The sequence below is a fragment of the Pocillopora damicornis genome, chromosome 9 (genome assembly GCF_964200805.1).
Source record: "Pocillopora damicornis chromosome 9, jaPocDami1.2, whole genome shotgun sequence".
NCBI classification, from domain to species: domain Eukaryota; kingdom Metazoa; phylum Cnidaria; class Anthozoa; order Scleractinia; family Pocilloporidae; genus Pocillopora; species Pocillopora damicornis.
The window spans coordinates 8,623,445-8,680,858 of record NC_142678.1 but is presented as its reverse complement, the minus strand read 5'-3'; the positions used below and the strand labels follow the sequence as shown (position 1 = coordinate 8,680,858).

The following is a 57,414-nucleotide window of genomic DNA, read 5'->3' as shown; positions in this document are numbered from 1 at the left end:
CCCCCATATACTTCAGGGAACACAACACTGACCATAGTCACATCTACAAGTTGGTATCAACCCTGTGCCGGTTTTCCATTTTGCAGGAAACCGTTAGAGGTGAATGAGAACGTTTGCCAATTGACTGGGAATCGTAACATTAAATTTAACATTTCGAAAATGGGGGATCCTGGTGATAGCAACCAAGGACGCCATACATAACACAAACCAAGCCCCTATTTTTGAGGATAGTTTGTAACCAGCGCAAATGGCAGAGGAAATTCAGTCGGCCCAAAGGGCGGAAAAACAAAGATAATGGGCCTAATTGGTCGTATGAAAATTGAAAAATGAGTTTAGTTTTGAGTTGATCAAGGGAAAAAAAAGGATTTCATAATAAACTTTCATAGTCAACAGAAAATCATTTTTAGATATATGTAATACCGTATTCCTCGAATAACCACCCTCGCTCTAATAAGCCCCCCCCCCCCCCCACAATAAGCGGCCAGCCCCTAGCCCCTAAAATCAAACAGGCGCCCCCTCCTTTTTTCTCACTTTGTCAAACAGTTTGGATACGAGGAAAATCTGTGTTTATTTCCATTTTATATATAACTTTTTAAGCTTCAGTTAGAATAGTTTCTTAATAGGCGCCACTTTCCAATGAGGACCCCCACTTAAGCTTAAACTTTGAATTAGAGCCCGGGTGCTTATTCGGGGAAATAGGGGGATTGAAATGCACAAAAAGATGAAGAACTGACTCACAACTTTTTTTGTGCACGATAACAAGAGTTGCTATGTGCTCTTCATCGGAGAAATGTAATGTTTACCCAGCCATAACCAGCGCTATCATAGCAACATTCATTTTGTTGATTTGTTCCATTGTTAAAAGATCCTCCCCCTCCCCCACAGGAAATATCCTCATTAGCCCCGCCACTTCCCCCAGTGAAACCACCACCACCGCCGGGTCCCCTGTTGGAAATACGTAAACCACCGCCACCTCCGAACCCACCAAAAATCTTTCCACCCTCTCCCCCCTGAAGATAACCTGAACCTCCTTTTCCCCCTCCTTTACTAGAGCTCGTTGCATTATGTCCATTACTATGGAAGCCGCCACCACCACCACCTGCAATACAATCAAAAAGTGATCAGTGATTCTCTTAAAAATAGCACCCATACATTTAATTTCTCGCGATCAAACGACGATCCGCAGTGTTCCGAAACTTAGTTTAGTTCTTTATTTTTAAAGTTTAATTAGTGGAGATTGTTAGTAACAAAAAAGCTCACGAGGAAAAGTCAGCGCAAAAATGCTGCAATTAACTTTTTAGTTAGTGCTTCTGTTTAATCCAGATCCGCAATTGACAAATGAGAAGTCTTGTCAAGTTTTTCTATGTCATCTCCTGCGGTATATTCGCGGATCCATGTCGATAATTACTAAATATACAGGAAATTTGAAAAGTAAAGAGGAAAAATTTAACAGAATCTTAAGTCTTACATGAGGCGCTAGCTTCCAAAAAAATCATCAAAGAAAATACTCAAAATTAATGTTGAGAATTTTGATAATTACAGTTTTTATAAATCCTCCAAATTTGATCATCAGCGACTTACTCTATCATTGGGTTGGATCGGAGATAGTGAAGGATGGCAGTAGAATGCAACGAGTTTCTCGGTATTTATAAAAAGGAAATTCTCCACCTACCAGAATTCACACCACTAGTAAGTCCTCCTTGTCCTTCTATTCCCCCTGACCCCAGTGGCGAGTTGTTCCCTGCATTTGCAGTGGTGTTTATGGACGCATCACATGCCGGGTGTTGTTCTGACATATTTTTGATTCCCCCTCCACCTCCAGCTATGATTAAAGGCGTGTTGTTTCGTCTCACAACAAATGTACCTCCACCACCTCCAGCAGTTTTTAAGTTGTTCTTCCCTTTTTTCCCTTCTTGACCAACAAGTATATGAATGATCTCATCTTTGGTCAAAATAAAGTTTCCAATCATTCGTGCCCCTCTTCCACCGTTCTTGATGATACTGTCCTCACCGTACCCCCCTGAGGCTCCTATTGCTTCTATTCTGTATTCGCCAGTGTATGGCACAGTCCATTGTTGAATACCGCTGGACAATGTCACTTGCCCGTCGTGATCCTGACCTGTGTAGTGATTTCCAATTTGGAATGGACCAGTATTTCCACTCTTACCAAGAGTTGTAAACACTGCTGTAAATCCTGTATAATAATCGCAAAATGAAAGGGAAAGTTATCGTACTGCTAAGAAATTAATTGTCAAATTACTTTGGGTATTGCCAATGTTGCACCCTACCGCTTCCCAAAAAAGTATTCCTGTAAATTCGGCAGATATGGCTATCTTCATGACGGTATCTTCGTATTGGCTCTGGTAATGATCATAGAATCTACTTTCACCCGCAAATATGCTGTAACTCTTGCTGGTAACTCCTCGGAAACTGATAAATTCACCAAGCTGCATAGCTTTCAACGCCGCAAAATGCAAATTCGTTCACATCTTTAAGAAGGACATCGCTCGAGTGTGTACCTTACGCTTAAGACCTAAGCATCACTGATTCCCGTGATCTCCAATGGGCGGAGCATGCAGGAGAAATCACCTCAAAGGCCAACAAAACCTTTCATGAATCAGGCAAGTTTTCCGCGATGTCAATGACGTTTAGATAAGGAAGCTGCTGTGCTGTCCTGTGGTCAGACCCAAATTTAAATAATATTCCTGCCTATGGTCTCTTTATTATACAGTCATACACAGAGCATTAATTGAGAAAATCCAAAGGTCTCTGGCTAAGTTTATTCTTAATTACCCACTGAATAACGTCTCCGATCTTATGCTGATCGGCTCGTTCTGCTGGGCCTGCTGCCGGTGGAATACCGTACAGAAATTAGGGACATTACACTCTTGTACAAGTTTAAGTCTGGTGCTATGTCCACCAGAAAAATATGGAAAGATAAGATAGAATGATATGTTATAGACAGTTACCTGTGCATTTGGTTCCATTTCCACGAAATCCATCTTTACACTTGCAGTTGAACGATCCCAGGGTATTGTTACACTCAGCATTCACATCACAGTTGTGTGTTCCGTCAGCACATTCGTCCAAGTCTAGAGAATCAAAAAAGAAGAATCTTTTGTACGGAACCTGCTTTTATGTTTTTATCTCGTCTTTTGTGGTGTTGTTGTTTCCCGTTTGTTTCCTTTAATTGATTTTTGAGATCTTACAGTCAACTATTTTATTTTTGTTGTATCGTTACCATGCTCCCACCAGTACCGTGACTCCATATTCCGCATATAAACAGACACAAATCATTCGCTATGACGAAGGACTAACGCTCGAAACTTCAGATTTTAAACTCACAACAGTGGCCTATTTTACGTTATCAACTCACTTGATGGTACCAAATTACCTTTGCAGCTTGTCCCATTTTCACGAAATCCATCTTTACACGTGCAGTTGTACGATCCCAGGGTATTGTTACACTCAGCATTCACATCACAGTTGTGTGTTCCGTCAGCACATTCGTCCAAGTCTAGAGAATTAAAAAAGAAGCATCTTTTGTACGGAACCTGTTTTTATTTTATTATCTCGTGTTTTGTGGTTTTATTGTTTTCTCGTTTGTTTGCTTAAGTAGATTTTTGGGATGTTATAGTCAGCTACTTTATTCTAATTTTCTCGTTACCACGTTCCCGTGTAACTCCATATTCCGCATATAAACAGACACACAACCCACAATTCCCCCACTTGCTCTGACGAAGGACTAGCGCTCGATACTTCAGATTTTAAACTCGCAATAGTGGCCTATTTTACGTCATCAACTCACTTGACACAACTAAATTACCTTTGCAGTTAGTTCCATTTCCATGAAATCCATCTTTACAGATGCACTTGTAAGATCCCAGAGTATTGTTACACTCCGCATTCTCATCACAGCCGTTTGTTTCACTAGAACACTCATCTATGTCTGAGAAAACAAAATGAGCGCCACATTTATGTAAGGGTTTGTGTGTATTTGACGTGCTCTGGCCGCAAGTGTTTTCGCCTCCATGCTAACGTTCCCCGTTGTCAGATAAGAAATGGCCACACATTCATTTTACTGACTACAAAAAAATTTAGAGGGTTCCTCACCTCTATCACAATCGTGACCTTCAAATCCAGATCCAAAAGCACACAAACACTGATAATCTCTGTGTGTAAAGCCAGCTTGGCATGTTGCATTATTTCTGCAAGGATTACTGGCGCAAGCATTCTTAAGAAGAAAAATAATATGACCACTTCAATTTTTGTGCTTGATAAAAACAGCTCCAGAAGCGGTCATTCTTAAATAACAGAGTATGCCTCTCTTAATTCTTTATTTCAACATTTTAAACGTTCAATTATCGTAACCTAAATTCTGGTGGGTGGAAGGAGAATTTAGAGGAGTGGCAGAGGCTAAGGGATGCTTAGTCTTAGTCTTGTAAAAAAGCTTCAACGAGTATAAAGTGCCATACTCTTGGCTTATAAACGTCATCCTCACCTCAGCTCCACGGTAAATGTAACTTTCGTTTTTTACCAGGTCTTCATCGTGTTCAATGGTCGCGTTATTCAGATCACACTTGTGTGTTCCAGAAGCCTGTCCTAGCTTATGGAAGTTATAACTGACACAGTTAGGTTCCAGATAGCATTGTAACTGGCAGAGATCCTCGTCGAATACTTCAATAGTTCGAACCGTGTGATTCTCCAACCTGTAGCCAGGTTTAGGAAAACTGGTAAACTTCAAATTGCGGCAGTTGCCTGGTGAACGATTATATGAAGAAAATTGCTATGTCACATTGAGCCCCTCTGCTGAGACTGGAATTGTAGAGCAGTGTTACTGCTGAGTTATTGTTTGGTTTAACACCAGCTGAGAGTGATTTATATTAATAATCTGACTTATCATGTTATCTTCCTTTAGTTGTGATCAGCTATCGTGATCGAACGATTGTTGCCGAAATCCATAAACACCTTTGTTGTTACATAGAGCAAATCGTGTTTATCAAGTGGTAATGGTCCTCTCCTCTAAGCATGTTTGGTTCTTTGAAAAAAGGTTTGTTATCGAAACGTGTTGTGAAGTTTTTATTGTGTCAAGTCATAAGAAGCGGTTGTTTTTATGTCGCGTGACTTCAGCTTTCGACCAAACTGCGTATTAATTATGAAAAGCGCGAGAAGACAAAATTGATCGTTCACGCAAAACTGTCAACTGTCGTCTTTGTTAATCAAATCTTTTGTTTGAACCATCTGTTTTTACCTCAAGCTAAGTAAGAACTTCTTTTCTGCGGTGGATCATAAATAACTTATACCATAGTTCTACCAACTCGCTCGAATACACTAATTCAGTCTTCGATTTAGGTGTTTTGAAATATGAACCAACATGTAGATCAACTTTGGAGCCAGATTGTAAAAAAAAAGTCAGGTTTTTCTACAGATGACACGATTAAGTGCGCTATGTTGCTCGCTGTGACGAACTAAAAGGTTTCTTTACCAAGAATTAAAAAGCTTTACACTTGTGTAAAGTTTTAAGTTAAACAAGACAAGCCATTTTGGTTGAGTTTAGATGAGCCTCTCAACTCATCCATAGTGCATGATCAAAAAAGTCGAAGACGTCCCTAGACTTCAATTCATTGAAGAGACAGTGACTGTTTTTTTTTCTAAAGTTAACTTTGCTTTAAGATACTCCAATAAGCGCCCCTCCTTTTTTAATTTAGATGAAATAATTAATTATATTTGATATTAGTAGGAGAAGCTTATGCGATCACTTTAAGATTCAGTTGTTGTAAACAAAAAAATATATGAAATGAAAAAATAATTTTTCACCTTAGTAAACTTTGAAATCTTACCTTGTCCTTCCGGTATTAGGGAGGCCAAAACAATGACAACGAAGTTGTAGAGTACAGAGAGCATGTTCTCAGAAAACACCAGTTAGAACTCTAGCGAACAGCCACAGTGAGTTTTTCAAACATGAGGGATTCATCACGCAAAATATGACAGCTCAAGTTCGCTCTCCGTTCAAATACTCTACTCCTTTATTATTTATGAGGTTCTCAGTTGTTTTGGTACTTGAATTAGTTACTTTGTGATTTAGTTGGTTGATAAAACTCGATTATACAGAATGCACGTAAATCTTCTATAATGCAAAACATTTCTTAGGAAATTGGAGTTATGCCAATCGACGAAACGAGTAATTAGCCATATCGATCTTTGATGAAGAGTTTTTTTTTTAAACATAATCACCCGCAGCCATCTCAGCCAATATTACAGTGTGCTTCCGTTCTGGAAAAGAGTCACTCGAGATGAATGATTGACATTCTTTGAAAGTGTGTGTCAATTATTTTAAGATCTTGTGATTGCTCCGTTCAATTAGAAATTGTGTTGAAAATCCTTGAACCATAAATTTTAGGAGTGAAAGAAGTCGGAGAGGTGAGTGTCTGAGAATCAATCGATGGCTTTAAAACATTTGAACAATTGATCATTGACTCTTACCACACTTACTGAGTTCGAAGAGCGCTCGCTTTAAACTGGTGCTCAGGCTCTTTTTCCTCGTTAGTGTCTGTCATCTTTTAAGTGGAATACCGTTGTTCTTTCTGTCCCAGATGCCCGTGCAATAAGCAAACTGCTTCATGCGAAAAAAAAGACGTTAGGTGCGATTGAGTCGGGCCAAAGAGCAGAATTAAGAGGGTGGAAAAAGGTATTTGCGTGACGCGTGATGGCTCCAAAATTTGCAGTGTGACGCGTGATTGAACCCAATTATCAGCGTGACGCGCGACCGGACAACACAACGTGATGCGTGATTTGCTATTTTGCAAGCGCATGATGCGTGATTTACAAGACTTCTTTTTAGAATTCCGTGATAATGAACGCCCCTTAACCTAAAAGGATACCAATTATCAAAAGTAAATAGGGTCATAACGAAGATCAATAAAACGTGGCATCCGTGTCATTGTTTTCTGGTCTTTTCCGTTCTTTCCAAATTAGCAAAGTTCATACTAGTTCTCGCGGGATAACTAGTTAGCCATATATGAGCTCAAACTATGATGACTATAGGATGCCCAGACGAGTAAACGCTCTCAGAGCGTCTAGTTTCCACAAGTAAGTTGTTTTTATTTGTCAAACAAAAAGCAATATGACAAGTGAGATGCAATTCATTCCAGGGCAAAAAACGGTAGATGCAAGATAATTTTTGATAATACATCCGATAGGTTGAAATCTTATTTTTGAGGATAATTTACAACCAGCGCCAATGGCAGAGGAAATTCAGTCGGCCCAAAGGGCGGAAAAACAAAAAAAAAATGGGCCTGACTGATCATATAAAAATTCAAAACTGAATTTAGTTTTAAGCTGATCAAGGAAAAAAAATTGTTTCGTAGTAAACTTTCACAGTCAATTGAAAATCATTTTTAGATATATGTAATACCGTATTTCCTCGAGTAACCACTCACACCCTAATAAGCCCCCTGCCCCGATAGGCGCCACCCCCCAGCCCATAATATCAAACAAACGTTTTTCTCTCTTTTTGTCAAACAGTTTGGATACGAGGAAAACCTGTATTTATTTCCATTTTATATATAGTTTCTTAGTAAGCCCCCTCCCCCCTCCCCCGCTTTTAAATAAGAGCCCAGGTGCTTATTCGAGGAAATATGGCGATTGAAATGCACAAGAATATGAAGAACTGACCTACAATTTTTTTTTGTGCACGTTAACAAGAGTTGCTATGGGCTCTTCAGAGGAGAAATGTAATATTTACCCAACCATGACCAGCGCTATTATAGCAACATTCATTTTGTTGATTTGTTCCATTGTTAAAAGATCCTCCTCCTCCCCCACAGGAAATATCATCATTAGCCCCGCCACTTCCCCCAGTGTAACCACCACCTCCGCCGGGTCCCTTGTTGAAAAAACATAAACCACCGCCACCTCCGAAACCACTAGTGAAAGCTCCACCCTCTGCCCCCTTAAGATATCCTGAACCTCCTTTTCCCCCTCCTTTACTAGAGTTCTTTGCATCATGTCCATTACTATGGAAGCCAACACCACCACCACCTGCAATACAATCAAAAAGTCATGAGTGATTCTCTTACAAATAGCACCCATAAATTTAATTTCTTGCGATCAAACGACGATCCGCAGTGTTCCGAAACTTAGTTTAGTCCTTTATTTTTAAAGTTTAATTAGTGGAGATTGTTAGCAACAAAAAAGCTTATGAGGACAAGTCAGCGTAAAAATGTTGCAATTGACTCTTTATTTAGTTCTTCTGTTTTATCCAGATCCGTAATTAACGAATAAAAAGCCTTGTCAAATTTTCCGATGTTACGGTTTTTATACATCCTTCAAAATCTGATTATCAGCAACTTACTCTATCATTGCGTTGGAGATAGTGAAGGATAGCAGTAGAATGCAACGAATTTCTCAGTATTTATAAAAAGCAAATTCTCCACCAACCAGAATTCACACCATTACTAAGTCCTCCTTGTCCTTCTATTCCACCTGATCCCAGTGGCGAGTTGTTCCCTGCATTTGGTATTTATGGACGCATCACATCCTGCATGTTGTACTGACATTTTTTTGATTCCCCCTCCACCCCAGCTATGATTAAAGGCGTGTTGTTTCGTCTCACAACAAATGTACCTCCACCACCTCCAACAGTTTTTAAGAAGGTCTTTCCTTTTTTCCCTTCTTGACCAACAAGTATATGAATGATCTCATCTTTGATCAAAATAAAGTTTCCGATCATTCGTACCCCTCTTCCACCGTTCTTGATGATACTGTCCTCACCGTACCCCCCCCTGAAGCTCGTATTACTTCTATTCTGTATTCGCCAGTGTGTGGCACAGTCCATTGTTGAATACCGCTGGACACTGTAACTTGCCCGTCGTGATCCTGACCTGTGTAGTGATTTCCAATTCGGACTGGACCCATACGTCCACTCTTACCAAGAGTTGTAAACATTGCTGTAAATCCTGTATAATAATCGCAAAATGAAACAGAAAGTTATGGTACTGCTAAGGAATTGTCAAATTTTTTTGGGTACTGCCATTATTGCACAATACCGCTTAAAAAAAAATTCCTGTAAATTCGGCAGAATAAGATAACGAAGCAAAAAATCTCCAGAAAATCCCACTAACAAGTAAGACTTTCTAAGTTGATTATTTTCTTCCGAACCCATTAATAAGTATATTTTCATAACGGTATCTTCGCACTGGCTCTGGTAATGAACATAGAATCTACTTTCAACTGCAAATATGTTGTCACTCTTGCTGGTTACCCCCAGGAAACTGGTGAATTCACCAAGCTGCATAGCTTTCAACGCTGCAAAATGCAAATCTGTTCACATCTTTAAGAAGAAAACTCCTTAAGTTGACCCTGGTTGATCTTGATGGACATCGCTCTAGTGTGTACCTTAAGCTTAAGACATAGGCATCACTGATCTCCAATGGGCAGAGCATGCAGAAGAAATCACCTCAAAGGCCAACAAAACCCTTCGCAAATCAGGCGAGTTTGCCGCGATGTCAATCACGTTTAGATAAGAAAGCTGCTGTAATGTCCTGTGGTCAGACCCAAACTTGAATAATGCTCCTTCCTATGCTCTCCTTGTACCATCATACATGGAGCATTAATTAAGAACATCTAAAGGTGTCCAATCAAGTTTATTCTTAACTACCCAACGAGTAACGTCTCTTATGCTGATGGGCTCGTAATGCTGGGCCTGCTGCCGGTAGAATACCGTACAGAAATTAGGGACATTGTACTCTGGTACAAGTTTAAGTCTGGTGCTATGTCCATCAGAAAAATAAAGAGATATGAGATAGAATGATAAACTAACAGTTACCTATACATTTGGTTCCATTTCCACGAAATCCATCTTTACACTTGCAGTTGTACGATCCCCGGGTATTGTTACACTCAGCATTTACATCACAGTTGTGTGTTCCCTCAGCACATTCGTCCAAGTCTAGAGAATTAAAAAAGAAACATCTTTTGTACGGAACCTGTTTTTATTTTGTTATCTTGTGTTTTGTGGTTTTATTGTTTTCTCGTTTGTTTGCTTTAGTAGATTTTTGAGATGTTATAGTCAGCTACTTTATTCTAATTATCTCGTCACCATGTTCCCGTCAATAGTGTAACTCCATATTCCGCATGTAAACAGACACACAACCCACAATTCCCCCATTTGCTCTGACGAAGGACTAGTGCTCGAAACTTCAGATTTTAAACTCGCAACAGTGGCCTATTTTACGTTATCAACTCACTTGATACAACTAGATAACCTTTGAAGTTAGTTCCTTTCCCATGAAATCCATTTTTACAGACGCACTTGTAAGATCTCAGGGTATTGTTACACTCAGCATTCTCATCACAGCCGTTTGTTTCACTAGAACACTCATCTATGTCTGAGACAATAGAATGAGCGCTACATTTATATAAGGGTTTGTGTGTATTTCACGTTCTCTCGCCGCAAGTGTTTTCGCCTCCATGCTAGCGTTCCCCGTTGTCAGATAAGAAATAGCCACAAATTCATTTTACTGACTGCAAAAAATTTATAGGATTCCTCACCTCTATCACAATCGTGACCTTCAAATCCAGATCCAAAAGCACACAAACACTGATAATCTCTGTGTGTAAAGCCAGCTTGGCATGTTGCATTATTTCTGCAAGGATTGCTGGTGCAAGCATTCTTACGAAGAAAAAGAATATGACCACTTAAATTTTTGTGTTTGTCTTCTGCGCGTGCATTCATGTTTGCGAGTTCTGAATGTTATGCAAGTTTTCTTGCATCATGTCCATGTATTCTGCGCAAGCTTTTTCTCGTTCCAAGCGTGGCATTGTTTAGAGCGAGAGCAAAATCTGCGTGTATCCTATAAATGTATAAAAACAGCTCCAGAAGCGGTCATTCTTAAATAACAAAATATGCCTCTCTTAATTCTTTTTTCAAAATTTTAAACGTTCAATTAACGTAACTTATATTGTGATGGGTGGAAGGAGAATTTAGAGGAGTGGCAGAGGCTAAGGGATGCTTAGTCTTGCGGAAAAGCCTCAACGAGTATAAAGTGCCATACTCTTGCCTTAAAAACGTCATCCTCACCTCATGAGGATAATGGATAATCATTCGCTTGAACAGTTTGAAAGTAACTAAAACGAGTCGGTTGATTTGGTGACAATGTCCTGCAGAAAGAAAGTGCTAGATGTACCTTTTAGGAGGCTCTTCTGCTCTTTCACTTGAAGTGGAGTAAAACACTTTATTCGCAATGTATTTGGCAAGAATGTGCGTGCTTAATAACAGCATGCAACTTTCGTTTTTTACCAGTTCTCCATCGTGTTCAATGGTCGCGTTATTCAGATCACACTTGTGTGTTCCAGACGCCTGTCTTAGCTTATGGAAGTTATAACTGACACAGTTAGGTTCCAGATAGCATTGTAAACTGCAGAGATCCTCGTCGAATACTTCAATAGTTCGAACCGTGTGATTCTCCAACCTGTAGCCAGGTTTAGGAAAACTGGTAAACTTCAAATTGCGGCAGTTACCTGGTGAACAATTATATTAAGAAAGTTGCTATGTTACATTGAGCACCTCAATTGAGACTGGAATTGTAGAGCAGTGTTACTTCTGAATTATTGCTTTGGTTTAGCACCAGGAGAGTGATTTATATTAATAATCTGACTTATCATGTTTATCTTCCTTTGGTTGTGATCAGCTATCGTGATCGATCGATTGTTCCCGAACTCCATAAACAACTTTGTTAATATATAGAGTAAGTCGTGTTTGTCACGTAATAATGGTCCTCTCGTTTGAGCATGTTTGGTTCTTTTAAAAAAGGTTATTATCGGAACGTGTCGTGAAGTTTTTTGTTTGGTCAATTCATGAGAAGCGTTTGTTTTTATGTCGCGTGACTTCATCTTTCGATCAATATGCGTATTATGAAAAGTGCAAGAAAACAAAATTAGTCGCTCACATATAAATCACAAGCCTCTCAACTTTATGAACTCTATGGTACGTCAAGCAATTTTGACAAACTCGATATACACTATCTATGTCCTGGCTTTCTATTTCTAAAGATGTAACAAACGTTTTCTATGCATACTGTGTATTAACGAGCACTAACAGGCGAAACGCTGAAATTTACCCTCGAGCATGCACTCCCTAAGGGGATAATTGAGTATGAGTATTGACAGAAGAAATAAATCCTAAAATGTCAACTATCGTCTTTGTTAAACAAATGTTTTATTTGAATCCCCTGTTTTGCCTCAGACTAAGTCAAAACTTCCTCTCTGGGGTGGATCATTAATAACTTATGCCATAGTTCTACCAACTCGCCGGAATACACAAATTCAGTCTTCGATTTAGGTTTTTTGAAATATGAACCAAAACTTATATCAACTTTGGAGCTGATTGTACAAAAAAGTCAGGTTTTTCCACAGATAATATGTTAAGTGCCAAGTTTGAAGCACTGCTCTAACAATGCGTTATGTTGCTTTGCTCTGAGGAATTAAAAGGTTTCTTTACTAAGAATTAAAAACCTTTACTCCTGTATAAAGTTTTTAGTTGAACAAGCCAAGCCATTTCAGTTGAGTTCAAATGAGCTTCTCCATCTTACAGTATTCAACTCATCCATCAAAAATAAAAAAAGTCGAACACGTCTCTAGACTTCAATTCATTGAAGAGACAGTGACTGTTTTATTTCTAAAGTTAACTTTGCTTTAAGATACTCCAATAAGCGCCCCTTTTTGAATCAACATGAAATAATTCATTACATTTGATATTAGTAGGAGATGTGCTTCCGCTTATATCAAGTTCTGGAAGAAAAAAAAGTCACTTCTAATAAATGATTGACATTTTGTGAAAAATGTACGTCAATTATTTTCAGATCTTCTGACTGCTCCGTCCAATTAGAAATTGTGTTGGAAATCCTTGAATCATAAACTGTAGGAGTAATAGAAATCGGGTGAGTGTCTGAGAATCAATTGAGGACTTTAAAACATTAGAACAATTGATCAATGGCTCTAACCAAACTACACTGAGTTCGAAGAGCGCTCGCTTAAAACTGGTGCTCAGGCTCTTTTTCCTTGTCGTTATCCGTCATTTTTATGCGGATTACCGCTGTCGTTTCTGTCCCAGGTGCCCGTGCAATGTGCGATCTGCTTCATGCGAAAAAAAATGTTAAGTGCGAAAATTGAGTCGGTCCAAAGAGCAGAATTAAGGGATATTGGGTCTAACTGATCGTATAAAAAATTCAAAATCTGCACTTAGTTTTACTCAGATCAACGGAAACAAAAAAGTGATGACACGATAAACCCTCATAGTCAACTGAAAACCATTTTTTAACATGTAAGACTTGAGATACACAAGCTCTATATAAAATATTTATCAATACTAATTCCTTTCATGTTACTTAATGATTGATTATCAGTGGATGATAAGCCTAAAACATCTTGGCAGCTGTTTTTGACCTTATGTCAACGTATAAGCGAAAGCAGTTTGTGTCTAAAATGCCCTTCACACTAGGAAAACTTTACGCGCACAAAAACGGGGTCTTTACCGCACAGCTTTCAAAGTTCCATTGCACCAAAACAGGAAAACAACATGGGCGCATTAAGAGAGACACCGAGGGATCTGGGGTTCTGCTCACCAGGCTCCCCTAGGTTCCATTTTACGTTCCATTTTAGGATCCATTTCCATAAAAACCGTCTTTTCAAGTGCACTTGTGAGGCTAAACCCAAAATTTTGACCGAACGTTGGGGGGATTCAGACCTACTATGAGGAGGCCAGCGAATGGCTTCCAAACAAACTTCAACTATTTGAAGTTGGGTCCCCATTACATGTTTAACTTCGCAAGGACCCTCAGTCAAGGCTGGTTTTGTGTGCTACAAAACTAGGAATAGGAGTATAAACGAGAAGTAAATTTGAACATTCTCTTATTTCCGGTACCGAGACACATGTACATTTCTTCGTTCTGTCTCAAAATAAACCTGCTCTCAGTTTGTGTTGATTTATAACTTAAGTTTGACTAACAGACAAGAAGAAAATAGTGACAGCCAAATGTTCATTTATTGATTTTCAGCAAAGTGTTATTTGAAAGCTCCACTATTGACCGAACGATTCAGGGAAAGTGATTATTCTTCTTTGGTCTTCTCTGTAACTCATAGAAATAATTTTTGGAACTTGAAATGGCTTCACTGGTAAAGAACATCTTTAAGATATTTCTAGCTGTTATTAAGCACGCACATTCTTGCCAAATACATTGCGAATAAAGTGTTTTACTCCACTTCAAGTGAAAGAGCAGAAGAGCCTCCTAAAAGGTACATCTAGCACTTTCTTTCTGCAGGACATTGTCACCAAACCAACCGACTCGTTTTAGTTACTTTCAAACTGTTCAAGCGAATGATTATCCATAAACAGTTTATAATCTCTTGGCTTTGATTACAAGGATGAGTTTTCGTCTACCCTCACACAACCATCGAAGCGAATATTACAGTGCTTTTTGACTTCCCTTGAAATTGCTAAGCTCCCAAGAAAGTAGCATTTTTTGTCAAAATTTCATTGAAATAGGGTAAATATTTTATTCTCATTTTTATGTGTATTTTCTACTGTGATTATAATTACTGGACTATAAACATACATAATGTGAAGTGACAGGAAGCTCAATTCTATGATGTCACGAGTATATGTAATTCAGTGAGATTATTTTAAATTCTGGATAACAGAAAGTTGTTATAGTGATAAACGTTTCTTCCATGGCAGGACCCGCAAAAAGGCTCCTTTTCGCGAATGTTCGTAAATTATCCAATATCTATGTTCGATAAAAACAAAGAAAACAATTTTATACCCTAAAATAACTTTCAGGTCTCTTTGTGGCACCTCACAAGAATAAAGGAGTCCTAATTACTTTTCCTTTGTTTAAAGTTGGAACATTTTATAAATATCACCGTTGATAACCACATAATCCTCGCCTACCCGAAAAAAGAAATTAGAAAATACATATTGACAAGTGAAATTGAAGAACTTGAAGTTGGAAGTACCCAAAAATGTTTTTCATGCGGAAAGCCATCAGGGTTAATTTGATAAAGCAAAGTAAACAAAAAACAAAAGATAATATTTCACCGTAGAGCCACGCCAGGTGCTTTAACTGTCAGCTGATGCCACCTAGGATTGAAAAGAATGATTTTTTTATAAGCCCCTTATTTGTAATTTTGAAACTTTTGAGGCAGGAAAATATCATGTACTCGTATGCAAATCTTTTCAGGCTGCCAAAGCAGGTACTTATGAAAACATGGGGGGGTGGGGGCGGGGAGGTGGTAGTGCGTATAGAGGGTCTACAATAAATACTCATTATGAACACTAATTTCCACTGAAAGCTTTGATACATCAGGTAGTGGGCTCGGACTGCAGGTCCTTTTTTTTTACATTTCACATACATGAAAACATACATCTAAATTTTCCTAGATATAGATACTCAATATTGACTTTCTTTTTTTATTGTCTTTTCAACATATCTAGCCATAATTTTACATAAATCAATTTCTTACTCTCTGTGTTAAGACCTCAACTTTTCAGCCACGATTATCCCATTTTGAAACTTTATGGTCATGAAAAATCTATCCAAATTAGGTCCAGAAGTTTCCATCTAGGAAAGCCTGTAATACTATCGTTGCAGGACCCGCAAAAAAAGGGCTTATTTGGGCTACAGTGTAAAAGAGTAAGTTACTTTCTCAATCAGTACTCGGATTTCTGTGTCAAAATTTCCAGGATCGACACTTAAATATTGCAGTGTGATGACGACATTTTATATCATTCAAGTATTCTTTCTCTTATATAATTTGCTGAAAATTACACATGACCACCGTCAATATCACAGATTTCTCTGAAGTCGCAATGGTTTTTTTAAATGCATCAACACAGCTCCTACGATAAGGCAACTATCCTATTGCTGCCGTTCTCTATTTATTCCGAGCAAACGTTTATGTATTTTAATTAATAACTTATGGTCCTTTCCGTTTTCATATACCTGGACCGCTCAGCAGATTCCCTTCAGCAAAAACTTATAGTCTTAGAAAAATGAGTATCGTTCATTGAAGTGATACCTGATAAACGACAGGCGACCACCATAGAATAGAGAGACTTGGAACCTAAACTTGAAATTATCATAACCAAAACAAAAGAACTTCAAGAACAGGTAAGAAAGCAAAGTTATTACTTTCAGTAGAATCTGTTGTTTTGTCGGCGGGTAGGGGAAGCACGAATTTTGTTATCAATTTGGAAATAAAAAGCCGTATACGTGTTGAATTTCGAAAATTTGACGTTTCAAGCCCTCTTGCCCATAATTACAAGGATGAGGTTTCGTATTACCTTACCCAACCATCTCAGCGAATATTAGTGTTTTTTGACTTCCCCTGAAATTGCTTGACTCTCAAGAATGTAACTTTTTAATTACGGACCTACAGAAGACTTTGCCAAAATTTCTTTGAAACAAGGTAAATATTTTATTCTCATTTTTATGTGTATTTTTCGACTGTGATTATAACCACTAGACTATGAACATACATAATCTGAAGTGACAGGAAGCTTAATTCTATGATGTCACGAGTATATGTAATTGATATTATTTTAAATTCTGGATAACAGAAAGTTGTGATAGTGATAAACGTTTCTTCCATTGCAGGACCCGCAAAAAGGCTCCTTTAGGAGCCAAAAATATCAATCAAGGGCGGATCTAGGGATTGGTCGGTGGGTCCCAACAACTCTCTTCTCTCACCATCGGACCTGTGGCATGGTGGATTTTTTTTTTCTTTTTTTTTTCCTACTTGTCTGACCCCTAAATTCTTTCAACTACAAGATTGCATTTGACCTGGTTATACCAATCAATATGAAATATCTAAAATTTACATGTCTTGATATGATTGTCAGTTTATTTAGGCTACAACGTGAAAGAGTTAGTTGCTTTCTAAATCGGTGTTCGGAATTCCGTGTCAAAATTTCCAGGATCCATACCTAAATATTGCAATGTGAAATTTCAAGGATTCACACTCAGGTAATACAATGTGATGACGACATTTGGTAACATTCAAGTATTCTTGCTCTTATATAATTTGCTGAAAATAACACAAGAAAGGAAGCACGAAGTTTGTTATCAATTTGGAAATAAAAAGCCGTACACGTGTTGAGTTTCGACAATTTGAGGTTTCAAGCAGTAGCCTGAATCGTCTACCGGTGCAAAGGACTAAAGGCTAGCGTGAAAATGGTTAACCCTTCGAAAGTCATGATTTGTTTGATTTGATCTAAAGTAAGTAACAGAACATTTGACAAACATAGCAGGACCAACATTGAAATCGCCCCCCCCCTCCCTTACCCTCTCGCTAGCTTTTTTGCCCACTTGAATATTACTAATTGGCTGAGTTATAGTCGCCCAGTCTCCTAGGTCCAGAGAATGGCTGCGAAGGAGACTGAAAGTAACTCATCTTCTCGCTGGTTGTTGTGACCTTTTGAAGATGGCCAATTTCAAAGGAATTTCGCTGGGACACTACAGAAGTCTCAATACTATAATCAGAGTTCTGACAAAACAACAACAAAACAACTATAAATACCGAGAAAAATCAGTTTATTGACTAAAATCAACTGTGGTTATCAAAATTTACCATAGTGACTTAAATTAAGGTTATGACCAAGTGCTATTCTCCTCAGTGAAAAAAGTGATTTCATATTAAACTTTCACAGTCAATTGAAAATTACTTTTAGATATATGTAATACCGTATTTCCTCGAGGAACCACCCACACCCTAATAAGCCCCCTCCCCCAATAGGCACCACCCCCATAATATCAAACAAGCGTTCCCCCTCCTTTTTTCTCACTTTTTCAAACAGTTTGGATACGAGGAAAACCTTTTTTTTTTATTTCCACTTTATATATAACTTTATGAGCTTCAGCTAGAATAGTTTCTTAGTAAGCGCCCCCCCCCCCCTTCCCCCTTTAAGCTTAAATTTTAAATAAGAGCCCGGGTGCTTATTCGAGGAAATAGGATGATTGAAATGCACAAGAATATTAAAAACTGACAGACAACTTTTTTTGTGCTCGTTAAAAACAGCTGCTATGTGCTCTTCATCGGAGAAATGTAATATTTACCCAACCATGACCAGCGCTATTATAGCAACATTCATTTTGTTGATTTGTTCCATTGTTTAAAGATCCTCCCCCTCCCCCACAGGAAATATCATCACTGGCCCCGCCACTTCCCCCAGTGTAACCACCACCACCGCCTGGTCCCTTGTTGAGTTTACGTAAACCACCGCCACCTCCGAACCCACTAACTAACCCTCCACCCTCTCCCCCCTGAAGATATCCTGAACCTCCTTTTCCCCCTCTTCCACCAGAGCTCGTTGCATCATGTCCATTATTATGGAAGCCGCCACCACCGCCACCTACAGTACAATCAAAAAGTGATCAGTGATTCTCTTACAAATAGCACCCACAAATTTAATTTCTTGCGATCAAACGGCGATCCGCAGTGTTCCGAAATGTACTTTAGTTCTTGATATTTGGAGTTTAATAAATGGAGATTCTTAGTAATAAAAAAGCTTATGAGGACAAGTCAGCGTAAAAATGCTGCAACTAACTCTTTATTTAATGCCACTGTTTAATCCAGATCCGCAACTGACGAATGAGAAACCTTGTTAAGTTTTTCGATGTCATCTCCTGCGGTATATTCGCGGATCGATGTCGATAATTAAATAAATATGCAGGAAATTTGAAAAGAAAAGAGCAAAATTTAACAGAATCTTAAGTCTTGTATGAGGCGTTAGCTTCCAAAGGAATCATCAAAGAAAAGCTTAATTAATAACTAAAATTAACATTGAGAATTTTGATAATTACGGTTTTTATACATCCTTCAAATCAGCGATTAACTCTATCATTAAGTTAGAGATAGTGAAGCATGGCAGTAGAATGCAACGAGTTTCTCAGTAATTATAAGAAGCAAATTCTCCACCAACCAGAATTCACACCATTAGTAAGTCCTCCTTGTCCTTCTCTTCCCCCTGATCCCAGTGGCGAGTTGTTCCCTGCATTTGCAGTGGTGTCTTGGGACGCATCACATCCCGGATGTTGTTCTGACATATTTTTGATTCCCCCTCCACCTCCAGCTATGATTAAAGGCATGTTGTTTCGTCTCACAACAAATGTACCTCCACCACCTCCGGCAGTTTTTGAGTTGGTCTCTCCTTTTTTCCCTTCTTGACCAACAAGTATATGAATGATCTCATCTTTGGTCAAAATAAAGTTTCCAATCATTCGTGCCCCTCTTCCACCGTTCTTGATGATACTGTCCTCACCGTACCCCCCTGAGGCTCCTATTGCTTCTATTCTGTATTCGCTAGTGTGTGGCACAGTCCATTGTTGAATACCTCTGGACAATGTAACTTGCCCGTCGTGATCCTGACCTGCGTAGTGACTTCCAATTCGGACTGGACCCTTAGTTCCACTCTTACCAAGAGTTGTAAACACTGCTGTAAATCCTGTATAATAATCGCAAAATGAAAGGGAAAGTTATCGTACTGCTAAGAAATTAATTGTCAAATTACTTTGGGTATTGCCAATGTTGCACACTACCGCTTACAAACAAGTATTCCTGTAAATCCGGCAGATATAGTTATCTTCATGACGGTATCTTCGCACTGGCTCTGGTAATGAACATAGGATCTACTTTCACCCGCAAATATGCTGTCACTCTTGCTGGTAACTCCTCGGAAACTATTAAATTCACCGAGCTGCAAAGCTTTCAACGCCGCAAAATGCAAATCCGTTCACGTCTTTAAGAAGATAACTCCTGGTTGACCTTGATGGACATCGCTCGAGTTTGTACCTTACGCTTAAGACCTAAGCATCACTGATTCCCGTGATCTCCGATGGGCAGAGCATGCAGGAGAAATAACCTCAAAGGCCAACAAAACCTTTCGTGAATCAGGCGAGTTTTCCGCGATGTCAATGACGTTTAGATAAGGATGCTGCTGTGCTGTCCTGTGGTCAGACCCAAACTTGAATAATGCTCCTGCCTATGGTCTCTTTATTATACAGTCATACAACAGTGGCCTATTTTACGCTATCAACTTACTTGATGATACCAAATTACCTTTGCAGTTAGTTCCATTTCCACGAAATCCATCTTTACACTTGCAGTTGTAGGATCCCAGGGTATTGTTACACTCAGCATTCACATCACAGTTGTGTGTTCCGTCAGCACATTCGTCCAAGTCTAGAGAATTAAAAAAGAAGTATCTTTTGTACGGAACCTGTTATTATGTTTTCATCTTGTGTCTGAGACAACAAAATGAGCGCTACATTTATATAAGGGTTTGTGTGTATTTTACGTGCTCTAGCCGCAAGTGTTTTTGCCTCTATTCTAACGTTCCCCGTTATCAGATAAGAAATGGCCACACAATCATTTTACAGACTACAAAAAAATTGAGAGGATCCTCACCTCTATCACAATCGTGGCCTTCAAATCCAGTTCCAAAAGCACAAAAACACTGATAATCTCTGTGTGTAAAGCCAGCTTGGCATGTTGCATTATTTCTGCAAGGATTACTGGCGCAAGCATTCTTAAGAAGAAAAAGAATATGACCACTTCAATTTTTGTGTTTGTCTTCGGCGCGTGCATTCCTGTTTGCGAGTGCAGAATGTTATGCAGGTTTGTGAAATCTACGCGTCTTCCCTCATTTCCATGTATTCCACGCAAGCTTTTTTGTTATTTACTCAAATATTTGTGTTGAGCACATTGGTTCCCGTCTCAAGTGTGGCACTGTTCAGAGCGAGAGCAAAGTCTGCGTGTATCTTATAAATGTATAAAAACAGCTCCAGAACCAGTCATTCTTAAATAACAAAGTATGCCTCCCTTAATTCTTTATTTCAAAAGTTTAAGCGTTCAATTATCGTAACCTATATTCTGGTGGGTGGAAGGAGAATTTAGAGGAGTGGCAGAGGCTGGGGGATGCTTAGTCTTGTAAAAAGGCCTCAACGAGTACAAAGTCTCATACTCTTGGCTTAAAAACGTCATCCTCACCTCAGCTCCGCGGTAAATGTAACTTTCGTTTTTTACCAGTTCTCCATCGTGTTCAATGGTCGCGTTATTCAGATCACACTTGTGTGTTCCAGACGCCTGTCTTAGCTTATGGAAGTTATAACTGACACAGTTAGGTTCCAGATAGCAATGTAACCTGCAGAGATCCTCGTCGAATACTTCAATAGTTCGAACCGTGTAATTCTCCAACCTGTAGCCAGGTTTAGGAAAACTGGTAAACTGCAAATTGCGGCAGTTGCCTGGTGAACAATTATATGAAGAAAGTTGCTACGTCACTTAGTTGCTTTAGTTTAGCACCAAAAGAGTGATTTATATTAATAAACTGACCTATCATGTTATCTTCCTTTGGTTGCGATCAGCTATAGTGATCGAACGATTGTTGCACAAATCCATAAACACCTTTGTTGTTACATAGAGTGAATCGTGTTTATCACGTGATAATGGTCCTCTCGTCTGAGCATGCTTGGTTCTTTAAAAAAAGGGTTATTATCGGAACGTGTCGTGAAGTTTTTATTGTGTTATGTCGCGTGACTTCAGCTTTCGACCAAACTGCGTATCAATTATGAAAAGTGCGAGAAGACAAAATTAGTCACCCACGCAAAACTCATGACCTTCTTAACTTTATCAACTCCACGGTACGCAATTTAGGTCCTGGCTTTCTACCTCTAAGGATGTAACAAACGTTTTCACTGCATACTGTACATTAACGATCACTAAAAGGCGAAACGCTGAAATTTATTCTTGAGCATGCACAACATAAGGGTATAATTGCGGACGATATGAGGAAAAAATCCTGAACTGTCAATTGTCGTCTTTGTTAATTAAATCTTTTGTTTGAACCACCTACTTTTGTCTCAAGCTAAGTAAGAACTTCCTTTCTGCGTTGGATCATAAATAACTTATGCCATAGCTCTACCAACTCTCTCGAATACTCGAATTCAGCCTTCGATTTAGGTTTTTTCAAATATCAACCAACATGTAGATCAACTTTGGAGCCAGATTGTAAAAAAAAGTCAGGTTTTTCCACAGATAACACGATTAAGTGCGTTATGTTGCTCGCTGTAACGAACTAAAAGGTTTCTTCACCAAGAATTGAAAAGCTTTACTCCAGTGTAAAGTTTTAAGTCTAACAAGACAAGCCATTTTGGTTGAGTTTAGATGAGCCTCTCAACTCATCTATCGTGCACGATCAAAAAAGTCGAACACGTCTCTAGACTTCAATTCATTGAAGAGACAGTGATTGTTTTTCTTTTCTAAAGTTAACTTTACTTTAAGATACTCCAATAAGCGCCCCTTCTTTTTTAATTTAGATGAAACAATTAATTATATTTGATATTAGTTGGAGAAGCTTATGCGATTACTTTAAGATTCAGTTGTTGTAAACAAAAAAAAATTTGAAATGAAAAAATAATTTGTCGCTTTGGTAAACATTGAAATATACACAAACCATAACAAAGTCATAACTGTGGTAAAATCTTACCTTGTCCTTCCGGTATTAGGGAGGCCAAAACAATGAGAACGAAGTAGTAGAGTACAGAGAGCATGTTCTCAGAAAACACCAGTTATAACTCTAGCTAACAGCCATAGTGAATTTTTCAAACATGAGGGAAACATCATGCAAAATATAACAGTTCAAGTTTAATCTCCGTTCAAATACTCCACTCCTATATTATTTATGAGGTTCTCAGTTGTTTTCGTGCACGAATTAGTTACTTTGGGATTTAGTTGGTTGATAAAACTCGATTATACAGAATGCACGTAAATCTTTTTTAATGCAAAATATTTCTTAGGAAATTGGACCTATGCCAATCGACGAAACGAGTAATTAGCCATATCGATCTTTGATGAAGAGTTTTTTTTAAACATAATCACCCGCAGCCATCTCAGCCGATATAACAGCGTGCTTCCGTTCTGGAAAAGAGTCACTCGAGATGAATGATTGACATTTTTTGAAAGTGTGTGTCAATTATTTAAAGATCTTGTGACTGCTCCGTTCAATTAGAAATTGTGTAGAAAATCCTTGAACCATAAATTGTAGGAGTGAAAGAAATCGGAGAGGTGAGTGTCTGAGAATCAATCGAGGGCTTTAAAATATTTGAACAATTGGCCAATGACTCTTACCACACTAACTGAGTTCAAAGAGCGCTCGCTTAAAACTGGTGCTCAGGCTCTTTTTCCTTGTCATTATCTTTCATCTTTTGAGCGGATTACCGTTGTTCTTTCTGTCCCAGATGCCCGTGCAATGTGCAATCTGCTTCATGCGAAAAAAAAGATGTTAGGTGTGATTTAGTCGGGCCAAAGAGCAGAATTAAGAGGGTGGAAAAAGGTATTTGCGTGACGCGTGATGGCTCCAAAATTTGCAGTGTGACGTGTGATTGAACCCAAATTATCCGCGTGACGCGGGACCGGACAACACAACGCGATGCGTGATTTGCTATTTTGCAAGCGCATGATGCGTGATTTACAAGACTTCTTATTAGAATTCCATGATAAGTGAACGCCCTTTAACCTAGAAAGATACCAATCATCAAAAGTAAATAGGGTCATAACGAAGGTCAATTAAACGTGGCATCCGTGTCATTGTTTTCTGGTCTTTTCCGTTCTTTCCAAATTAGCAAAGTTCATACTAGTTCTCGCGGGATAACTAGTTAGCCATATATGAGTTCAAACTATGATCACTATAGGATGCCCAGACGAGTAAACGCTTGCAGAGCGTCTAGTTTCAACAAGTAAGTCGTTTTTATTTGTCAAACAAAAAGCAATATGACAAGTGAGATGCAATTCATTCCAGGGCAAAAAACGGTAGATGCAAGATAATTTTTGATGATACATCCGATAGTTTGAAATCTTACATTATTAGCTTAGCGTACTTACTCTTTCTTAAGTGACACGTGATTGGGTTAAAAAAATTCTCCGTGATGTGGTGTGATTGAAACCCACCTTTGCCACCCTCAATTTAGGAATACTGGGTCTGACTGATCGTATGAAAATTGAAAATCCGAAGTTAGTTTTACTCTAATCGACAAAAACCAAAAAGTGATTGAATGATAAACCCTCATAGTCAATCGAAAACCATTTTTAAACATGTAAGACTTGAGATACACAAGTTCTATATAAAATATTTATCGATTTTAGATCTTTCATTTTATTTAAAGGTTGATTATCAGTTGATAATAACCCTAAAATATCTCGGTAACTGTTTTTCACATTATGTCAACCTATAAGCGAAAGCAACTTGTGTCTAAAATACCTCTCACCCTAAGAACACTTAACGCTCACAAAAACAGAGTCTTTACCACACAGCTTTCAAAGTTACATTACACCAAAGCACCTAAATTCTTATAACCACAATATCGCATGTGATAAAATTTACTTGTCTTGATATAATTGTCAGTTTATTTGGGCTACAGCGTAAAAAGGTAAGTTGCTTTCTGAGTCAGATGTTCGGAATTCCGAGCCAAATTTCCAGGATCTCCTCTTAAATATTGCAACACGATGACGAAATTTGGTAACTTTAAGTATTCTTGCTCTAATATAATTTACTGAAAATTACACATGACCACTGTCAATATCACAGATTTGTCTCAGTCGTAAAGTCTTTTAAATGCATCTGCAAAGCTCCTACGATAAGGCAGCTATCGCATTGCCGCCGTTCTCTATTTATTGCGAGCAAGTGTTTGTGTATTTTAATCAATGACTTATGGTCCTTTCTGTGTCGGCGAGCATGGGAAGCACAAAATTTGTTATCAATTTGGAAATAAAAAGCCGTATACGTGTTGAGTTTCGAAAATTTGACAAAATTTGACAAATTTATTATTTCGCAAATGGGGGACTCTGGTGATAGCAACCAAGGACGCCATACGTAATACAAACCGAACCCTTATTTTTGACGATAATTTACAACCAGCGCCAATGGCAGAGGAAATTCAGTCGGCCCAATGGAGGAAAAAACAAAGACCTGACTGGTCGTATAAAAATTGAAAATTGAGTTTAGCTTTGAGCTGATCAAGGAAAAAAATGATTTCATAATAAACTTTCAAAGTCAATTGAAAATCATTTTTAGTTATATGTAATACCGTATTCCTCGAATAACCACCCACGCTCTAATAAGCCTCCTCCCCCCCAATTAGCGGCCACGCCCCAGCCCCTAAAATCAAACAAGCGCCCCCCTCCTTTTCTCCCACTTTTTCAAACATTTTGGATACGAAGAAAACCTGTGTTTATTTCCATTTTATGTAACTTTTTAAGCTTCAGGTAGAATAGTTTCTTATTTTAAGATAAATGTAATACCGTATTTCCTGGAGTAACTACCCAATCCCTAATAAGCCCCCTCCCCCAAAAGGCGCCACCCCCTAACCCATAATATCAAACAAGCGCCCCCTCCTTTTTTCTCACTTTGTCAAAAAGTTTGGATACGAGGAAAACCTGTATTTATTTCTATGGTGTTGGAAATCCTTGAATCATAAACTGTAGGAGTAATAGAAATCGGGTGAGTGTCTGAGAATCAATTGAGGGCTTTAAAATATTAGAACAATTGTCAATGGCTCTAACCAAACTACACTGAGTTCGAAGAGTGCTCGCTTAAAACTAGTGCTCACGCTCTTTTTCCTTGTCGTTATCCGTCATTTTTTATGCGGATAACCGCTGTCCTTTCTGTCCCAGGTGCCCGTGCAATGTGCGATCTGCTTCATGCGAAAAAAAAATGTTAAGTGCGAAAATTGAGTCGGTCCAAAGAGCAGAATTAAGGGATATTGGGTCTAACTGATCGTATGAAAATTCAAAATCTGCACTTAGTTTTACTCAAATCAACGGAAACAAAAAAGTGATGACACGATAAACCCTCATAGTCAATTGAAAACCATTTTTCAACATGTAAGACTTGAGATACACAAGCTCTATATAAAATATTTATCAATACTAATTCCTTTCACGTTACTTAATGATTGATTATCAGTGGATGATAAGCCTAAAATATCTTGGCAGCTGTTTTTGACATTATGTCAACGTATAAGCGAAAGCAGTTTGTGTCTAAAATGCCCTTCACACTAGGAAAACTTTACGCGCACAAAAACGGGGTCTTTACCGCACATTCTTACCAAATACATTGCGAATAAAGTGTTTTACTCCAAGTGAAAGAGCAGAAGAGCCTCCTAAAAGGTACATCTAGCACTTTCTTTCTGCAGGACATTGTCACCAAACCAACCGACTCGTTTTAGTTACTTTCAAACTGTTCAAGCGAATGATTATCCATAAACAGTTTATAATCTCTTGGCCTTAATTACAAGGATGAGTTTTCGTCTACCCTCACACAACCATCTAAGCGAATATTACAGTGTTTTTTGACTTCCCTTGAAATTGCTAAGCTCCCAAGAATGTAGCATTTTTTGTCAAAATTTCATTGAAATAGGGTAAATATTTTATTCTCATTTTTATGTGTATTTTCTACTGTGATTATAATTACTGGACTATAAACATACATAATGTGAAGTGACAGGAAGCTCAATTCTATGATGTCACGAGTAGATGTAATTCAGTGAGATTATTTTAAATTCTGGATAACAGAAAGTTGTTATAGTGATAAACGTTTCTTCCATTGCAGGACCCGCAAAAAGGCTCCTTTTCGCGAATGTTCGTAAATTATCCAATATCTATGTTCGATAAAAACAAAGAAAACAATTTTATACCCTAAAAGAAAACTTTCAGGTCTCTTTGTGGCACCTCACAAGAATACAGGGGTCCTAATTACTTTTCCTTTGTTTAAAGTTGGAACGTTTTATAAATATCACCGTTGATAACCACATAATCCTCGCATACCCGAAAAAAGAAATTAGAAAATACATATGGATAAGTGAAATTGAAGAACTTGAAGTTGGAAGTAGCCCAAAAATGTTTTTCATGCGGAAAGCCATCAGCGTTAATTTGATAAAACAAGTAAACGAAAAAACAAAAGATAATATTTCACCGTACAGCCACGCCAGGTGCTTTTACTGTCAGCTGATGCCACCTAGGATTGAAAAGAATGATTTTTTATAAGCCCCTTATTTGCAATTTTGAAACTTTTGAGGCAGGAAAATATCATGTACTCGTAAGCAAATCTTTTAAGGCTGCTAAAGCAGGTACTTATGAAAACATGGGGGGTGGGGGCGGGGAGGTGGTAGTGCGTATAGAGGGTCTACAATAAATACTCATTATGAACACCAATTTCCACTGAAAGCTTTGATACATCAGGTAGTGGGCTCGGACTGCAGTCCTACTTTTTGACATTTCACATACATGAAAACATACATCTAAATTTTCCTAGATATAGATACTCAATATTGACTTTCTTTTTTTATTGTCTTTTCAACATATCTAGCCATAATTTTACATAAATCAATTTCTTACTCTCTGTGTTAAGACCTCAACTTTTCAGCCACGATTATCCCATTTTGAAACTTTATGGTCATGAAAAATCTATCCAAATTAGGTCCAGAAGTTTCCATCTAGGAAAGCCTGTAATACTATCGTTGCAGGACCCGCAAAAAAAGGGCTTATTTGGGCTACAGTGTAAAAGAGTAAGTTACTTTCTCAATCAGTGCTCGGATTTCCGTGTCAAAATTTCCAGGATCAACACTTAAATATTGCAGTGTGATGACGACATTTTGTATCATTCAAGTACTCTTTCTCTTATATAATTTGCCGAAAATTACACATGACCACCGTCAATATCACAGATTTCTCTGAAGTCGCAATGGTTTTTTTAAATGCATCAACACAGCTCCTACGATAAGGCAACTATCCTATTGCTGCCGTTCTCTATTTGTTCCGAGCAAACGTTTATGTATTTTAATTAATAACTTATGGTCCTTTCCGTTTTCAGATTCCCTTCAGCAAAAACTTATAGTCTTAGAAAAATGAGTATCGTTCATTGAAGTGATACCTGATAAACGACAGGCGACCACCATAGAATAGAGAGACTTGGAACCTAAACTTGAAATTATCATAACTAAAACAAAAGAACTTCAAGAACAGGTAAGACAGCAAAGTTATTACTTTCAGTAGAATCTGCTGTTTTGTCGGCGGGTAGGGGAAGCACGAATTTTGTTATCAATTTGGAAATAAAAAGCCGTATACGTGTTGAATTTCGAAAATTTGACGTTTCAAGCCCTCTTGCCCATAACTACAAGGATGAGGTTTCGTATAACCTTACTCAACCATCTCAGCGAATATTACAGTGTTTTTTTACTTCTCCTGAAATTGCTTGACTCTCAAGAATGTAACTTTTTAATTACGGACCTACAGAAGACTTTGCCAAAAATTTTTTGAAATAAGGTAAATATTTTATTCGCATTTTTATGTGTATTTTTCGACTGTGATTATAACCACTAGACTATGAACATACATAATCTGAAGTGACAGGAAGCTTAATTCTATGATGTCACGAGTATATGTAATTGATATTATTTTAAATTCTGGATAACAGAAAGTTGTGATGGTGATAAACGTTTCTTCCATTGAAGGACCCGCAAAAATGCTCCTTTAGGAGCCAAAAATATCAATCAAGGGCGGATCCAGGGATTGGTCGGTGGGTCCCAACAACTCTCTTCTCTCACCATCGGACCTGTGACATGGTGGATTTTTTTTTTTGTTGTTTTTTTGCCACTTGTCTGACCCCTAAATTCTTGCAACTACAAGATTGCATGTGACCTGGTTATACCAATCAATATGAAATATCTAATATTTACTTGTCTTGATATAGTTGTCAGTTTATTTGGGCTACAACGTGAAAGAGTTAGTTGCTTTCTGAATCAGTGTTCGGAATTCCGTGTCAAAATTTCCAGGATCCATACCTAAATATTGCAATGTGAAATTTCAAGGATTCACAGTTAGATAATACAATGTGATGACGACATTTGGTAACATTCAAGTATTCTTGCTCTTATGTAATTTGCTGAAAATAACACATGACCACTGTCAATATCACGGATTTCTCTGAGTCGTAAAGTTTTTTTAATACATCTGCACAGCTCCTACGATAAGGCAGCTATCTTATTGCCGCCGTTCTCTATTTATTGCGAGCAAACGTTTGTGTACTTTAATTAATAACCTATGGTCCTTTCTGTGTCGGCGGGCAGGGGAAGCACGAAGTTTGTTATCAATTTGGAAATAAAAAGCCGTACACGTGTTGAGTTTCGATAATTTGAGGTTTCAAGCAGTAGCATGAATCGTCTGCCGGTGCAGCGTGCAAATGGTTAACCCTTCGAAAGTCATAATTTGTCACTTAATTATTTGTTGTTTGAATCCTCGGTAATTTGCTGGACAACGGCCATCATGAGCTAGTTATGACACAAAACGCCTTGGGAAAGTAAAAGGCCAGGTCTTATTTCAGATGACTGGAGTTAAAAGCCTTTAGTAAAGATGCGCGTCTCGAGTATAGCCATGTTCCACAAGTTTGCGTGCAGGTCCTGCGTTTCGCCTGTTCTGAGATAGGTCTGACGTCTGCCTCACTCTGAAAGAGGAATGGAAGTGAAGGAAACAGAAGTCCTGGCAACCCCTACCCGTGACAGTCTATTCTGTGGCCAATGGTCGACCCCATTTGAGTCACTTTTGGTGATACGGTAAAAAATGCTCCACCCCCACCCCCACCCCCACCGCCACCCCCACCAGGTTTATAGTTTAAGCGTCAAACTTGTGGCAGCGCTATCTAAAGCAAGTAACAGAACATTTGACAAACATAGCAGGACCAACATTGAAATCGCCCCCCCCCCCACCCCCTTACCCTCTCGCTAGCTTTTTTGCCCACTTGAATATTACTGATTGGCTGAGTTATAAGTCGCCCAGTCTCCTAGGTCCAGAGAATGGCTGCGAAGGAGACTGAAAGTAACTCATCTTCTCGCTAGTTGTTGTGACCTTTTGAAGATGGCCAATTTCAAAGGAATTTCGCTGGGACACTACAGAATTCTCAATACTATAATCAGAGTTCTGACAAAACAACAACAAAACAACTATAAATACCGAGAAAAATCAGTTTATTGACTAAAATCAACTGTGGTTATCAAAATTTACCATAGTGACTTAAATTAAGGTTATGAGTAAATACTATTCTATCAACACTAAAAAACTGAGAGATCCTCTTTCTAACATGAAAATTTTCAAAACATTTAATTTCTAGTCGTTATCAAGCACAAACGTCTTTTCTCAATATGCTAATTAGAGCATTCTCCTCCACTTCAGTGAAAGAGCACAAGTGCCTTTTGAAAACTATACTGGATGTTGACATGAAAATAAAAATCTAGCAACTAAGTAAACTTGGTATATATAACTGCTCTTCTACCCTGCATTATGGAAAACGAAACAGATCTGGAATTATTCATCCTGACCACTGAAACGATGACTGAGTCTCGTTTTTTAACGCCGCAAACTCAAACTCGGTTAACTCGAGCGTATTTCATGTATTTCAGTCATCTCTATGTGTAAAACATGTCCTTTGTTACCCTCCCTCCCCCTCCCCCTTTATACTTCAGGGAACACAACACTGATCATGGTCACATCTACAAGTCGGTATCAACCCTGTGCCGGTTTTCCATTTTGCAGGAAACCGTTAGAGGTGAATGAAAACGTTTTCCACTTGATTGTGAATCGTTACACCAAATTTAACATTTCGCAAATGGGGGATTCCGGTGATAGTAACCAAGGACGCCATACATAACACAAACCGAACCCTTATTTTTTAGGATAATTTACAACCAGTGCCAATGGCAGAGGAAACTCAGTCGGCCCAAAGGGCGGAAAAGCCAATAATGGGCCTAACTGGTCGTATAAAAATTGAAAATTGAGTTTAGTTTTGTGCTAATCAAAGGAAAAAAGTGATTTCATATTAAACTTTCACAGTCAATTGAAAATTACTTTTAGTTATATATAACACCGTATTTCTTCGAGGAACCACCCACACCCTAGTAAGCCCCCTCCCTCAATAGGCACTACCCCCATAATATCAAACAAGCGTCCCCCTCCTTTTTTCTCACTTTTTCAAACAGTTTGGATACGAGGAAAACCTATTTTTTTTATTTCCACTTTATATATAACTTTATGAGCTTCAGCTAGAACAGTTTCTTAGTAAGCGCCCCCCCCCCCCCCCCGCACCCCCCTTCCCTCTTTAAGCTTAAACTTTAAATAAGAGCCCGGGTGCTTATTCGAGGAAATAGGATGATTGAAATGCACAAGAATATTAAAAACTGACCTACAACTTTTTTTGTGCACGTTAACAACAGCTGCTATGTGCTCTTCATCGAAGAAATGTAATATTTACCCAACCATGACCAGCGCTATTATAGCAACATTCATTTTGTTGATTTGTTCCATTGTTAAAAGATCCTCCCCCTCCCCCACAGGAAATATCATCATTAGCCCCGCCACTTCCCCCAGTGTAACCACCACCACCGCCCGGTCCCTTGTTGGAAAAACGTAAACCACCGCCACCTCCGAACCCACCAAGAGACATTCCACCCTTTCCCCCCTGAAGATATCCTGAACCTCCTTTTCCCCCTCCTCCACTAGAGCTCGTTGCATTATGTCCATTATTGTGGAAGCCGCCACCACCGCCACCTACAGTACAATCAAAAAGTGATCAGTGATTCTCTTACAAATAGCATCCACAAATTTAATTTCTTGCGATCAAACGGCGATCCGCAGTGTTCCGAAATGTACTTTAGTTCTTGATATTTGGAGTTTAATAAATGGAGATTCTTAGTAATAAAAAAGCTTATGAGGACAAGTCAGCGTAAAAATGCTGCAACTAACTTTTTATTTAATGCCACTGTTTAATCCAGATCCGCAACTGACGAATGAGAAACCTTGTTAAGTTTTTCGATGTCATCTCCTGCAGTATATTCGCGGATCGATGTCGATAATTAAATAAATATGCAGGAAATTTGAAAAGAAAAGAGCAAAATTTAACAGAATCTTAAGTCTTGTATGAGGCGTTAGCTTCCAAAGGAATCATCAAAGAAAAGCTTAATTAATAACTAAAATTAACATTGAGAATTTTGATAATTACGGTTTTTATACATCCTTCAAATCAGCAATTAACTCTATCATTAAGTTAGAGATAGTGAAGCATGGCAGTAGAATGCAACGAGTTTCTCAGTAATTATAAGAAGCAAATTCTCCACCAACCAGAATTCACACCATTAGTAAGTCCTCCTTGTCCTTCTCTTCCCCCTGATCCCAGTGGCGAGTTGTTCCCTGCATTTGCAGTGGTGTCTTGGGACGCATCACATCCCGGATGTTGTTCTGACATATTTTTGATTCCCCCTCCACCTCCAGCTATGATTAAAGGCATGTTGTTTCGTCTCACAACAAATGTACCTCCACCACCTCCAGCAGTTTTTGAGTTGATCTCTCCTTTTTTCCCTTCTTGACCAACAAGTATATGAATGATCTCATCTTTGGTCAAAATAAAGTTTCCAATCATTCGTGCCCCTCTTCCACCGTTCTTGATGATACTGTCCTCACCGTACCCCCCTGAGGCTCCTATTACTTCTATTCTGTATTCGCTAGTGTGTGGCACAGTCCATTGTTGAATACCTCTGGACAATGTAACTTGCCCGTCGTGATCCTGACCTGCGTAGTGACTTCCAATTCGGACTGGACCCTTAGTTCCACTCTTACCAAGAGTTGTAAACACTGCTGTAAATCCTGTATAATAATCGCAAAATGAAAGGGAAAGTTATCGTACTGCTAAGAAATTAATTGTCAAATTACTTTGGGTATTGCCAATGTTGCACACTACCGCTTACAAAAAAGTATTCCTGTAAATCCGGCAGATATAGTTATCTTCATGACGGTATCTTCGCACTGGCTCTGGTAATGAACATAGGATCTACTTTCACCCGCAAATATGCTGTCACTCTTGCTGGTAACTCCTCGGAAACTATTAAATTCACCGAGCTGCAAAGCTTTCAACGCCGCAAAATGCAAATCCGTTCACGTCTTTAAGAAGATAACTCCTGGTTGACCTTGATGGACATCGCTCGAGTTTGTACCTTACGCTTAAGACCTAAGCATCACTGATTCCCGTGATCTCCGATGGGCAGAGCATGCAGGAGAAATAACCTCAAAGGCCAACAAAACCTTTCGTGAATCAGGCGAGTTTTCCGCGATGTCAGTGACGTTTAGATAAGGAAGCTGCTGTGCTGTCCTGTGGTCAGACCCAAACTTGAATAATGCTCCTGCCTATGGTCTCTTTATTATACAGTCATACAACAGTGGCCTATTTTACGCTATCAACTTACTTGATGATACCAAATTACCTTTGCAGTTAGTTCCATTTCCACGAAATCCATCTTTACACTTGCAGTTGTAGGATCCCAGGGTATTGTTACACTCAGCATTCACATCACAGTTGTGTGTTCCGTCAGCACATTCGTCCAAGTCTAGAGAATTAAAAAAGAAGCATCTTTTGTACAGAACCTGTTATTATGTTTTCATCTTGTGTTTTGTGGTTTTGTTGTTTTCTCGTTTGTTTGCTTTAGTAGATTTTTGGGATGTTATAGTTAGTTACTTTATTCTAATTTTCTCGTTACCATGTTCCCGCCAATACCGTAACTCCATATTCCGCATGTAAACAGACACACAACCCACAATTCCCCCATTTGCTCTGACGAAGGACTAGCGCTCGAAACTTTAGATTTTAAACTCGCAACGGTGGCCTATTTTACGTCATCAACTCACTTGATACAACTAAATTAACTTTGCAGTTAGTTCCATTTCCATGAAATCCATCTTTACAGATGCACTTGTAAGATCCCAGGGTATTGTTACACTCCGCATTCTCATCACAGCCGTTTGTTTCACTAGAACACTCATCTATGTCTGAGACAACAAAATGAGGGCCACATTTATATAAGGGTTTCTGTGTATTTTACGTGCGCTAGCCGCAAGTGTTTTTGCCTCTATTCTAACGTTCCCCGTTGTCAGATAAGAAATGGCCACACAATCATTTTACTGACTACAAAAAAATTGAGAGGATCCTCACCTCTATCACAATCGTGGCCTTCAAATCCAGTTCCAAAAGCACAAAAACACTGATAATCTCTGTGTGTAAAGCCAGCTTGGCATGTTGCATTATTTCTGCAAGGATTACTGGCGCAAGCATTCTTAAGAAGAAAAAGAATATGACCACTTCAATTTTTGTGTTTGTCTTCGGCGCGTGCATTCCTGTTTGCGAGTGCAGAATGTTATGCAGGTTTGTGAAATCTACGCGTCTTCCCTCATTTCCATGTATTCCACGCAAGCTTTTTTGTTATTTACTCAAATATTTGTGTTGAGCACATTGGTTCCCGTCTCAAGTGTGGCACTGTTCAGAGCGAGAGCAAAGTCTGCGTGTATCTTATAAATGTATAAAAACAGCTCCAGAACCAGTCATTCTTAAATAACAAAGTATGCCTCCCTTAATTCTTTATTTCAACATTTTAAACGTTCAATTATCGTAACCTATATTCTGGTGGGTGGAAGGAGAATTTAGAGGAGTGGCAGAGGCTGGGGGATGCTTAGTCTTGTAAAAAGGCCTCAACGAGTACAAAGTCTCATACTCTTGGCTTAAAAACGTCATCCTCACCTCAGCTCCGCGGTAAATGTAACTTTCGTTTTTTACCAGTTCTCCATCGTGTTCAATGGTCGCGTTATTCAGATCACACTTGTGTGTTCCAGACGCCTGTCTTAGCTTATGGAAGTTATAACTGACACAGTTAGGTTCCAGATAGCAATGTAACCTGCAGAGATCCTCGTCGAATACTTCAATAGTTCGAACCGTGTAATTCTCCAACCTGTAGCCAGGTTTAGGAAAACTGGTAAACTGCAAATTGCGGCAGTTGCCTGGTGAACAATTATATGAAGAAAGTTGCTACGTCACTTAGTTGCTTTAGTTTAGCACCAAAAGAGTGATTTATATTAATAAACTGACCTATCATGTTATCTTCCTTTGGTTGCGATCAGCTATAGTGATCGAACGATTGTTGCACAAATCCATAAACACCTTTGTTGTTACATAGAGTGAATCGTGTTTATCACGTGATAATGGTCCTCTCGTCTGAGCATGCTTGGTTCTTTAAAAAAAGGGTTATTATCGGAACGTGTCGTGAAGTTTTTATTGTGTTATGTCGCGTGACTTCAGCTTTCGACCAAACTGCGTATCAATTATGAAAAGTGCGAGAAGACAAAATTAGTCACCCACGCAAAACTCATGACCTTCTTAACTTTATCAACTCCACGGTACGCAATTTAGGTCCTGGCTTTCTACCTCTAAGGATGTAACAAACGTTTTCACTGCATACTGTACATTAACGATCACTAAAAGGCGAAACGCTGAAATTTATTCTTGAGCATGCACAACATAAGGGTATAATTGCGGACGATATGAGGAAAAAATCCTGAACTGTCAATTGTCGTCTTTGTTAATTAAATCTTCTGTTTGAACCACCTACTTTTGTCTCAAGCTAAGTAAGAACTTCCTTTCTGCGGTGGATCATAAATAACTTATGCCATAGCTCTACCAACTCTCTCGAATACACGAATTCAGCCTTCGATTTAGGTTTTTTCAAATATCAACCAACATGTAGATCAACTTTGGAGCCAGATTGTAAAAAAAAGTCAGGTTTTTCCACAGATAACACGATTAAGTGCGTTATGTTGCTCGCTGTAACGAACTAAAAGGTTTCTTCACCAAGAATTGAAAAGCTTTACTCCAGTGTAAAGTTTTAAGTCTAACAAGACAAGCCATTTTGGTTGAGTTTAAATGAGCCTCTCAACTCATCTATCGTGCACGATCAAAAAAGTCGAACACGTCTCTAGACTTCAATTCATTGAAGAGACAGTGACTGTTTTTCTTTTCTAAAGTTAACTTTACTTTAAGATACTCCAATAAGCGCCCCTTCTTTTTTAATTTAGATGAAATAATTAATTATATTTGATATTAGTTGGAGAAGCTTATGCGATTACTTTAAGATTCAGTTGTTGTAAACAAAAAAAAATTTGAAATGAAAAAATAATTTGTCGCCTTGGTAAACATTGAAATATACACAAACCATAACAAAGTCATAACTGTGGTAAAATCTTACCTTGTCCTTCCGGTATTAGGGAGGCCAAAACAATGAGAACGAAGTAGTAGAGTACAGAGAGCATGTTCTCAGAAAACACCAGTTATAACTCTAGCGAACAGCCATGGTGAATTTTTCAAACATGAGGGAAACATCATGCAAAATATAACAGTTCAAGTTTAATCTCCGTTCAAATACTCCACTCCTATATTATTTATGAGGTTCTCAGTTGTTTTCGTGCACGAATTAGTTACTTTGGGATTTAGTTGGTTGATAAAACTCGATTATATAGAATGCACGTAAATCTTTTTTAATGCAAAATATTTCTTAGGAAATTGGACCTATGCCAATCGACGAAACGAGTAATTAGCCATGTCGATCTTTGATGAAGAGTTTTTTTTAAACATAATCACCTGCAGCCATCTCAGCCGATATTACAGCGTGCTTCCGTTCTGGAAAAGAGTCACTCGAGATGAATGATTGACATTTTTTGAAAGTGCGTGTCAATTATTTAAAGATCTTGTGACTGCTCCGTTCAATTAGAAATTGTGTAGAAAATCCTTGAACCATAAATTGTAGGAGTGAAAGAAATCGGAGAGGTGAGTGTCTGAGAATCAATCGAGGGCTTTAAAACATTTGAACAATTGACCAATGACTCTTACCACACTAACTGAGTTCAAAGAGCGCTCGCTTAAAACTGGTGCTCAGGCTCTTTTTCCTTGTCATTATCTTTCATCTTTTGAGCGGATTACCGTTGTTCTTTCTGTCCCAGATGCCCGTGCAATGTGCAATCTGCTTCATGCGAAAAAAAAGATGTTAGGTGTGATTTAGTCGGGCCAAAGAGCAGAATTAAGAGGGTGGAAAAAGGTATTTGCGTGACGCGTGATGGCTCCAAAATTTGCAGTGTGACGTGTGATTGAACCCAAATTATCCGCGTGACGCGGGACCGGACAACACAACGTGATGCGTGATTTGCTATTTTGCAAGCGCATGATGCGTGATTTACAAGACTTCTTATTAGAATTCCATGATAAGTGAACGCCCTTTAACCTAGAAAGATACCAATCATCAAAAGTAAATAGGGTCATAACGAAGATCAATTAAACGTGGCATCCGTGTCATTGTTTTCTGGTCTTTTCCGTTCTTTCCAAATTAGCAAAGTTCATACTAGTTCTCGCGGGATAACTAGTTAGCCATATATGAGTTCAAACTATGATGACTATAGGATGCCCAGACGAGTAAACGCTCGCAGAGCGTCTAGTTTCAACAAGTAAGTCGTTTTTATTTGTTTTTGTTCAATAGTTCAATAGTTCGAACCGTGTGATTCTCCAACCTGTAGCCAGGTTTGGCAAAACTGGTAAACTTTAAATTGCGGAAGTTGCCTGGTGAACAATTATATTAAGAAAGTTGCTATTTGGCATTGAGCACCTTTACTGAGACTGGAATTGTAGAGCAGTGTTACTGCTGAATTATTGCTTTAGTTTAACACCAGGAGAGTGATTCCTATGGTTGTGATCGACTATCGTGATCGATCGGTTGTTCCCGAAATCCATCAACAACTTTGTTAAAATATAGAGTAAGTCGTGTTTATCACGCAATAATAGTCCTCTCGTTTGAGCATGTTTGGTTCTTTAAAAAAAAGGTTATTATCGGAACGTGTCGTGGAGTTTTTTGTTTGGTCAATTCATGAGAAGCGTTTTTTAGTATGTCGCGTGACTTCAGCTTTCGACCAATATGCGTATTATGAAAAGCGCGAGGAAACAAAATTAGTCGTTTGCGCATAAATCACGAGCTTCTCAACTTTATGAACTCCATGGTACGTCAAGCAATTTTGACAAACTCTTTTTATACTATCTACGTCCTGGCTTTCTACTGCCAAAGATGTAACGAGAGTTTTCTATGCATACTGTGCATGAACGAGCACTAGAAGGCGAAACGCTGAAATTTACCCTCGAGCATGCACACCTTAAGAGGATAATTGAGTATGGCAGGAGGAAAAAAATCCTAAAATGTCAACTATCGTCTTTGTTAAACAAATATTTTATTTGAACCACCTGATTTTGTTTCAAGCTTAGAACTTCCTTTCTGGGGTGGATCATTAATAACCTATGCCATAGTCCTACCAACTCGCTGGCATTCACAAATTCAGTCCTCGATTTTTTTTTGAAATATGGACCAAACCTTAGATCAACTTTGGAGCTGATTGTGCAAAAAAGTCAGGTTTTTCCTCAGATAATATGTTAAATGCTAAGTTTGAAGCACTGCTCTAACGATATGTTTTGTTGCTCGCTGTGACGAATTAAAGGTTTCTTTACCAAGAATAAAAAAGCTTTACTCCTGTATAAAGTTTTTGGTTAGTCTTTTCTTTTTAGATACTCCAGTAAGCGCCCCTCCTTTTTGAATTTAGATGAAATAATTCATTACATTTGATATTAGTAGGAGAAGCTTGTGAGATTATTGCAAGGTTTAGCCGTTATCAACAAAAAAAATTCAAAAAACGTAACTTATTGCCTTAGTAAACATTGAAGTATACTCAAACCATAGCAAAGACATAACTGTGGGAAAATCTTGCCTTGTCCTTCCGGTATTAGGGAGGCCAAAACAATGATAACGAAGTAGTAGAGTACAGAGAGCATGTTCTCAGAAAACACCAGTTATAACTCTAGAGAACAGCCACATTGAGTTTTTCAAACATAAGGAAAACATCACGCAAAATATGACAGCTCAAGTTTGATCTCTGTTTAAATACTCCACTCCTTTATTATTTATGAGGTTCTCTGTTGTTTTCGTTCATGAATTAGTTATTTTGGGATTTAGTCGGTTGATGAAACTCGTAATAATGTACGTGTTTTTTTTTAATGCAAAACATTTATTAGGAAATTGGACCTTTGCCAATCTACGAAGCGAATAATTAGCCATATCGATCTTTGAGGAAGAGTTTTTTTCAACATTATCACCCGCAACCATCTCAGCCAATATTACAATGTGCTTCCGCTTATATCAAGTTCTGGAAGAAAAGAGTCACTTCTAATGAATGATTGACATTTTGTGAAAAATGTACGTCAATTATTTTAAGATCTTCTGACTGCTCCGTCCAATTAGAAATTGTGTTGGAAATCCTTGAACCATAAACTGTAGGAGTGAAAGAAATCGGGTGAGTGTCTGAGAATCAATCGAGGGCTTTAAAACATTAGAACAATTGATCAATGACTCTAACCACACTAAACGGAGTTCGAAGAGCGCTCGCTTAAAACTGGTGCTCAGGCTATTTTTCCTTGTCGTTATCCGTCATTTTTTATGCAGATTACCGCTGTACTTTCTGTCCCAGATGCCCGTGCAATGTGCGATGTGCTTCATGCAAAAAAAAAATTGTTAAGTGCGAAAATTAAGTCGGTCCGAAGAGCAGAATTAAGAGATACTGGGTCTAACTGATTGTATTATGTCAACGTATAGGCGAAAGTTTGTGTCTAAAATGCTCCTCACACTAGGAAAACTTTACGCTTACAAAAACGGGGTCTTTACCGCACAGCTTTCAAAGTTCCATTGCACCAAAACATGAACACAACATGGGCGCATTAAGAGAGACACCGAGGGAGCTGGGGTTCTGCTCACCAGGCTCCCCTAGGTTCCATTTTACGTTCCATTTTAGGATCCATTTCCACAAAAACCTTCTTTTCAAGTGCAGTTGTGAGGCTAAACCATAATTTTGACCAAACGATGGGGAGATTCAGACCTAGTACTAGGAGGCCAGCGAATGGCTTCCAAACAAACTTCAACTATTTGAAGTTGGGTCCCCATTACATGTTTAACTCCACAAGGACCTAAGGCATCTAGCACTTTCTTTCTGCAGGACATTGTCACCAAACCAACCGACTCGTTTTAGTTGTTTTCAAACCGTTCAAGCGAATGATTATCCATGAACAGTTTATAATCTCTTGGCCTTAATTACAAGGATGAGTTTTCTTCTACCCTCACACAACCATCTAAGCGAATATTACAGTGTTTCTTGACTTCCCTTGAAATTGCTAAGCTCCCAAGAATGCAGCTTTTTAAATTAGGGACCTGCAAAAGACTTTGTCAAAATTTCATTGAAATAAGGTAAATATTTTATCCTCATTTGTATGTGTATTTTTTAATGTGATTATAATCACTGGATCACTATGGAAGTGACAGGAAGCTCAATTCTATGATGTTACGAGTATATGAAATTGAGATTATTTTAAATTCTGGATAACAGAAAGTTGTGATGGTGATAAATGTCTTTTCGCGAATGTTCGTGAATTATCCAATATCTCAGTATGTTTGATAAGAAAAAAACATAATTTTATACACTAAGATAATTTTCAGGTCTCTTTGTGGCACCTCACAAGAATAAAGGAGTCCTAATTACTTTTCCTTTGTTTAAAGTTGGAACGTTTTGTAAATATCACCGTTAAGAACCACAAAATCCTCACACAAAAAAAAAGAAATTAGAAAGTATGTATCGACAAGTTAAATTAAAAAATTTGAAGATGGAAGTACCAAAAAGAAATGTTTTTACGTGGAAAGCCATTATGGTTAATTTGTTAAAACAAAGTACATGAAAAACAAAAGATAGTCTTTCACCGTACAGCCAGGTCAGATGCTTTTACTGTCGGCTGATGCCACCCAGGATTGAAATAATTATTTTTTATAAACCCCTTGTTTGAAATTTTGAAACTTTTGAGGCACAACAACATCATGCAATCGTTTGCAAATCTTTTAAGGCTGTTAAAGCAGGTACTTATGAAAACATGGGGGGGGGGGAGTGTAGTGCACATAGAGGGCCTGTAATAACTAATCATTCTGAACATCTATTTCCACTGAAAGCTTTTACAGCTTTTAGTAGGCTCGGATTGCAGGTCCTACTTTTAAGACATTTCATATACATGAAGACATACATCTAAATTTTCCAAGATATAGCTAGATACTCAATATTGACTTTCTTTTTTCATTGTGTTTGTGCCATATATAACCACAATTTTACATAAATCAATTTCTTACTCTCCGCGTTAAGACCTCGACTTTTCAGCCGCGATTATTCAATTTCGAAACTCTATGGTCGTGAAAGATCTATCCAAACTAGATCCAAGACTTTCCATCTTAGAAAGCCTGTAATGCTACCGTTGCAGGACCTGCAAAAAAGGCTCCTTTAAGAGCCAAAAAATATCAATCAGGGGCGGATCCAGGGATGGGTCGGTGGGTCCCAACCCTCCCTTCTCTCACCATCAGATCTGTGGCATGGTGGATTTTTTTTGCCACTTGTCTGACCCCTAAATTCTTGCAATTACCAGATCACATGTGATCTGGTTATACCAATTAGTATGAAGCATCTAAAATGTATTTATCTTGATATAATTGTGAGTTTATTTGGGCCACAGCGTGAAAGAATAAATAGCTTTCTAAATCATTATTCGGAATACCGTGTCAAAATTTCCAAGATCCTCATTTGACTATTGCATTATGATGACGACATTTGGTAACATTCAAGTAGTCTTGCTCTTATATAATTTGCTAAAAATTACACGTGACCACGGTAGAAAATGGACCACGTTATATACTTCTTGTAAACGATCTCCTCTTGGCTTTCATTGGTGGGAAAAAAAGCATTCTTTCCCACTCTACCTAGTCCCTCTTCCCTCCTACTTCACACCAAAAACGTGAATGAGATCGACTGGGTATGACACTGCGACAAAATGGCGGAAGAAGTTGAATTTGTAAGCGATGAAGATGTCCCACATTTTAAGAAATGTGGGTTTCGACCGACAGGTAGGTTTCGAAAAATATATCAGGTGCCTTTATATGCCCTAACTGTAGTCAGTACAGTCGAGTCAGTGCTTGTCAACTTAAAGACTCTATCAAACCAATTTGCGAAAGTTACGCACGTGAAAACTTGCATTATATACCGCGACTTTCTCGCAACTTACCCACCAAGTAAAATAGAAACTGTTGTACTAGTGTTATTCCTCAAGTTATTCACCCAAGTATCCTTGATATTTTGATGAAATAGCCTTGCTTATAAAGTTATAACAGCTTCTCTTTAACAATGATGTATCATAACTGTTCATGATTGAATACAGCTCCGAAAGTTCAAGTCATTATTCTCTTTTTGCAATATTCAGATGACACACCAGTCAGTGGATCAACACTGTTTGGTTTTCATACTCCCAAGCGTCGTGGTGCATTGGCTGAAGCTGGTAAGTTGAGTTAAATGTTGGTGTTCAAAAGAAAAGAAGAAAAGAGAAAATTGGGTTGTTTAGTAAAACACTGGCCCGGTCGAGGTAGTCTTGGCTCGGTTTTGGTTCGTCATCAACCCGAATTCACTTTATCATATGTATCAGATATTTCGCAAATTTGCAAAGGCGTATCTGCAGCCAGAACTATTTCAAAGGATTATGATTATTGTACTAAATGTATTTGCTCTTAATTTTCACGATAAGTATTGCCAATGAGTTTATGTTATCTTTTAGTTTGTGTCACTAAACTTGTACTATTGCAAAAAGAAGAAAGGAAGAAGAAAAACAACAAATTTCATCACTGATACCAAAACAGTTAAGGAGAACATTTGGGAAAACAATCATGTTACCACCTTTTCGCAAATTATTCAAATTGGTTTGAAAGGAATTCTTTAAATGAGACCATCAGAGTTAGGTTTAATTGGGGTCTACCTTGGTTACTAGGTGTCACAAGAAAGGAAGTGGTTTGGGAAGGGCTGCTACTTTAAACTTTTGGTTCTCTTGATTTATGTGGAAGAGTCCACTGTAAATGTATAGGTGTAATGTGCCTTACAGGAAAGAAAAGAAAAGAACTAAAAAACCAACCACAACAAAAGCAAAACAATGACAACAGAGAAGAAAACAGAGGAGCATTATGTGGAATTGTGTTTTATATATGATTGAATTTAGCCATTGATTGTTTATGTATTTAACATTTGTTAGTTTTCTCCTCCTAGCAATGTCAGCAATTCACAACAAAACTCCAATTCACCATACTCAGAGCACACAGCCAAATGACAGAAGGAAAACCCTGAAGAGCAACAAGAAAAGCAAAGGTGTATGTCTGATATCTTCTCAAACCTAATTCTAATTTTTTTCTTGTTTTCATGAGTTAAATGACATAAAGATGTTGTTTAAGCATTGTTGTTAGCAAAATGGAGATCTTCCATTAATAGCATCATTATAAGAGAAAAACAAGATGTTTCTCTTACAGATATGTTTTGGTTTATGTTTTTCTTCAGTTTATCCAGTATTTATTATAATAACTTGGAAGAAATAAAACTTAAACTGATGTGAAAAAATTTGTACCTAAAAAAAATTGTGGATTGTGAAACATGCAGGTTCAGTTTGGTTTATTTAGTGACTAGCCAATCTTTAAACTGGCTGTCTAGGGGTAATGGTTAGTCTTAGTTACAATTATGCTGGAGATTGTTCACAGAAACACAAAATACTTAACACATTTGAGTAGTTTGATTGTTTCTTCATACCATAACAAAAGGTATTTAAAACTCAATGAAGGCTGTGCATTCACAACCCAAGTTGGTAATTAATTCCTAAGCAGTCTAAGGGTTTTATCTACTGCACACTTGTGGTTAATTCAGTTTGTGATAATTATGGTTCTGCTGGAACACAAATTGTGTTTAATCTTAATACTGAAACAGACTTACCATGTTTCTTCCTCACAGGAGACCTAAAAATCAAGATTTCTGTCTAAGAAATTTCTTTTTGCTGATAGATATTTGAATTCAAGGGAAGATATTGCATAATTATTCTTATTCCAGTGGTGTTCAATTTGCTAAGTGCAGTTTTTTAATGTGTGTTTTTTTTTCTCCTACCATTTTCAAGGTGCTGAAAAGGTTGTTGTATCGTCAAATATTGAGAAGGTAAGGTATGTTTAGATCATGATTAGATATTAAATATTGGTAACTCTTTTTTTTTTAATTGAACTTTATTGAACTGCAAGTGTATACCAAATATAGCTTGTCAACTGAAGTTAATTCAATTTTTATGTATTAAAAGGAATTCCCCTATTTGATATCAGCAAAAAAAATTGTGGTTAATCTACATTGAATAAGAGAGAAAGTGACCTTTGGGTCAGAATTGTTTATTTGATTTTGAGAAAAATTTCTTGGCTTTTTCTGTCTGTAGACAATGATCTATGGAGTGCTTACACTGTTACTGCAGTTCTTTGAAAACTTATTTTTGTATATTTAAGAGAGTGTTAAATTTGTGAAAGTCAAAAGCATAATACATTGTGGTTCAATTATTTCTAAGGTTTTAAATTCTTGAAATGGGTTTGATTTTGATTTTTCATAGTTTTGTTTTTATTAAAGTTTTCTGAAACATAGGAAAGTGAAAGATAACAAAATTGCTTTTAGAATACAATACAGATTTTTCCATGTTTTGTCACCATAATCTATAAAAAAAAATCAGACATTCAAATGACCTTGGATTGAGAATGGTGAGGGTTTTGTGGTTCATTCATCAACCTGACCGAATAGCACAAAATGCGAGTAATGTGTCATCAGCTGATTGGCAACATCAAACACACTTGAAAAACTCGGATATTTTTTCACATGTGTTGTTACAGCTTTTCTCAGGACTGGAAATCCTTGTGTAACACTGCAGTTTACATGTCTTGATAAAGTAAATTTTTATATAACCTTTATTTCTGAACTTCTTCAGGGCTTTTGTGAAACTATTAAACAACTCTTCTTGTAAATGAAACCAAAAAAAAATGTTAAACACTGTTTACATTTTTTGCAGGAAAACCCAGCAACTGGAACTCAAGATGAAAACAAGAGTAGTAGTTATTCTTTGCGTCATAGAAGAAAAGCTGTTCTTTTAAAAGGTCTGTCTTCCAATGATAAGGAAATGTTAGCAGTGAAACATTAATATTTTCACATATTACCCTTGCACTGTCTTGTTTTTGGTGAGAAGAAGGGTGCTTTGAAGGTGTTTTTACTCACTCACATGGGGCTTTTTTTTGGGCAGTGCATCACTGACGGGAAGGGTTACTTAATGGTAAATGTAATAACTTATTTCTTGCCCAAAAATTAAAACGGGGAGCGATTTAAAGCCTATGGAATGTAAATACATATGGTGTATTGCGTGAATTGCTTTTAACCATTCACTTTAGAATGTACATGCAACAAAATATAATATGAATGTTACTTTGATTAAATGCTTAATTTCTTTTACATGCACTATATTTCCACCCTTTAGGCTATAATGCAAACTAGTCCTCCTCATGAATAAGTGCCCTCCTCTCTAACTTTCTTAAATACAGGGATACAGCAAAAACCTGTCTCTATTGCCACTTAATTTATAACTTTTTTAAGTGTCAGCTACAGTGGAATCGGTACAGTTAAATAGTTTCTTAATAAGAGCCCCCTTGATTAAGTGCCCCTCTTCCAATAAGCACCACTCCTTTTACATGTAGCTGAAATTTCAAATGAGTGCATGGGTGCTTATTCAAGGAAATATGATAACTTACTTTTAACCTTTAACTCCCACGAATGACCAAGAACAGAATTTTGTCTCATAATATATCAAGTAGATAGGTGATGAGAATAAAGAAAAATGTCAATTAGGATATTATTAGTCGATCCAATACCAAATTCTCCGAACTAGCATCATGAGAATTGTATGGCAGACAGTAAGGAGAATTGCTAAGATGAGATCTTGGGAGAAAAAGGATTAAGATGTATGTTGTACAAGTATGTTTGTATTGCTGCCAAATGGGTGGATCACAGATTACCGTAAATCATCAGACTTCAGTGTTACATGTTGAATTTATTTTGCAGGTGTTGAACATGAATCTGATACAGATGATAATGATTCTGACAGTGAATCAGGGACTGTTGGTGAAACACCATCAAGGTACACTAACCATTTAACATTAATGCAGTTAATTTTTGGTACATTTTTGCAATTATATCAATATTAAAAAGCTTAATTATTAATAAATATTAAATATAGTTAAAAACTTTAAGGTAGTAGATGATAGAGCATTTGAAGTCTTTTTGATATTTTAGAGTTTACAAGAAAGGCACCAAAGGAAATTCAAACCAGGTATGAGACAGCAAAAATTATTGTGTTGTATATTCTAAGAGGGAAACCAATGGGCTTTTATATATTGCAGTAAAAAGGTGTAAAAAGCAAGTGACGGTTTCATTTCAGTGTGCAGTCAACTAACTGAGTAATCACTGAAAGTATTCCTAATTAAAAGTTCATGGAATTACTGTTCTCTAGCTGGAAGATGCTCATGAAGAGTTCTTTGAGCAACAAAGCTCTAAGTGTATCACATCTGATCATACACTCTCCAAACTGAATATGCCACGAATGGATCAACAAGTAAGTGCAATGTTCTGTTAACCCTTTAACCCCTAGAGTGATTAGCATCTAATTTCTTCTTACAATACTGCCACTGAATCACACATTAATGTCATGAAAATAAAGGAAATGATCACCAACTAAAAAAACTCTTGATTGTTAAACAAATTCTCCTTGTCAGCACCTTTGTAAATGTACAGATAACAGTATGGAGAATATGAATACTGATGTTAGGGTGTAAGGGGTTAATCTTTAACATGTTATACCGACATGTCATGTTTCCTTGACAATATATGATACTGAAATGATCGTTAGTTAATAATCTTTGTAGGTTCCTCTTGGTCTTTCTGTGTAAGTATATATTTAGGAAAGGAATTTTCTCTCAGTGGTCTGCAAACCTATCTGCTGAGAGCCTGTGTTAGAAATTGTTTATTTAGCAGAAGCGGCTTCTATAAACAATCACCATTCTTTTTTTTTTGGCAGAAACTGTTGTTGCATTTAAATCAAGTATCCAGCTCACACCCTAAGGAAAGATTTGAGTTGTATCACAAATTGCAAGGTCTGTTTGACAAGTGGATATTCCATTTAAGGTGAGCAGGGCAGGCTTGAGTTGTGTCCATCACTGCAAAGATCACTTTCACATTCATTCCTCAAAAGGCAGTTTACATACTATTATATGACTATTATATATTCACAGTCATTGATTCATCACTTTATGAGTTTATTACAATCCCAAAAAATGACCAGCTCCCTGTTAGCTTGTTAGCTCAGTTAGTAGAGCATTGCACCAGTATTGAAAAGGTCATGGGTTAAAATCCTGTATAGGCCTGACATTTTTTTTTGTCAGGCTTTATTTTCACCACTTAACTGCAAAGATTGCTTTCACATTTGTTCCTGAAAGTTATCGCAAACTCAACATACTTTTACTATTATTTATAAACTGCTTTTATCCTTTGGAAGAGTTCCTTGAATATGTATTGCAACTGGAAGAGAGTAAAAAAAAAAAAAACTTGATTATTGGCATTATTAATTTAAAATTACCTGTAGCTTCAATTACTTTGGTATTGAAGAGTCACCTTTCAAAATTTTCTTCTTGCAATAAATTATCTGATGTTCATCAAATTTATCATGAGGAATGCTCATATGTATATTTGTATGAAACTTCAACTGCTGAGAAGACTTTTGTTCTATTGTCAAAAATGTTCCATGAATAAACATTAAGTCAACTGAACATAAAGGAGATAAGAGCATAAATGTGACCAAAAGTTCAGAGAGGTAACAGCTATTTTGATATAATTGGAATTTTGAGTGCCACCATTTTAAGTCACAGGTCACACTTTTTGGTTTCCATGTATGGCCTCTTCTGTCCTTTGAAAAACCTACAAACAAAATAACTACATGTGCAGCTGTGCATTATTGTGGAAATGGCAAATGAAGGTGTAATATGAGCTAATAGCTCAGAATGCACTTTTTGGTAAATTTCATAACTCACCTAGTTAGTTTCTGTTGGTTTTTAGTATTGCAAACTTCACTGAACATTGCATACTGCTTTGATTCTTACACAGAAATGGATTCAACATTCTTCTCTATGGCCTTGGATCCAAAAGAGTTCTCCTTGATCAATTCCGTTCATCTAAACTTTCTTCAAGTGTTCAAGTTGTTGTTAATGGATTTTTCCCCAGTCTCACCATAAAAAATGTAAGTGATCTATAAGTTGTGGAATGTTATCACAATTAGTACTTGTAAGTTACAGCTCTATCTTGTTTATAAAAGAACCGTGTGATCATTACTAAAAACTATTTTATTTCTTAAAAGATCAGGTAAATTTTGTGTAAATTGTTTGGGTTTTTTTTTCTCCCTTACATGAATTATTCTCATTTTCAGTGACTTGGAAGTGCTATTCTAAAGAAACAAAAAATGAGGATATCAGTATCAGTGACCATGGATCTAAAGTGATAATTATGGATCCAAAGTTAGCTTTCATTTAATAACTTAGAATCCTTAGCGTTACATGTATTTATGGATTTGTTGTGATAAATTTGGATTGCTACATGTAGTTATAGCATTACTTTGGATATGTTGCACTTGTAGATCCTTAGTTTGGGATTAATAACTGTACTAATTCTGGATCAATCTGTGGTTACAAATTTGGACCTGTAAATGTACTAACTTTAGATCCATGGTATTGATAACCTTGGGTGAACTTAGATCAACTTTATAGTTCTATTAACCCTTTAAACCCTGAGAGTGACTAGCACCTAAATTCTCCTTACAGTAATACTGCTAATCCATTCATTAAGATCAGGAGAATAAAGGAAATGATCGCCAACCTAAGAAGCTTTGATTCTTGGGTTGTTCTCCTTGTCAGTACCAAAAGAAACATATAGAGAAGAGTATGGAGAAGATGGATACTGATGTTAGGGTGTAAAGGGTTAAAAGTGCATGGTGATTAAATTGGGGAGCAGGATTGACCATTCAATCAATCAGGTTTAAACCACTGGAGAGACACCCTACTTGTGTTGTTCTTTTACATTTAATGTATACCAGCAATTATTTTTCACTGACACTGACAGAGGTGAATAATTGTCTTAGTACAATGTTTATACCACACAGAAACAAAAAAAAAGAAAATTGGTTTATTGTTGTCAAATTGACTGTAACAAATAATAGTCTAAAATGAAACTCTTGTCACTATTTTGTCTCTTTGGCTTCTCAGAGGAGAATATTTGCTAATCATTTCTGAACTAGCCAATCTGAGTGTGTTTAAAAAGCACTAATCACCTGTGTGGTATATAATTGTTTAATATTATATTTATTATTTGTTATTATTATGGTTATTTTTTATTATTATTATTTACTTGCTGAGACAAATCTCTTTTTACTCTTAAAGGTTCTAAACATTTTAACTGAAGAGGTTCTTATGTATGATGGATCTTTCAAGAGTGTGACAGATCAGTGTGACTACATAAAACAGAACCTTTGCAGTGACAAATGTGAGTTAAGCTTGGTTAGGATAATGGGGGTATTTATTAAATTTCCCAATAAGTGCTTGACACATATTTATTGTGATTCCAAAGCCATCATTTTTATATTAAAATTTTAAGAACTGCATACTATAATGATATTATATGATAATGCATTATTTAAGTTTTTCTAACATTTATTTTTTTAGGTTCAGAGGAGATTTTTCTGGTTATTCATAATATTGATGGCTCCATGTTAAGATCCAAAAAGGTTTGTTTACTCTCCACATGCTATTAAAACCCAATGATAGGCTCACAGCTTTATGCTAGTGTTATAGCCTCTGTTTTCTATTTTTGGACATGACCCAAATTCAATGGGCCAAGTAATGTGTATGTGTATGGTCTAGCTATTGTTCTCATACAAGATAAATTTTTACCTGGGGTTCTATACATTATTGTTTTTCCAATCAAGCATTGTTAGTGGTAGGGTTGCTTTGGAACTCAGAAAACTGTCCACACTAAAACTAGTCAAGAATAAGCCATCATGGCATATGCAAGAAAAATACAATTATAGTGTAACTGTTTTATTACTGTCAGTGATGGTATTACTTTGTGGCATTGGGGTTTGTCCCCACATCTTGATCCCCAAAATTGTTATTTGTTTTAAGGCCACAACATTCCCAAAATAATTCAGGTATTCATGGTTTTTTATGTTTGACAGTCAAAGGGTTTGAGTTGATTTAATTTTAGATGGAGGAGTGGTGATTATAAGTTAAATTGTACATGGTAGATGTGCTGTCAGTCCATTGCTCAGCCAAACAAGTTATCTTCCCCCATAGTTTATCTTATTATTATTATTATTATTATTATTAGTATAACTTTATTTAAGTGTCAGCATATTTAGCACTGCTGTGCTAATTGGGGACACTGTAAATGAGGAAACAAATATCGTAAATGAACAGAAACTCATTAAAAACCCCAACTGGTAGGAGGCAGACCAGTTGGCTATTTACAAAGCGTGCAGGAGTTGAATTCGGGGCCACCGAAGACAAATCAACATAGTGGCAGGGAGGAGGACTTGAACCCGGGACCTCCGGCTTACAAGTGCAGCGCCCTAACCACTAGGCCACGCTCGCCTCCATAATTGTGGAATCTTAATTTGTTTGTATTAATACTGGAAGAAGTTAACAGCCATTCAGCAGTTAGGGCAGATTTTCAAAAACTTTATTTCTGTTTGGTTTCAGACTCAGACAATTCTGAGCCTTCTTGCAGAGGTGGATACTCTTCATGTCATTGCTAGTATTGATCACATCAATGCACCTCTAAGTTAGTACAATCATTTAGTTTTGTTTAGACTGACAGTGCAGTCATTGTAGTGGTGATTAACTACAGAAGTTAGTACAATCATTTAGTTTTGTTTAGACTGACAGTGCAGTCATTGTAGTGGTGATTAACTAAAGAAGTTAGTACAATCATTTAGTTTTGTTTATACTGACAGTGCAGTCATTGTAGTGGTGATTAACTAAAGAAGTTAGTACAATCATTTAGTTTTGTTTAGACTGACAGTTCAGTCATTGTAGTGGTGATTAACTAAAGAAGAGACTTCTGTGTTTTTTGTTATCAATCTGCTTTGTTGTGTTTTTGCAATAGTCATGTGAACTTGCATTCTTTATGACATGTACATTCAGCACTTTATTACGTAATAAGTATTGTGTCATGGCATTACAGTACTTAGTGTGCATACTTGTACATCACATATTTTCTTGATGAAAGAACCCATACAGCATGAAAAAGGAAAGGCCAATTGTTTTCACTATTTTTCTCTAAATCATTTTATATTTTACATATTTTTTTACCCACTAGGAGAAAAAGAATCATGATGCAAAAAAGAGATTTTCAGAATTGAAGGAATTGTGTCTGTGATTTACTTGTCATATCATTGCTTGGATATCTCAAGATATTAAAATTATAGTTTAATATGTAAATATTATCTCAAGAATGATATTTAAATACATAGAATAATTTTTCATGAAGATATCAAAATAATGAAATATTTCTGAAAAGTTTAGGTGCATTGCCTTAGCTGATGAACCATCAGTTAGGATACTTAAATTGATAATTATGAATAATTTATGTAGCTGTTGCTGAGGTGATTACTTATTTATTGAGTTGGAATCTTTTCAGTCTGGAATCATACTCAGCTGAGCCGTTTTAACTGGTCCTGGTTTGATGTTACATCCTTTGAACCATATAGGGAAGAGACATCATATGAGAACTCACTGTTGGTCCAGCACACAGGGGCTCTGGCACTTAGTTCGTTAGTTCATGTGTTCCGTAGTTTGACTCCTAATGCCCGTGGTATCTTTATCTTAATAGCACAGCATCAGCTTGATGAAAAGGATAACAGTAGTTATATTGGTAAGCAGTTCTTAACATATTAACTAGTAAGAGTTACTAGCATCTAGTCCTGAATCAAACATTTAGATTGTGCAAATTTTTGATTGTCAAACAAATTCTCCTTATTAGGACCTTAGGAAATATATTGAGAACATTATGGAGAATTTGCGTACTGATGTTACGGTTAATCCTGGTACTAATGAGTTCCAAGATACATTTACATAAAGAGACCTTTTTGTATTATTGGTGTGTGAAGCTTTTAAACCTCAGCATCTGATTAGTAATTCTCCTTTGTAGCTAACAAATGTTTCCCTTCAAATTAATTTAATTTCATATCAAGGTATCACTTTTTAGTTGATGGCTTTGTCTTTACTCCTTATTTGTGTGGAATGAAGAAAGAAAGGCTTTATTTATATCCCTTTTTGGTATATACATGTACCATGTAAGTGATTAGTGCCTTTTGTGCATGCTGATTGGCCAGTTTGGAAGTGGTTAGCAAGGAGCATTCACCTCAGAACAGCCAAAGGGACAAAACTGTGCGTCAAGAGCTTAATTTTCCACCATTTTTTGGTTTATTGAGTGAAAGAAACTAACTTTTTGGTACTGATGTGGTATATACCAAAACAATTATTCACCTCAGTGTCAGTGAATATCCACTACTATTCACCTCCAGTTTGGTGGATAATAGTTAATTATTTGCAAGTTAGAGTCATCTCCATTGAGTGTCATAAGTAATCCTAGATTGCCTTGCAGGTTTTGCTTTGTCTTTCTCTGTGATTGGTCAAGAAAACTTTCTCATTCAACCAAATTCAAAGTTAAAACTTTGGGCATAAGTGAAGGTTAATTAAGTAACCATCTTTCTTAAGCACTTTGTTTAAGAAGGTTGTCACATGTGAACCACCCCTGTAATAAAATACTAGGCCTGGTTTGACAATGAGCTCTCTATAGCTCAGTGGTTGAGAGATGGCTTCAGTATATTGCCTGTGTCTCTCTGAAGCTGTTATAGAATAATTAGGTGGTATTTAACTGCAGTTGTTTGAGTCACTTCTTGTTCTTTCACAGGGCTGTCATTTAATTCTTGTTACTCCAAATGCCGTGAACAGTTCCTTGTAAACAGTGACTCAACACTGAAAGCTCAACTGATAGAATTTCGTGATCACAAACTTATAACTTCCAAGAAGGTGATATTTCTGGCATTTATGTTTTGGCTTTTTGACTCAGCCAATGCTTCCTTTCAGAAGCAACTTCTGTATGTGCATGACAAGCCATCAATCACTAGTGGTTTATACTTGCCAGTATTTTTATTAGGTTTGTTAAACACAATTGTCATTCTGTTGAAACCATGCACTGCACGGGACATTTTTGTATTTTCAAGAGTTGTTGTACAACATCATATGCAAAAAGTCAGTTCAAATTACAGTTTCACATGCCTTGTTCTTGGTGAAAAATCATGCCAATCAATCCTTAAACCCCTCAGAGTGACTATCTTCTAATTTTTCCTTATAGTATCACCCTTGAATAAAATATGTAGGCCACAAAAATAAAGGAAATGATTGCCATTTTCAGCTCCCGATTGTCCATCAAGTTATCTTTCTCAGTACCACAGGAAACGTAAAAAGATTAGTGTGGAGAATATTAATACTCATGTAAGAGTGTAAAGGTTTAATAATTCAAAACTGACAATTTTAAAATAAAATAAAGTTATTATTAATAGTCTTGTAATTTGTTCTCTGTCATTGATTGCAGGGTGCTGATGGTGTAGAATATTTGTATATCCCAGTTGACCCAGCAACATTGAAGCAGTTTGTAGAAGATCAACAGAACAACAACTTGTGACAAGAATGTCTTGAAACTATAGTGAAATGCCAAATACTTGTCACAATGAATATGTATTAGAATTGTACATGAATTTAAGTCTTGGTGCTCATAGAATATTATTTTTGGAACAATAAAGGACAAATTTGATCAATGTCTTGTCTGTACAGTGTATATACATGTATTATAATTGAAACTCTTTCAACAGTCACCTTCCCAGAACATCCATGTTTGCCAGACCCTTCAATACCTTTGTGACAACTCACTCAAGCAGATGTTTCTTGACATAATGGAAAAGGAAATGGGAAAGGAAAATATTTATAATACTGTTAATAAAACTGATTGACTCAGTACCTCATTTGTTGTTCATTTTTACATTCTCTGCTTGCACGTTAACTTTTGCTATATATTTATTATGTTTTTTGCATGCACTTTCTACTTTTATACTATATTTCCAATAAGCTTTTTTTCTGTTAATTAAACTGTTTTACCTCTCTGTAAAAAAATGGTGTCCTATAAGCTATCTAGTAAGCATCCCTACTAAATGAAAGTGAAAAAAAGGGTTGAGTTTACCATAACATGTTCTAAACAACAAAAGAATTGTTACCCTAGGCACAGATGAAAAGAAACACAAACCCTCTCTGAACCATCTACATGTACTTTCATATTTCTTTGATCTGCCTTAAGAGAGAACCTGCTTACATTTGTATTGGCACCTTACATCAATAGCATTACAATATCTGTTGCCTTTATCTACATAGCTCCTGAAAAAGATGGGGATTTGTTATTTGAGCCCAGATTCTTGATCATTGATTCTCAATAAATTCAAGGACTGAGTTTTAAGTTAAAACTGTCCACTTATTTTTGATTATTACTGTACATTGGCTCATAGATACTTCGAAGGCGATGTTGTACCAACTGTATCATGACAGCAACCTCAACACTTTCCACTGCTGTTTCCTCTATAAGCTTTGTACAATCACTAACAGCACGTGGAATTCGTCTTCCTTCTGGGTATTTCTTCTGATACAAAACCCGTCCCAGTTCCCTTACTCCCCACTCACACACATCTTTGACTTCTTTTTTTACAGAATTCACCCTTTGCTCACTGCTTTGCATCTTGTTCTCAAGTAACTCCACTCTCCTTTCAGCCAATTGTCTGCCCTCCTCTGGAGCAATCATGGCATATTTCTCATGACGTCGCACTTCTGATATTGACATGTGTTTAGCAATTTCAACACATTGTTTGCACAATTCCTCCATGTTAAACTCATTAGCTAATACAAGGAAGTCAATAGCCTGGTGAGGAGTCTTTTCTCTCTGTAGCAGATACTTTTCACAGCGCTCTGTGAGTTGCTCCATTTGATACTCTCTTGCCAAGGGAAGAAGGAAGTAACAGTTGTTTTCACCAATTGGTTTTGATGTTGGGTAAATGACAAGCAACAGCTCCTTTATTTCAGAGGCATTCTTTCCTGGAAGAGGAATCTCACTTGCAAATTTTTCTTTGAACTCTGAGGAGAACATTCTTTCAAACACTGGTGACCACATGGATAAAGTACCCTTGTGAACATGGAACTTCTTCTCCTCAACAACAAGGACAGAATCACTAAGATGCCATGGCTCTGTAAAATCTGGCTCAGATCCCTTTTTCTGCATCATTGGGGTTTATCTGAGAAAAAAAAAAAGATTATCAGTTCTTGTTGGCTTTTAAAGACTTGTCCTTGTGCTATTTTGACATTGACAATGTATTTCAGGTTCATTGGTAAGTGCAAAAAAGGGCCTTTCAACTGGGCCCTTGAGATGAATAGACCCCAGGGCTGAGTTGTTCAAAGCTGGGTTAAGATAACCTGGGGTTAGTGTGAAATTTGATCTCAGATCTGAAAGCTTGAAGAGAAAATTCAGTTTATTTCTTTTTGACTACAATTTGATAATTAAATGCTCTCAAAACAAAGAGTAAAATTATTCCAAAAGGACTTTTGAACAGAGAAATATAGAAACCTGGATTAAATTTAACACTGGGTTAGCACCAATCAGCCTTTGAACAACTGGGCCCAGGTTAAGGAATCAGACTCTAACAAAAGTGGGGGGAGGAGGAGGGGAGTTGGGCACTTTGACCAATGTGCTATCCCCTCCCATAGTCTTATTTAACATCCTTTGTTGTCATAATGAAATGTTTGAGTCAGGATGTATGGCCAAAAATCAGAAAAAACCTGTAAATGCTTGTGTGTATATATTATCATATAGAAGGTTCTGTGTAACACCATATATAATTAATGTTACTTGCAGTTACAGTAGCCCTAACACTTACAATACATATACTTTCGTTTTCTCATCAAAGAGAAACGTTTTGATGAGAGAAAAAAATGTATCAATTTCGTATATTCTTTTTCATATTGCATCGTTTTTGAAAACGGGTGTACATAAAATGAAATTATATTTGAAAGGGGATCGGATGAAAATAGTTTCTGAAGTGAAAACTAACAAACTATCTGTAATCATTTCAGTTCGGATAAGGAGAGAGTCTGCAATTAGATTGTAATAATAAGTGCTGTAGAGGTAACTCCGCTTCAGCAATCAAGGCATAATATTCCAACGGCTAGATCTATAATGCACTGAAGAGAAATAATTTTGATTTCGTTTTCATCTTGGTGTTACACACTTGCTGACTTAGCAAGAAAACTTAAGACCGGCAAAACCACGACCAAAGATGACAACCTTCACGATTGAGTCATTCGCTTCGATGTGACCGTTTAAACGAACTGAATGCCACGGTAGAATGTTATAAATAGTATACTTTATACACCTATTTCGGATTTTTTTTAACTGAGAATTCATTTTCACTCTTACCTGGCAAGAAAATAGATTAGTTCGACCACATCAGCAGAGTAAACATGCCTCCGTTACTTCGTCACGCGAAATTTTATAGAAGAATAGAATGACGTAATAGATCAGCTGAGATCTGATTCGCTCTAAGGAAACCCTCACAGGAAGTATGTACAATCCACCGGTAGAGGTGAGGTCCTACTGATAATTAAAGATCAGTCAAAACTAAACAAATGACAAGAGTGTAAGAGGCCTTCAGTTAAATGAATGTGTATCGATCAAAGCCAGCTGAAATCTTCTCAGACTCGTCACGTTACGTCAGAGAACGGCTGCGAAGGCGACTAAGTTAGCTAGCAATAGTAACTACTTCCGAACTGAATACACCGGAAGTCAGCGCGTCATTGCTAAAAAGGCTCATTACATCGGTCGCGAAAACAATCAATTTCATGGAAATCAGCAATTTACACAAAAGCTTGGATACAGTGATCTCAAAGATAATTTAGGCATGACGAAAGAAGAATGATCCGCTCGAATTTCAAGGTATGTGAACGTCGTCATGATAGACAACAACAACAAATCAGAAGAAAGAATTTTGCCAGTTCGGCAAGCTATTGGGCAACATTCTCCCTCGACCAAAATTGGCAAACGCAAGTGGAGACCAGTGGAGCTGAATACCTGACATTTAACTGGTTGCACCGGGTTTTCATCCTTGCTCAATAATATTTTATTTTCGCCTAGTTGCAGATGATGAAAATTTAGTTCTTAAGCATGAATACATTAGCATACTTGAAAGTGTAATTAACAGTGGATTTGATGACGTCCATACTTGGCTATCTGGAAACAAGCTTTCACTAAATATTGAAAAGTCAAATTGTGTAATTATTCACCCCGTTAAAAATCGAGTCCCAAAAAGGTCACGCTCTTTATCAGTAA

At 37.3% G+C, this 57,414-nt stretch overlaps 6 protein-coding genes across 8 annotated transcripts; 1 reads left to right on the top strand and 5 right to left on the bottom strand.

The window, feature by feature from the left end:
* Positions 1-519: 519 nt before the first annotated feature.
* Positions 520-5,979, bottom strand: LOC149039973 (uncharacterized). 2 transcript variants are annotated; one of them, XM_089182757.1, is made up of 8 exons: positions 5,841-5,979; positions 4,502-4,758; positions 4,114-4,234; positions 3,827-3,949; positions 3,395-3,517; positions 2,970-3,092; positions 1,673-2,194; positions 520-1,099 (listed from the first exon to the last, which is right to left on the bottom strand). In XM_089182757.1, exons 1-8 carry the CDS (start codon positions 5,902-5,904, stop codon positions 780-782), a joined length of 1,653 nt encoding a protein of 550 aa, XP_089038883.1. In that variant the 5' UTR covers positions 5,905-5,979; the 3' UTR covers positions 520-779. The 2 variants fall into 2 exon arrangements, with proteins under 2 accessions (XP_089038883.1, XP_089038884.1); XM_089182758.1 differs by lacking the exon at positions 3,827-3,949.
* An 11,394-nt stretch (positions 5,980-17,373) lies between these two features.
* LOC113680887 (uncharacterized) lies at positions 17,374-22,604 on the bottom strand. Its single transcript, XM_089181496.1, has 7 exons — positions 22,541-22,604; positions 21,043-21,299; positions 20,461-20,581; positions 20,113-20,235; positions 18,977-19,498; positions 18,111-18,406; positions 17,374-17,541 (listed from the first exon to the last, which is right to left on the bottom strand). Exons 1-7 carry the CDS (start codon positions 22,602-22,604, stop codon positions 17,374-17,376), a joined length of 1,551 nt encoding a protein of 516 aa, XP_089037622.1.
* Positions 22,605-31,207: 8,603 nt separating this feature from the next.
* Positions 31,208-32,946, bottom strand: LOC113680863 (uncharacterized). The gene is made up of 2 exons (XM_089182766.1): positions 32,215-32,946; positions 31,208-31,644 (listed from the first exon to the last, which is right to left on the bottom strand). The coding sequence occupies exons 1-2, from the start codon at positions 32,510-32,512 to the stop codon at positions 31,325-31,327; spliced, it is 618 nt and encodes a 205-aa protein (XP_089038892.1). The 5' UTR covers positions 32,513-32,946; the 3' UTR covers positions 31,208-31,324.
* Positions 32,947-33,666: 720 nt separating this feature from the next.
* On the bottom strand, positions 33,667-36,219 carry LOC149039972 (uncharacterized). Its single transcript, XM_089181495.1, has 4 exons — positions 36,156-36,219; positions 34,658-34,914; positions 34,076-34,196; positions 33,667-33,912 (listed from the first exon to the last, which is right to left on the bottom strand). The coding sequence occupies exons 1-4, from the start codon at positions 36,217-36,219 to the stop codon at positions 33,755-33,757; spliced, it is 600 nt and encodes a 199-aa protein (XP_089037621.1). The 3' UTR covers positions 33,667-33,754.
* A 5,466-nt stretch (positions 36,220-41,685) lies between these two features.
* On the top strand, positions 41,686-53,812 carry LOC113680850 (origin recognition complex subunit 2). Of its 2 annotated transcripts, XM_027197900.2 has the most exons (16): positions 41,686-41,921; positions 42,275-42,349; positions 43,105-43,203; positions 43,994-44,031; positions 44,915-44,999; positions 45,955-46,030; positions 46,186-46,222; positions 46,403-46,504; positions 46,967-47,073; positions 48,049-48,181; positions 49,374-49,476; positions 49,656-49,717; positions 50,691-50,772; positions 51,631-51,864; positions 52,906-53,024; positions 53,590-53,812. In XM_027197900.2, the coding sequence occupies exons 1-16, from the start codon at positions 41,849-41,851 to the stop codon at positions 53,677-53,679; spliced, it is 1,515 nt and encodes a 504-aa protein (XP_027053701.2). In that variant the 5' UTR covers positions 41,686-41,848; the 3' UTR covers positions 53,680-53,812. The 2 variants fall into 2 exon arrangements, with proteins under 2 accessions (XP_027053701.2, XP_089038887.1); XM_089182761.1 differs by lacking the exon at positions 41,686-41,921 and having other exon boundaries at positions 43,091-43,203.
* LOC113680851 (BTB and MATH domain-containing protein 36) lies at positions 53,491-57,063 on the bottom strand. Its single transcript, XM_027197901.2, has 2 exons — positions 56,506-57,063; positions 53,491-55,327 (listed from the first exon to the last, which is right to left on the bottom strand). Exon 2 carries the CDS (start codon positions 55,315-55,317, stop codon positions 54,517-54,519), a length of 801 nt encoding a protein of 266 aa, XP_027053702.1. The 5' UTR covers positions 55,318-55,327; positions 56,506-57,063; the 3' UTR covers positions 53,491-54,516.
* Between the last annotated feature and the right edge of the window lie 351 nt (positions 57,064-57,414).

Excerpts from the sequence above, each read along its gene's own strand:
- LOC149039973 (XM_089182757.1), bottom strand. The coding sequence starts at position 5,904 with ATGCTCTCTGTACTCTACAACTTCGTTGTCATTGTTTTGGCCTCCCTA. Across the intron at positions 4,759-5,840 it reads CCTAATACCGGAAGGACAAG|GCAACTGCCGCAATTTGAAG; the intron begins GTAAGATTTCAA and ends ATCGTTCACCAG. Across the intron at positions 4,235-4,501 it reads ACATTTACCGTGGAGCTGAG|AATGCTTGCGCCAGTAATCC; the intron begins GTGAGGATGACG and ends TTTCTTCTTAAG.
- LOC113680887 (XM_089181496.1), bottom strand. The coding sequence starts at position 22,604 with ATGCTCTCTGTACTCTACTACTTCGTTCTCATTGTTTTGGCCTCCCTA. Across the intron at positions 20,582-21,042 it reads ACATTTACCGCGGAGCTGAG|AATGCTTGCGCCAGTAATCC; the intron begins GTGAGGATGACG and ends TTTCTTCTTAAG. Across the intron at positions 20,236-20,460 it reads AGGCCACGATTGTGATAGAG|ACTTGGACGAATGTGCTGAC; the intron begins GTGAGGATCCTC and ends TTAATTCTCTAG.
- LOC113680863 (XM_089182766.1), bottom strand. The coding sequence starts at position 32,512 with ATGATTGGAAACTTTATTTTGACCAAAGATGAGATCATTCATATACTT. Across the intron at positions 31,645-32,214 it reads TACTAATGGTGTGAATTCTG|GTGGCGGTGGTGGCGGCTTC; the intron begins GTTGGTGGAGAA and ends ATTGTACTGTAG.
- LOC149039972 (XM_089181495.1), bottom strand. The coding sequence starts at position 36,219 with ATGCTCTCTGTACTCTACTACTTCGTTCTCATTGTTTTGGCCTCCCTA. Across the intron at positions 34,197-34,657 it reads ACATTTACCGCGGAGCTGAG|AATGCTTGCGCCAGTAATCC; the intron begins GTGAGGATGACG and ends TTTCTTCTTAAG. Across the intron at positions 33,913-34,075 it reads AGGCCACGATTGTGATAGAG|ACATAGATGAGTGTTCTAGT; the intron begins GTGAGGATCCTC and ends TTGTTGTCTCAG.
- LOC113680850 (XM_027197900.2), top strand. The coding sequence starts at position 41,849 with ATGGCGGAAGAAGTTGAATTTGTAAGCGATGAAGATGTCCCACATTTT. Across the intron at positions 50,773-51,630 it reads TCACATCAATGCACCTCTAA|TCTGGAATCATACTCAGCTG; the intron begins GTTAGTACAATC and ends GAATCTTTTCAG. Across the intron at positions 51,865-52,905 it reads GGATAACAGTAGTTATATTG|GGCTGTCATTTAATTCTTGT; the intron begins GTAAGCAGTTCT and ends GTTCTTTCACAG.
- LOC113680851 (XM_027197901.2), bottom strand. The coding sequence starts at position 55,317 with ATGATGCAGAAAAAGGGATCTGAGCCAGATTTTACAGAGCCATGGCAT.